A 72,089-nucleotide genomic window follows, 5' to 3' on the forward strand; every position below is an offset into this window, starting at 1 on the left:
AATAATGTGAGAAAATATCAGTAAAGCAAAGAGAAGTGAAGGTTTACTAAGCCTAGGATGCGCCTTTCAAGAGATTATTGAATCTACAGTGTTATTCTTCACGCATTAGCCATTATATTTGTTATAACCCGCTGAAACTTGAATGAGGCTTCTCTCAAGGGTCTTATAGAACTGTCATAGTATATTATCATGAACTAATGTGGAGTAAACAGCTGCACCAATGTGTATAAGCCAGCCTTCTAAGAATATAACTGGGAAAGGCATGTATGCTTGGGACCTGAAGCGGTAATGGTCAGCATACTCGTAGGTGGAGAGATAAACTCAGCTAGAGAGTGTATCTAGAGCAGTGTTTCTCAACTACAGTCCTCAAGACCCACCAACAGATCATGTTTTTAGGTTTTCCTCAATGTTAGACAGGGAATAATTCCATCACCTGTGCAACATTAAGGAAATTCTGAAAACCTGATTGAGGAAAACCTGAAAACATGATCTGTTGGTGGGTCTTGAGGACTGGAGTTGAGAAACACTGATCTAGAGTATCTGACGAGTATTGACTGAGCCCTAACTCCACTGCATCCTTACTGGAAAATATCACTCATAATAGAAAGAGTCACCACCCCTCCCTCCATACCACAATACATCAGTACTAGGGATGATCGAATATCACAAATATTCGGCAATATTCTGCTTTGCGAATATTCGACGAATAGGTCACGGCTATGCAAATATTCGATGCACAATGTAAGTCTATGGGAAACCCGAATAGTTGCTATTTGAAAACTATTCGGGTTTCCCATAGACTTACATTTCACAAATAGTCGAATAGCGGCGACCTATTCGTCGAATATGGGCGTATCCGAAAATTTTAGGTATTCGATCATCCCTAATCAGTACATTTGTCTATTTATTGTGTCTCTCAAAATAGATGGACACCAGTGGAAAATTGATCAGACATAGTCCCACATTTCATCTTTTGGCCTCCTTTTCATTCTTGCAGTAAATGGACATAGAATGGGGCCCATCTGAACACAGTTCTTGGTTAAGCTGATAAAACTACCCAATATAATGCTCAGAATAGTTAATTTCAATATTGTGACATAGCCTTAAATGTAGAAATATTTTTATTTATCTTTAAAGGAGCTCTATCACCATGTCATAGTCTCAAAGAAAAAGGATACAGATTAGCTTAAAGAAAGACATGGTCCCCAGAGAAAACCTAGTTCCAAAAAGGACCATATTCCTACATTGGTAAGGAAAAAAAAAATAGTATATTTAGGGTAAAAGCAGGAATAACATAAAAGTTGAATACTTAAAAAAAATGCCAAATTTCTGTAATGGGTATTTAATAATCATTATATATATATATATATATATATATATATATATATATATATATATATATATATATATATATATATATATTTTAAATGGTTTGAACTCTGCTATTATATTTTAATAAATATATAAATCCATTGCTTCTGCTCAGACAGCTGTAGACTGCAATGATAAAAGTCTTGTTGATTTCAAGGAGATATCACAATATACAAATGCATCTTAATAAATTAGTCTATCATGCTAAAGTTAATTTATTTCAGTAAATCAATGCAAAAAGTGTAACACATATTATATAGAATCATTACACACAGAGTGATCTATTGTAAGTGTTTATTTCTGTTAATCTTGATGATTATGGCTTACAGCCAATAAAAATCCAAAAGTCATTATCTCAGAAAATTAGAATATTATATAAGATGAACTGAAAAATGATTTTAACCTCTTAATGACCGCGGGCAGTAATCTTACGTCCTAGCGGTCAATGTTAATCCCCACCGGCTGCTGCGTTCTGTTGGTGAGGATCCGCACACATGTCAGCTGATTTGTACAGCTGACATGTGTGCCTCACAGGTATGAGTGGAATCGTTATCCACCTGTACCTGTTAACCCCTTAAATGGCACTGTCAAAATGTGACAATGCCATTTTAACAGTGATCGCGGTAATCTTATACTCACAGGCCGCCACCGGAAGTCACGTGACATGACCACATTGATCCGATGGTTGTCATGGTAGCACAGGGTCATGTTATGACTCCTGTGGCTCACATGACTTAGGTCCTGTAACCAGCAGCTGAGTACTACAGGTTACAGGAGATGATCATTTTTCCCGATCTGAACAGTTCTGCTCTGATCGGGAGAAATAAAAGAGTTATTAGACTGATAATCCTTATAGCCCCATAAAATGAAAAAAAAGTTAAAAAAGTTTTGAAAAATTAAAAATAAATAAAAAACCCCTAAATGTTCAATTCACCTCCCTTTTGCCCCATTGAAAATTAAAGGGTTTAAAAAGTAAAAAATATACACATTTGGTATCACCGCATTCAGAAATGCCCGATCTATCAAAATATAAAATCAATTAATTTGATCGGTAAATGGCATAGTGGCAAAAAAAATGCCAAAATTACCTTTTTTGGTCGCCGCAAGCTTTGCACAAAATCCAATAACAGGCAATCAAGATGTAGGGGCAGCATGGTGGCTCAGTGGTTAGCACTGCAGTCTTGTAGCACTGGGGTCCTGGGCTTGAATCCCACCAAGGCCAACATCTGCAAGGAGTTTAAATGTTCTCTCCGTGTTTGGCTGGGCTTCCTCCCAAAGACATACAGATAGGGAATTTAGATTGTGAGCCCCAATGGGGACAGTGTTGCTAATGTATGTAAAGCACTGTGGAATATGTTAGAGCTATATAAAAAAAAGTTTTTTTTTTTAGGATCGGCGCAAAAATAGTACCGTTACAAATGTCAGCCCGAGACGCAAAAAATAATCTGTCACTGAGCCATAGAACCTGAAAAATGATAACGGGTCACGGAAAATGGCGCAAAACATACACCACTTTTTTTGGACAAATTTTGATTTTTTTTTTAACCCCTTATATAAAAGTAAACCTATTCATGTTTGATGTCTACGAACTCGCATTGACCTAAAGCATCACAAAAAACATCAGTGTTACTATATAGTGAACACAGTGATTAAAATCTCAGAAAAATAATAGTGCTTTTTTTTTAAATTTTTCCACATTTGGATTTTTTTTGCCATTTTCCTGTACACTTTATGGTAAAACTCATGGTTTCATTTAAAAGTACTGCTCGTTCCGCAAAAAAATTAGCCTTCACATGACTGTATTGACGGAAAAATAGGAAAAATAAAAAAGTTACGGCTCTCGGAGAAAGGGGAGTAAAAAAAACTAAATATTGAAAATCAACTGGTGGAGAAGGGGTTAATTGAGTAAAAAGTGCTGCAAAAATGCTAAAAGAATTGACATGTTGCAGATTTGAGAAAAGACTTTGAAGGTTCAAATCAAGAATTTTAAAATATCCACTTTACTGAGCTTTTATTAACCTTAAAAAAACTGAAAAAAGTGAGGCAAAAACCCAACATTTGAATAAGCCCTACGGGTTCAATCAGACATAGATAAAAAACAGACAGTATATTGACCAGTGTAATTCAATAGGGCTGGTTAGATAGCTGTTTTCTTCAAAAGGACGAAGTGTCCATGTGGTGAGAATCGCAGCAAGCACAATTCCATTTTCCATACACTGGATGACACTCGACAATTCAAGTCTATGGATGTGCAAAAAGAAACAGATTACATACGGAACATCAGTGTTGCATCCAATTTATACATTTATACATTGCCACTATTTACATATGAAACAACTATATTTGATTATGTACTTTTAAAGCACCACTCCAGAGTGTTTTTTTTTCTTTAGCACTGGATTGGTGCTTTAATTTTAAGTCTCCTGCCCCTATTGATACAATTACCCTCCGGCGTTTTCATACTTTTTCAGCGCCACTTTAATCCCTCTGCACCATCTTGTGATTTTAACTAAAGACTGGCCAGAAGTCAGAAGTTACGTCACAAGCGCTCAATAAACTTTTATGAGAGCGTAAACAAGGTCAGAAGGAGACTCACATAGAGATACATTGAGTTGTGACCTCAGACATGCTCCATGAAAAATTGGAGCTGCTGGCAAGTCAAAAATTCTCACACACCGACTGGAACAGCGGGGATATAAGATAAAGCCACAGAAGGTGAGTATAATAATAAGGGCAGGGGATTTAGATTTAAAGAACCACTACAGTGTGTTTTTTCTTTCTTCAGTGGTGCTTTAAATGTAAGTTTTTTACCCCATGTGTTATACTTACCCTTCAGCGTTTTCATACTTTTTCGATGCCGCTCTGGTCTTATGGTGCAATCTTTGACTGTTACTTCTGACTGGCTGGAAGTCAGAAGTTACATCACAAGCGATCAATGTAAATCTATGAGAGCCAAAATGAGGCTCCCATAGACTTGAATTGAATTGGGACTTCCTGCACTCTCCATGAAACACTAGAGCTGCCGGCAGGTCACAAATTATAGTAAACCAACCAAAGCAACACAAAAATAAAGAGGATGACAACGGCAGCTGAGTGTAAGACAGGGGACAGACAACTTTGATTTAAAGCACCACTGCGGTATGTGTGTTTTTTCTTTCTTCAGTGGTGCTTTAAATGGAAGTTTTCTACCCCATGTGTTATACTTACCCTTCGGCATTTTCATTTTTTGGATGCCGCTCCGGTGTTACGGTGCCATCTTTGACTGTAATTTCTGACTGGCTGGAATTCAGTAGTTACATCACAAGAGCTCAATGTTAATCTATGAGAGCCAAAATGAGGCTCTAATAGACTTGTATTGAATTGTGACTTCCTGCACTCTCCATGAAACCCTGGACCTACCAACAGGTCACAAATCACAGTAAACCGACCAGAGCAATGCAAAAAAAAAAAAAGATGACGACAACAGCAGGTGAGTGTAAGACACGGGACAGAGGACTTCGATTTAAAGCAATATAAAAAAATACTCTCGAATGGTGCTTTAAAAATTGTTAATGTATAAATACTGATGTCACATGGATTTAAAATATACAAAATGAATGGCACACAGAATACAGACGAAAACCATGAGTTTTCTTAATGAAAATAAAACAATTTTTACTATGCTCGTCTGACCCCGGCATTCACCTAAAATACATATCATAGCTGTGAACAGAACTCATAGCTCATACCTACAATACAAAGACTGCATTCATCCACTAACATGTATTTCATGTCCTTTATGTGCTATATTTTATAGCATCAGGAGTAATTAACTAATTTGGCAATGATCAAGAACTAAAATGTAAAAGAAAACAGTTGTATTTACTGCGAAAGTGAAAATCCCTTCTGAATTAGAAATATATTCCCTTCTTTAAAGATCAGATTGCCAATACCCCCTCTGTATGGGAATACACATTGTAGCAAAGCCACGGAGATTGGATTTAGTTAAGCGATATTCTCTCTAGAAAAATAACCTCAATTTGGTTTACTGTATCCTGACCTTGCTTCTCCCATGTCTAATCTATTTAATAAAAAATAATAACAAAAAAACAGTTCCCTGGCTGTAAACACAAGATTTATAATAAAACAGAATAGGAATAAGTTTTGACACGTTCAATCGCAGACACATTTCTCTTGCCCTGTGTCCAAACTTTAATCAGCATCCTTTGTTGTGCTATGAATGATGAGTAAAGTCCACTATTTTGTAGGCATGTGCACATCTAGATCCTTCATAATATTAGTTAAAATCAATGTGCTGCTTTTTTAATTATTGCTCATGGTACAAAGCAGGGAAGGTTCATTTAGGAATGGATCAATATTGAAAAGGGATTGGTAGTTGGCAGAGCAGTACATCAGGCTGCTTGATGTAAAAATCATTGGGCCTGTGCTGTGGTGGTTTAAGGCTATCAGACTGGTTAGCCTCCAGCTGGCTGGAGGGCAGTGTAATAGGTGAACCTTACATGAACCAGTGTTCCTTGCCGTGATGTTCCTAGAGAAACTGCTACCTAGCATAAAGCATCATACACATCTTCAAAAAAGAAACGATTAAGAAAACTTTATCTTTGTTTGCTCTTTATTGATCTCTGATAAGTAAGTTATGACAGTTGCAGATACGTAGGTTTTTTTTATTTTGTTTTTTTGGGTTTTTTTTTTCAGCAAAAGACTTTAAACCCAATGACTGAGACACAACACAATCCTTTCTAAGATTTCCTGACTGCTGATTTCTGGTTACATGTGTAATACATAGAACTCTATTTCACTCTGAAGCTAAAATACTGAGTATAAAATAATAATAAAATAAACAAAAAACCCTGTATAAATTGCTTCTATATTTCCCTCTTTTTTACAGTTTAAATGTTTCTTCTAATATTAATATTAATAATAATACACCACAAATATTGTGGAAACTAATAGGATCGGCTACAATTTCTGATAAAATCAGTTTTGAAGAAAACATTATGCGAAAACCTGCACAGATAATGGGTTAAAAAAGCAAGTAAAAATTTAAGAAACTTAATTGCCTCTTGAGAGAGAAGAGTACTTGAACTTTAGTGCCACGTATTGGAAGTGGAGTTCAAGCCCTCTTCCTCTCTTAAGAGGCAATTTGCATATTTAAGTTCCCGGAGGAGCATTTCATGGCTTATAAGCCTCCTTAGGCTTATAAGCCTCCAAAATTAAATGAAAAAGAACACTGATCTATATTTTTTTAGCAAATTCTTTGGCTTACAGGCACCAGGGTCACCATAAGGGCATTACTGCCCTTACTGGTGTATGGAGTCCACTGAGCAGAAGCAAGGAGGGGGACCAGATGCTAACAGAAATGTACAATCCCCCCTCCTGCTCTGCCCTAATGTATGTGATTGGTGCACAGCAGGAGTGGAAGCTACCCAGCAGATGAACGGAGGCTGTTGGAGCCGAGCATGTGAAGGACCGTCTGCCTGAGTAAATTCAGGACCTTTCAGGTCATGTGGCTGATCATGTGCCTGATCAGATGACAGGTGAATTGATAGGTTCTGCAGCTGTTCAACTGCTGTAGTCTCTGTGATGGCCCCAGTGGCTCCTCTGCTGCTCTGCACCGATCAAGAACTGCAAGTAATTTATAATGTGTGTGTAAGTAAATGTGCCTGTTGTAAGGCTGTGTGTCTATATGTGCAGCATTCAGCATTTAACAAAGTTGTTTTTTGTTAATAGGTGCATGTAGTGTGCATGTATTGAAGCTGTGTGTGTTATGATATGGAACCATGGAAGATCACAATAGATCATTGGCAAAAAGATGACAAGAGCATTGGCAACTCTTCTGGCTGCCATCCCCTTACTAACCATCAACACTAGAAGTAGCTGACGGGTGAACTAACATCCTATGCACCGCAAACCCAGCCAGAGAACTAGCTATCGTAAAGGAAGGAAGGATGAATAACTCACTAGCTCAGAAATAAACTGCAAAAGGTATAGCAAGCCCCCCACATTCAAAGACTACGGTAATATAGGAAAAAACAAATATAGGAAAACCCTACAAAAACCCAAAGTCCTGATAGTACAAAAAGGTCTTCAGATCACACGATCTGCACTCCGTCCTATATCAGGCGCTCTTGTCAAACCAATGAACAGAAAACAGGAACAATTACAAATTCAAAAAGCAACAAGCACATGGACTTATAGGTAGAGATGAGCGAACCGGTCCCGGTTCGGCTCGAGGTCGGTTCGCCGAACGGAGGTCCCGTTCGAGTTCGGCTCGTCGAACGTTCGACGAACCGAACTCGAACTGCATAGGAAACAATGGCAGGCAATCACAAACACAGAAAAACACATAGAAAACACCCTCAAAGGTGTCCAAAAGGTGACAAACAACTCACAACACATGGGAAAGTGACAAGGACATATACTCATGCGAAAACAAAAGAGCTGGACAAGGAAAAAGAGGAGGACACACAGATATATGAGTATATGCAAGGAAACATCGATTCCATTATTGTGCAACTTGAGCCCTGCTCATTTTAGGCTTCCAATCTGGATAAATTGCCTGAGCTCGCCACGTACGCCTTGGGGATCTTGTCGTGTCCTGCAGCCAGCGTTCTTCGGAACCTGTCTTCAGTGCTGCTGGGGGTCTGCTGGCAGATAAGCACACGTGTCTGTCCACTGACAATGTGGACATGGCTCTCAGAGGACTTTTCTTCCCCTGGGTCAGCCAGGGGAGGCGAAAGGCACGCGTATTTTTGAGAGTGCTTCATGCAAAGCATCTTTTTCATTTTGAAAAGGGGCATCAACTGATGTCAGTCAAGAGGGGTGTGTGTGGCCCAATTAGTGGCAACGAGGGAGACTGTGGTTGGAGTCCCCTCGCTGTGTTTCTAAAAGAACCAAAATGAACAAATCATGGCTCTCAGAGGACTTTTCTTCCCCTGGGTCAGCCAGGAGACGGGAAAGGCACGCGTATTTTTGAGAGTGCTTCATGCAAAGCATCTTTTTCTTTTTCAAAAGGGGGGTCAACCGATGCCAGTCAAGTGGGGTGTGTGTGGCCCAGTTATTGGAAATGAGGGAGACTGTGGTTGGAGTCCCCTCGCTGTGTTTCTAAAAGAACCAAGATGAACAAGTCATGGCTCTCAGAGGACTTTTCTTCCCCTGGGTCAGCCAGGGGAGGTGAAAGGCATGCGTATTTTTGAGAGTGCTTCATGCAAAGCATCTTTTTCTTTTTCAAAAGGGGGGTCAACCGATGCCAGTCAAGTGGGGTGTGTGTGGCCCAGTTAGCGGAAACGAGGGAGACTGTGGTTGGAGTCCCCTCGCTGTGTTTCTAAAAGAACCAAGATGAACAAGTCATGGCTCTCAGAGGACTTTTCTTCCCCTGGGTCAGCCAGGGGACGGAAAAGGCACGCGTATTTTTGAGAGTGCTTCATGCAAAGCATCTTTTTCATTTTGAAAAGGGGCATCAACTGATTTCAGTCAAGTGGGGTGTGTGTGGCCCAATTAGTGGCAACGAGGGAGACTGTGGTTGGAGTCCCCTCGCTGTGTTTCTAAAAGAACCAAGATGAACAAGTCATGGCTCTCAGAGGACTTTTCTTCCCCTGGGTCAGCCAGGGGACGGGAAAGGCACGTGTATTTTTGAGAGTGCTTCATGCAAAGCATCTTTTTCTTTTTCAAAAGGGGGGTCAACCAATGCCAGTCAAGTGGGGTGTGTGTGGCCCAGTTAGTGGAAACGAGGGAGACTGTGGTTGGAGTCCCCTCGCTGTGTTTCTAAAAGAACCAAGATGAACAAGTCATGGCTCTCAGAGGACTTTTCTTCCCCTGGGTCAGCCAGGGGACGGGAAAGGCACGGGTATTTTTGAGAGTGCTTCATGCAAAGCATCTTTTTAATTTTGAAAAGGGGCATCAACTGATGCCAGTCAAGTGGGGTGTGTGTGGCCCAGTTAGTGGAAATGAGGGAGACTGTGGTTGGAGTCCCCTCGCTGTGTTTTACATGCTTTTAGAAGGGCATGACATGGCTTGGAGGTTGACTTTCAGCATCTGCAAACTGTTGGCTACCAAAATGCTGCCTTTCCAACACCTGTGGTTATAGACAATGAGGAACATACTGATGAAGATGAGACGCAGATACACGATTGGGATGACAACTTAAATATTCGGTCAGGGCAAGAAGAGGCTCGGTCTGAGGGGGAGGGGAGTGCAAACACAACAATTGATGAAGAAGTTCTAGATCCCACCTACTGTCAACCCACAGTCAGACACTCGAGGAGGTCAACAGAGGCGGTGGAGGAGGATGCAACCGACGACGAAGTTACCTTGCGCCTTCCTGGACAGAGTCGGAGCACTGGTAGCACGTCTACAACTGCATCCTCAGCCACCACTCTGCCTCTGAGCATTATTCGGGGTGGATCAACAGGTCGCATGGCCTCTAAGTCTTGCCTAGCCTGGTCCTTTTTTGACATAGAAAAAGATCGCCCAAATTATGTGATCTGTAAAATTTGTCATGGTTCTCTTAGTAGAGGTCAAAACCTCAGCAGTTTGACAACTTCTTCCATGAATCGTCACATGAATAAATATCATATGGCCCGGTGGGAAGCTCACCGTGCTGCAATGCGGCCTAGCGGAGCGAACCATCCACCGCCTGCCCCTTCCAGTGCATCCGCGCGCTCGTCATCTTCTAGGACTGTGGGGACAGCTGTCACACCTGTTTTTCCACCCACAACTTCCACCACTGTAACCGCAACAGGCAGTTTGCTTGGTAGGTCATCAGTTGGTTTGGAAGGGGAAACAAGTGAGTGTGTACAGCTCTCTCAGACATCGATAGCACCAACGTTGGATGAAGGCAACATCATGTCTCCGCCTGCACTTTCCTCACAAACCTGCATTTTTCCAGGGACACCCTACTCAACACCGTCTACACACAGCAGCCAGATCTCTGTCCCTCAGATGTGGTCAAATAAAAGGTCACTTCCTGCGACCCATGACAAAGCTAAGAGGTTGACTCTATCCCTCTGTAAGCTGTTGGCTACCGAAATGCTGCCTTTCCACCTAGTGGACACACAGGATTTTAGAGACCTTATGTCTGTCGCTGTGCCCCAGTACCAGATGCCCAATCACCACTGCTTCTCCAAGAAAAGCATGCCCGCGCTACACCAGCATGTCGCACACAACATCACCACTTCCTTGAGAAACTCTGTGTGCGACAGGGTGCATTTCAACATAGATACTTGGACCAGTAAGTATAGACAGGGTCATTACATGTCACTGACTGGGCACTGGCAAACTATGGTGAGAGATGGAGAAGGGTCTGCTGTACAAGTCTTGCCGTCCCCACGAGTTGTTTCAATCCTTCTTCTGTATGTAGAAGTTAATACACTGCTTCTGCCTCTTCAACCTTGTGTGGGTCCTCCACCTTGGCGCAAACCCTGTGTGGTCAGGCCACCCTTCCTTGTAACTGCGCACAAGGACTACCACACACCTCCTTACTATGCTGGCAGCAGAGCTCAATGCCATCAGGCGGTCAAAGTTTTACTTTGAAATGTATGGGAAATGTGAGTCACACCGCTGAGAAGTTGTGGACGGTTAGCTCTGGATACCGAGTTTCATCAATGGTTGTCTCCACTCAACCAGCAGCCAGGGAAGGCCGGGTGCGACAATGATGCAAACATGGGTGCGGCCCTTCGCTGTGACAATGTGACACACATGGCTTGTGTGGTTCATGTGTTGAACCTGGTTGTCCAGCAATTTTTAAAGCACTATCCTGGCCCACATGGCCTTCTGCAGAGAGCACGGTGTAACGCCTTCCTTGATCCACACACTCAGATGGGCTGTTAATGATAGGCTAGAGGGAAGCCACTCACCAAGCAGGACCCCTAGAACCCTGAAACCCTTTAACCCCTATACAGGGATTAGGAATTACACAGGGCCCAAGGTGATTAATACCTGTGGAAGGCTGCAGTTCCAGAGAATAGTAGTCAGGCAGGGTCAAAACATTAATTGAGGAACAGGAACAGAATGGGACGGCCAGGACTTAATCAGAAAACAAGCAGAGGTGAAATGTGGATCGGCCAACAAGGTACATAAACAGCAAGCAGGAAAAGTAGTCAGGTAACAAGCACACAAAATCATAAAACTGAACTGGGGGTAAAAGTAACCAGAGGTCATAGCTATGTCTGGCAGTGGTCTGCAGACAGGATGGGCATAAAAAAGGGTGTGGTGTCTTCCCATTGGTTGTAGCTGAATGATGGTATTTCATCTGTGAGATACCCACCAGCTACATTCAGCCAGAGATTCTGCATCTGTCAAGGTAATGCAGCCCAGTGGGTGAGCATAACCTGTGTCCACCTGCGCCGCTGGCATCGACTCCTCTCCCATCATCAGCACTATTCATGAAAGGAACACGTTGTCACCTGGCGACCGGAGTACAAATTGACGGAGCGGACTCCGTTGGTGACTTAAAGCCGTGTGCGGCAATGATGCAAACCTGGCTGCGGGCCATCGTCAGGGCAATGTGACACACGTGCCTTGTATGGCTCACGTGTTGAACCTAATTCTCCAGCAATTTTTAAAACACCATCACGGCCTACATGGCCTTGTGCAGCGTGCACGCTCGCTATGTGCTCACTTCCATCGTGCGCACACAGCAGCTCAACAACTTTCATCGCTACAGAAGTCTTTAGGTCTGGTGGTTAAACGCCTGAAATGCGATGTGCCGACACGCAGGAATTTGAATCTGCACATGTTGCAGCGTTTGTGGCAGCACCGCCGAACCCTGCTGCAATACGTTATGACATATAGCCTGGGATAACTTGATCCAGAGGTGGTGCAGATCACGCTGCTGGAGTGGTGTCAGATCAAGGACCTATGCACCCTGCTACACAGTTTAAAAATGTCGACGAAGATGTTTAGCACTGGCAATGTCATTCTCAGCGTGACAATTCTGGTCATCTACATGATGGAGCGCACTGTAATTATTATTCGGAGTCAGGTGTTGGGACAAGAGGAAAGGGAGGAAGTACAGGAGGAGTCATATGCGGAAGGGATAACAAGATCTACGAGGTCCAGATGGTCAGCGGCACCTATGCGGCAGTCATGGTGAGGGAGAGGGATTAACAAGGGCGCATAGTATCAGCAAAAAGTGTTGAGGAAGGTGCAGGAGCCCATGAAGAAATGGAGGACGAACTGGCGATGGGCATGGAAGACTCAGCAGATGAGTGAGAGCTTGCTCACATTTCGGTTGTGCGAGGTTGTGGGGAGAGGGTCCTGGATGCACAAGACACATGAGCGGCTTCTTGCTGCACTACCTACAACATGACCCTCGGATTGTACGAATTCAAAGTAATCCAGAATACTGGGTTGCCACACTGTTACATCCCCGGTACAAGACAAAATTTGGCAAAATAATTCCTGCCATAGAAATGGACGCACGTATACAGGAGTATCTGCAGAATGTGGTACGCAATCTTAGATCTACTTTTCCACTAAACACCAGTGCTGCACAGAGTGAATCTCAACGCTTTGTCATGGATAGGAGGAAATGGTCTTTTACTTGTCCACATCGGAGGGACCGAGGGATGGCTGCTGTGCTGAGATGGCGTTGAGTACAGTGTCCCTGCAGAGTTGCACTTTTGGTCATATACCAAAATGAGTTGAAAAAGGACAGATGCTGGTGGAAAGGGGAACAGGTGTGTTGGAAAGGGGAAAAAAGTTTTGGTCCGTGGATTTCGTGGTTAAGCAACAGTAACATTTGCTGAAGAAACACCATCTGTTACAGTGGGACTGGCAGATTTGGATAAAGTGGTATATACTATGTTACCGCTATATAACGAAAATTAATAAGAAAAGAAAGAGAAAGGTATATATCACCATCAGCAGTCAGTGTACACCGTGCTCCCAGTTGGAAAAGGAGAGGTTGGCAACTGGAAGGTTTGGTGGAGGATACAGAGCTGTGTGGCTATGAAACTAATAGTAGCCTGAACCGAGTTAGACGCCATTCGGATCTGGAGACCGGGAGCCCTGTTAGCGTCACAGGGTCCACATGCCCACCCAGCCCAGGAACTCCCTGTTAACAACACAGGGGCCATTGAGTACGCTGACCGTGTGCGTAGGGGCACACCTGTGGACAGCAGGCGCATCAGCAGCAGCAGGCCTGTTAATGCCACTGGGCTGCACAAGCAGGACTGGTAGGACATGTGCTGGTCTTAACCGTTCTGCGTTACCAACTGTGGTGGTCGCCTGCATCGACACCCTATCCCTGCCTACCTCTGGCCTAAAGCCGCAATGGGTTCAACACATGGAGGTGTGCTCTTTCAGAGCATAATAGAAGACTGCGCACCTCCTTGTTGGCTCCAGCCCCTTTTATAACCTGGGTCCGCCCCAAACCAGGGTGAACCACAATGCACCTCCTGGAGACAAAAGTAGAGTGACACGTCATGAGTGGCATAACTAGCGTCCTATTTGGAACCGCAACTTCAATGATGACCTCATGGCTGCCATGACCCAAACACCTCACCAGTCATCGTCTGACCATCAATAATGCGGTGAAAAGTCATAGGGGTGGGCCTCTGCAAACCATTTGGGAGGACACCTGATGCCCTGTGGTCTATATGTGCCCCCCCACATCAGGGGCAGGGCCAAAGAGTTCATTACCGGACCTAGTCTCTGATGCAGTAAGTGCCTGAGCATGCTCAGTAGCATGAAATACAGTCTCTGAAAAAAGACTATCAGCTTTAGCATGGTGTCTAGGCACAAAACAGGACTTAGACCCGGCACGGAATGCAAGCACCTGTGCAAAGAGGCTTTTCACACTTAGTGTGGGAGCATGCGCTGTATCCCGAAATGAAGACTTAGCGTCAGGAATAACACAGTTAGGCTGAGCATACTCACTAGGTGAAACACTGTAATTAGGCTGCAGCTGGGGTAAATCGGCACACGCATGCGCACTAGCTGCCTCTCCACACTTAGACGTGGAGGGGAAATTGCTCTTGGAGATGCTGTCTATGAACAGAAGGAAAAGCTAAAGGAAGCCTGACTTTCTATCCCTCCGAATTATCAAATGCAGCAATGAATTCCATGAGTTTGCTATAACATTAGCGTAGCAAAATGTGCATGAGGGTGTCATGTAGAGGTGCTATAAATAGCTTGTCACCAGTGGGGCACTAATGGAATACAACAGCCAGTTCTATGATGCCACTAAATGGCAGTATTTTTTGCTATCATTATAGCTTATTAAAAAAAGAGCAGGAGGGTGTCATGCAGAGGTGCTAGAAATAGCTTGGCACCAGTGGGGCACTAATGGAATACAACAGCCAGTTCTATGATGCCACTAAATGGCAGTATTTTTTGCTATCATTATAGCTTATTAAAAACAGAGCAGGAGGGTGTCATGCAGAGGTGCTGCACATAGATTTGCACTAGTGTGACTAGACAAAAGTCCAATAGCCACGTTTAGGATGCCACTAGGTACACTGACTGTTTGCTAGCATAATGGCTTAGTTAAAAAGAGTTGGAGTGTGCAATGCAGGCAGAGGTGCTGCAAATATCTTTACAATAGTGTGAATAGACAAAAGTACAATAGCCACTTCTTGTATGCCACTAGGTACACTGACTGTTTGCTAGTATAATGGCTTAGTTAAAAAAAGTTGGAGTGTGCAATGCAGGCAGACGTGCTGCAAATATCTTTACAATAGTGTGAATAGACAAAAGTACAATAGCCACTTCTTGTATGCCACTAGGTACACTGACTGTTTGCTAGTATAATGGCATAGTTAAAAAGAGTTTGAGTGTGCAATGCAGGCAGACGTGCTGCAAATATCTTTACAATAGTGTGAATAGACAAAAGTCCAATAGCCACGTTTAGGATGCCACTAGGTACACTGACTGTTTGCTAGTATAATGGCATAGTTACAAAGAGTTGGAGTGTGCAATGCAGGCAGACGTGTTGCAAATATCTTTGCAATAGTATGACTAGACAAAAGTACAATAGCCACGTTTAGGATGCCACTAGGTACACTGACTGTTTGCTAGTATAATGGCTTAGTTAAAAAGAGTTTGAGTGTGCAATGCAGGCAGACATGCTGCAAATATCTTTACAATAGTGTGAATAGACAAAAGTACAATAGCCACGTTTAGGATGCCACTAGGTACACTGAGTGTGTGCTAGTATAATGGCTTAGTTAAAAAAAGTTGGAGTGTGCAATGCAGGCAGACGTGCTGCAAATATCTTTACAATAGTGTGAATAGACAAAAGTACAATAGCCACGTTTAGGATGCCACTAGGTACACTGACTGTTTGCTAGTATAATGGCATAGTTACAAAGAGTTGGAGTGTGCAATGCAGGCAGACGTGATGCAAATATCTTTGCAATATTGTGACTAGACAAAAGTCCAATAGCCACGTTTAGGATGCCACTAGGTACACTGACTGTTTGCTAGTATAATGGCTTAGTTAAAAAGAGTTGGAGTGTGCAATGCAGGCAGACGTGCTGCAAATATCTTTGCACTACTGTGACTACACAAAAGTCCAATAGCCACGTTTAGGATGCCACTAGGTACACTGACTGTTTGCTAGCATAATGGCTTAGTTAAAAAGAGTTTGAGTGTGCAATGCAGGCAGACGTGATGCAAATATCTTTGCAATAGTGTGACTAGACAAAAGTACAATAGCCACGTTTAGGATGCCACTAGGTACACTGACTGTTTGCTAGTATAATGGCTTAGTTAAAAAGAGTTGGAGTGTGCAATGCAGGCAGACGTGCTGCAAATATCTTTACAATAGTGTGAATAGACAAAAGTACAATAGCCACGTTTAGGATGCCACTAGGTACACTGATTGTTTGCTAGTATAATGGCTTAGTTAAAAAAAGTTGGAGTGTGCAATGCAGGCAGACGTGCTGTAAATATCTTTACAATAGTGTGAATAGACAAAAGTACAATAGCCACGTTTAGGATGCCACTAGGTACACTGACTGTTTGCTAGTATAATGGCTTAGTTAAAAAGAGTTGGAGTGTGCAATGCAGGCAGACGTGCTGCAAATATCTTTGCACTACTGTGACTACACAAAAGTCCAATAGCCACGTTTAGGATGCCACTAGGTACACTGACTGTTTGCTAGCATAATGGCTTAGTTAAAAAGAGTTTGAGTGTGCAATGCAGGCAGACGTGATGCAAATATCTTTGCAATAGTGTGACTAGACAAAAGTACAATAGCCACGTTTAGGATGCCACTAGGTACACTGACTGTTTGCTAGTATAATGGCTTAGTTAAAAAGAGTTGGAGTGTGCAATGCAGGCAGACGTGATGCAAATATCTTTGCAATAGTGTGACTACACAAAAGTCCAATAGCCACGTTTAGGATGCCACTAGGTACACTGACTGTTTGCTAGCATAATGGCTTAGTTAAAAAGAGTTGGAGTGTGCAGAGGACAGGAGGGTACAGTGCCAGGATCGTGGGGCTCTGGGTAGAGGAATGGAAGCCTGCCTTTCTATTCCCTCCTAATGGGGAAATGCAGCGACGAAATCCCTGACCTTGGCTACACAGACGCTGTCTCTGTTTTCAGGACCTGTCACCTATGGCTCTCTAACCCTGCCGGTTTGAGCCCTTAAAAGGACTGATAGAAAGTGCTCTCCCTAAGCTGTCTAACGCTGTGTATGGAGCGCATACAGCAGTATCGGCGATAGGACTCAGGAGGACGGAGCTGCGACAGTGATGTCTGACACCAAAGACGCAGAAGAGATAATGGCGTCCTGGAGGAAAATGTCCGGTTTTATAATGCAGGGACATGTGACATGGACATCCTATCACACATGCCGTTGCTTCTCTGGCTAAAAGTCCACTTAGCTGTGTGTGTGTCTGGGATTGGCTGACATGCTGGCCCGCCCCACTACACGCGCACGCTTTGGGAAGGAAGACAAGGAAAAAAAAAAAAAAATGGCGATCGCCATTATAGAAACAGCAGTGATCTGAAGGCGCTGTTCACGCACACTATACACTGAAATGTCATAATAGTGTGATTCACAGAGTGACTTACACTATTACAGCGGAAACCAAGCTAGGAATTAGCTGTTTTTTTGCTGCTAGAACCGTTCTCGAACGTTTCTAGAACTGTCGAGCTTTTGCAAAAAGCTCGAGTTCTAGTTCGATCTAGAACAGGCCCCAAAATCACTCGAGCCTAGAACTGGAGAACCTCGAACCACGAACCGCGCTCAACTCTACTTATAGGAGCAAAACTCCAAACATAGCTGCAAGGAGCCACCCAGCTAAGCAACAGAGAGGGAAGATTCCTGCATGCAGATAAACTGACAATAACCACAATAATTGACAATCCAGATAAGAACAAAAGCACAAAACAACTTAAGAAAGAACCAAGCACTTATCTGGGATAGATGTCTTCTGGAGCAAGATGAAAAGGCTGGTAATTCAAAAAACAAATGATAACCGTCTCAGGCAGCCATGAAGCAAAGGCATAAATAGGCAGAGAGTTATCGATGGAAAAGCCTATTGCCTAAGCACTTCTGGTCTCTGTCCAAAACATGCCTGGCCACAAGAGGGAGCCTCACAGCAGCAAAAGCATAACTGACAGTCACAACATGTGTGTTTTTCTATAGGTGCATGCAGTAGGGCTCTGTTTGTATATGTGCATGTAGCAGAACTGTGTCTATAGGTGCATGTAGAGTGCATATAGTAAAGGTGTGTGCCTATAGGTGCATGTCATAGAGCTGTGTGTGTGTCTATAGGTGCATGTAGTATGCCTGTAGCAGAACTGTGTGTGTCTATATTGGCATGCAGCAGAGCAGTACATGTTTATGGGCATGTAGCAGAGCAGTGTATGTCTATGGGCTTGTAGCAGAGCCATGTGTGTATAATATATATACACTTCATAAAGTCACAAACAATAGATATATTACCTCACTATTCTACCCTACTCCAATAAAATTAGTAATAATCACCCCTCCCCTTTAAACCCCTCACCTTTACACTGCCAGGAAAGTTTTAATAGGAAAAATGTTTTTTTCTAGTTTCTGCTGTGTAAACCTGGGGTGTTTCTTATGGTAAAGAGTGTCTTATAGTACACAAAATATGGTACTTATCTTTCTTAAACCCCATGGCCCCAGTCATAGCTGCAGCTACGTAAAGGTTTGGCCACAGAAGAGAGGGATGGCCGTGTGTGACATCATCAATGACATCAGATGCTGCTAGCCCTCCTTTTATTCCTCAGTTCATTATTGTGAAGTGCACAGTACAGATAGTAGGTGCAGGGAGGGTCAGGAGGAAGACCATCGGTGTCCATCGCAGGTGTACAAGAGACCATCATTATTGTGAAGCGCACAGTACAAACAGGATCTTACCAGAAGAAGAATGACATCATTGCGAGGAGAGAGGATCCTCCAATCACTGCCAAATGCCAGGACTCCATTTCAACCTTCCGTCTTCAGCGTCGGAGCCCCCCATGGCTGTGGAGTATAATCTGTGTGTGTCTGTATTCCGACTCATGCACGGCACCATGCTGTATAAACAGGTGCACACAACGTCTGTATTACATCTGTATATACTATATGTATATAGTGTAGCTGTGTGTGTACAGTATGGTTCTGTGTATACACTATATACAGCACCCAGCCTCCATATTATCTATATGCAGCCAGCAGTCTCTATATTATACATATGCACAGCCAACTGCCTGCATCCTCTACTATTTTTAATATACTGTATATATATATATATATATATATATATATATATATATATACTGTATATATATATATATATATATAAATCTCCTGTATCCTCTGTATTGTATATATCTAAATACTATAGATGAGCGAGTACCGAAATATTCATAATCGTTAAACTTGTAATGAGTACTTTGTAATACTCGCTCATTCGTTCCGATTAACGAGTACAATGCAAGTCAATGTGATGTGCAAGTAATTTTCTGCTGGACCCAACAAAAAGGTCTGGGGCATGAGGAAAAGGCTGAAATGGATGGGAAAGTGATGAAACTGAATGGGGAGAGCCTAGAGAATATGCCTGCATGCATTTTTCTCATATATGGTTTCTGGGAAAAAGGATGTCACAGTATTACACCCCTTTTACAGATGCACAAGAACACCTACCAAACCTAACCTAAATTGCATTTTACAGGACAAAAAGGTTAAGAAACAGTTTTTCCTGCATAATCACTGGAATACAGACTAAAAAAAAAATATCCCTTTTAGCGTTTGTTTACACGTAGTGTTTTGACTTTTGTTTTACTTTTACAATTGGGAGGGCCATAGCTCATGTAGGTCCCTCTGTCATACATAATTTCTAGCTAGCTATTTCCCAGCACTTTACAATGTCAGCTAGAACGTGCCCGTTGGTATTTTGATCTTTGACCTGAGGGGCCTCAATTGGTCCTGTAACATACATTTTGGATGGACTGCTGTTACTTATACATTTGGGCAGTACTTCCCTCATTGAGACTCAGATAGTGGAATACATATTTCATAGCAGTTTACAATGCGCCCATTGTGGCGGGGGGCTTTATCCTCCTCTTCCACGTCATTCTGCGACCATCAATTCAAGTTTTCAGAGGGCCTGCAGGTGTCAGGGAACCTGAGTTTGGTAAGGGCCCTGAGGTGGCCAAGTAACACGTTTGGGAGTGACTGCTCTTACATTTGGGCAGTCCCTCCCTCATTGACTCAGATGGTGTGGATTCCATAGCAGTTTACAATGTGCCCATTGTAGCTTAGGGCTTTACCCTTCTCCTACTCTATGTCATTCTGCGGCCCTCCATTCAAGTTTTCAGAGGGTCTGCAGGTGTCAGGAACCTGAGTTTGGTAAGGGCTCTGAGGTGGCCCGGTAACATACGTTTGGCAGGGACTGCTCTTACTTATACATTTGGGCGGTCCTTCCCTCATTAACCCAAGAACGCAGGCCTGCTAGATTACTTGTTTTCGATGGTTGATTTCTATGGTTGCACGTTCTAGGGTTAAGACTCAGATAGTGTGGAATATATACATTCTATAGCAGTTTAAAATGAGTCCTTTTAAGAGGGTCACAGCAGGGCTTGTGCTGTCCACATCAGCCACATTAATACATTGCTAGTGGGCTTGCCAGATAAGTACAAAGCAATACTACTAGCCTTTTGGGCTGCTTGGTATAAAGTACTCACAGGTACTTTTTCCACAATATTTTGGGGGTCAAAGTTTGCTTGGCTTCAGCCATCAACATCTACAAATATGTCACCAAAACCCAAATTGACAAAAAAGCCAGTTGTTAAGGGACAGGAATGTGGACGTGGTATTGCCAGTGGTGGGCGACAAGGCATTGAGTCTGTGTCAGGTCAGAAGAAGCTTGATGTGTCCACTATGTTGCTTGTCAAATTTCCCAAGCTGGAATGTAAACATGTGTGGAAGCCAGAAGAGTGAGAGCAGATTCTGTCTTGGATGGCAGACAAGGGTTCTTCGCATTTTTCAAGCAGCAACAAATCTTCCACGACCACACAGTCTACTGTGTATACACAGAAGGCTGGTCCAACCAATACTCAACTTGGTCCTCCTTCCTCCACCCATCATCAGTCACAGGAAACCTAACAACCCCAAGCTTGGCCACTCTGAGGATCTGTTTTGTACATAATCTTTGGTTGGCTCTGGCCTCAGCATTGAAGAGGGACGTGAGGAGGTGGCATGCGTTGATGCGCAAGTATCTGAGGACCTACAGCTAGAAGAAAGCCAGTTTGAGGAACCTGATTTACTGCCCCCAGAGGTGGAGGCTGATGATGATGAGACAAAGTTGCCATTAGGTCAGCCTACAATCTCAACTGGGAAGGAGGATGAGAGGGAAGATGAGGTGGTCGATGATGAGCATAGCCGACTTTAGGCATGTGCGAGTTGTGCGGCCGCACAGGGCGCCGGCAGGCCAACAACAGAGGGGGCGCCTAGGGAGCAGCTGTTTACTTTCACTTTGCTGCTCGCACCCCTGCCCCCTCCTCTGTGCCCTGCGTCTGGTCTCCTCCCGCTCGGCACAGACTCAGGCAGGGGGCGCCCTCCTCTCCCTAAACAGCCTCCAGCACGGAGCGCCCCTGCCCCCTCCTCTGTGCCCTGCGTCTGGTCTCCTCCCGCTCGGCACAGCCTCAGGCAGGGGGCGCCCTCCTCTCCCTGCACAGCCTCCAGCACGGAGCGCCCCTGCCCCCTCCTCTGTGCCCTGCGTCTGGTCTCCTCCCGCTTGGCACAGCCTCAGGCAGGGGGTGCCCTCACCTGCTCTCCGCTCTGTGTAATCTGGTCTTTACCATAGAGAGGGGGGAGGGGCAGCAGCAGCTCTGCCGGAGATGCAGTTCCAAAAGCCCCACTGAACTCCTGCAGCCCAGGAAGTGACTGTGAGTATAACATGCTTTGTATCATCTGTAATGTATTATGTGCTGTGTGTGTTATGTATAACATGTGTGTGTCCTGTATACTGTGCAATGTCTGTCTGTGTATCTGTCTGTCTGTCTATTATCCGTCTGTCTGCCTATCTTGCTACTATATATCTGTCTATATATCTCAATTATCTATCCTATATCTATCTATCTATTATCTGTCTGCCTATCTCTCTATTATATATCTGTCTTTATCTATGTATCTCTATTATCTATCTATCTTTCTATTATCTATCTATCCCTCTATCTATGTATTATGTCTGCCTATTAGTGATGAGCGAGTGCCAAAAAGCTCGGGTGCTCGAGGCTCGGGCCGAGCATCCCAAGATACTCGTGTACTCGGCCCGAGCACCGAGCCCAATGTTATCCTATGGGAGACCCGAGTATTTTTATGAAATGACCCCCCGGCAGCATGTAGAAACCCTAAAAATGTCACAAAAGTTTTAGAAGAGTGCTCAAATGACATGGACTCACCAGAAAACCTTCCAAAATGACACCAAAATGAATTTTCATGGCGGAAATGTTAAGGGCACATACCCAATAGTGAGATAGAGCTGGTGTATGTTACTTTTTGAGATTACATGAAAGATTTTACGTGAAAACATTGTGTGGCACTCTGATGTCCAAAACGCACGTTTTGTGCTTTTTACTAGCGGCCGGTCATTTTTTTTTTCATTCTATCGCCCTCAGTCCGTCGGTCGGTCTCTCTGTCTGTCTGTCGGTCTCTCTCTGTCTTGTCTGTCCCCCTCTCACAGTCTGTCGGTCAGTCTCCCACCTCTGTCATACTTACCGTTCCCCGAAAACTGCCGCGGCGCTGCACAGCTGTTCACTAAACTCCGGCGGCTTTTCCTCTTTTGAAAAAGCCAGCCGCTCATTAAACAATCTCGTATTCCCTGCTTTCCTGCTTTTTGGCGCCTATGATTAGTTGCAGTGAGACACGCCCCCACGCTGAGTGACAGATAAAGCCATACGGCTGAAGGCTGGTATTCTCAGGATGGGGAGCTCCACGTTATGGGTAGCCCCTCAGCCTAACAATATCAGTCAGCAGCCGCCCAGAATCGCCGCATACATTAGATGCAACAGTTCTGGGACTGTACCCGGCTCTTCTCGATTTTCCCTGGTGCGTTGGCAAATCGGGGTAATAAGGAGTTATTGGCATCCCATAGCTACCACTAAATCCTAGATTAATCATGTCAGGCGTCTCCCCGAGATACCTTCCATGATTAATCTGTAAATGACAGTAAATAAACACACACACACACACCTGAAAAAATCCTTTATTAGAAATAAAAAACACAAACCAATTCCCTCGTAACCAATTTAATAAGCCCCAAAAAGCCCTCCATGTCCGGCGTAATCCACGGACCTCCAGCGTCACTTCCAGCTCTGCTGCATGGAGGTGACCGGAGCTGCAGCAGACACCGCCGCTCCTGTGAGCTCCACGCAGCAAATGAGGTGAGTAGCGCGATCAGCTGAGCTGTAACTGAGGTTATCCGCGGCCACCACTGGATCCAGCGGTGGCCGTGAGTTACCTGACAGACAGCAGCTGATCGCGCTACTCACCTCATTTGCGGCGTGGAGCTCACAGGAGCGGTGGTGTCTGCTGCAGCTCTGGTCACCTCCATGCAGCAGAGCTGGAAGCGACGCTGGAGGTCCGTGGATTACGCCGGACATGGAGGGCTTTTTGGGGCTTATTAAATTGGTTACGAGGGAATTGGTTTGTGTTTTTTATTTCTAATAAAGGATTTTTTCGTGTGTGTGTGTTTATTTGCTGTCATTTACAGATTAATCATGGAGGGTATCTCGTGGAGACACCTGACATGATTAATCTAGGACTTAGTGGCAGCTATGGGCTGCCATTAACTCCTTATTACCCTGATTTGCCAACGCACCAGGGCAAATCGGGAAGAGCCGGGTACAGTCCCAGAACTGTCGCATCTAATGTATGTGGCAATTCTGGGCGGCTGCTGACTGATATTGTTCGGCTGGGAAGATCCCCATAACGTGGAGCTCCCCATCCTGAGAATACCAGCCTTCAGCCGTATGGCTTTATCTGGCTGGTATTAAAATTGGGGGGACCGCACGCCGGTTTCTTTAATTATTTAATTATTTATTTCACTGCACAGTATACACACGCCCACCGGCTACTGTGATTTCGTGCAGTGAGACACTTGTCACTCAGCGTGGGGGCATGTCTCACTGCAACCAATCATAGGCGCCTGTGGGCGGGGAAAGCAGGGAAAACGAGATGGCTGTGTGCAGAGCACAGCGCGCCCGCCGGTATAAAGGCTGAGTCACGCTGTGCGGGCCGGCCAATCACTGCAATTCCACAACTAACAGGGCTGTGGCATTGCAGTGGTCTGCCAGCCAATCCCTGCATGAGGGCTGGCTCTCAAAAGAGCGCCAACATGCAGGGATGAAGACCACGAGTACAGCACGAGTATCACGAAATTACTCGGTACCCGCCGAGTAGCCCGAGTACAGTGATACTCGTGCGAGTACCGAGTAGTGATAAGCGTACTCGCTCATCACTACTGCCTATCTCTCTATTATATATCTGTCTATATCTATGTATCTCTATTATCTATCTATCTATTATCTATCTATCTATCTATCTATTATCTATCTATCTATCTTTCTATTATCTATCAATCTGTCTGATATCTATTTGCCTATCATCTATCCAGCGTCGGTCTGGTACACAGACACCAGTCAATGCCCCAGAAAGCTCTCTTAGGGCGGCTTTGCACACTACGACATCGCAGGTGCGATGTCGGTGGGGTCAAATCGAAAGTGACGCACATCCTGCGTCACTTGCGATGTCGTAGGGTGTAAATCCTAGATGATACGATGAACGAGCGCAAAAGCGTCGTTATCGTATCATCGCTGCAGCCTCCGACATTTCCATAATGCCGGTGCAGCGACAGGTGCGATGTTGTTCCTCGCTCCTGCGGCAGCACACATCGCTGTATGTAAAGCCGCAGGAGCGAGGAACTTCACCTTACCTGCCGCCGGCTGCAATGAGAAGGACGGAGGTGGGCGGGATGTTTACATCCTGCTCATCTCCGCCCCTCCGCTTCAATTGGCCGCCTGCCGTGTGACGTCACTGTGACGCCGCACGACCCGCCCCCTAAGGAAGGAGGCGGGTCGCCGGCCAGAGGGACGTCGCACGGCAGGTATGTGCGTGTAAAGCTGCCGTAGCGATAATAATCGCTACGGCAGCTTTCACTAGATATCGAACGTGCGACGGGGGCGGGACTATCGCTGCAGCATCAGTAACACATTGTTACCAATGTTGCAACGTGCAAAGCCCGCCTTAGGCTGCTTTCACACATCCTTTTTTTGCAGTGCGGCTCAATCTGGCTCTAAAACCTATGCAACAGATGCGGCGAAAAAAAACGAATCTGTTGCATAAGTTTTTCCATGCGGCCCGTCGGTTTTTTGTTGGATGCGGCTTGATACTGAGCATGTGCAGTGTAAAAAAACGCATCCAGCGGCCGGATGCAGTTTTTGTTGCAGGACGCCGCATCCGGCGTCCATAGGCTTGCATTGTAAATCGTGCCGCATTGCGCCGGATCTGGCGCAATGCAGTTTTTGCGCCGCACAAAAAAAGTGCCAGGCAACGTTCCATCTGGCCGCCGCATGGGCTAAATATGCTGCATCTGGCAAAAAACGGACACAACGCAAGGCCATGCGGCACAATACGGCGCTAATGCAAGTCTATGCAGAAAAAACGCAACCGGCGGCAAAAAAAAACCGGTTGCGTTTTTTCTGCAAAGCGCCATATTGGGCCGCTCAGCTAAAACTGGATGTGTGAAAGCAGCCTAACTGAACAGGGTACCCACCGGCAGGGGCACTACTGGCATCAAAGATCCAGAGCTCCGACCCAGAACTTCTTGGCCTGAGCCCCGAATCTTCTGCAACCACCGCATTGAACTATGTCGGCGTCACCCCGATACAGTTCAATCCTGTGACAGAGCACAGAGCTCCCTGCTCTATCACTGCCTGTCTCCTAAGCCACAGACCGCTGCAGGCCTGTGTCTTAGGAGACCGTATATCCTCAAGGGCAGTGCAGTGACATCATTGCATCGCGCTGCCTCCGCAGGCCACCATAGAAGAGAAGATGGAGGCTGCGGTGCTGGGAATCAGGATTAGGTGAGTATAATTTTTTTTTATGTCTATATGGGATCTGTGAGGGCTCCTGTTGTATATAAGAGGCTGTGTGGGGGCTCCTGCTGTGTATAGGAGGCTGTGTGGGATCTCCTGCTGTGTATAGGAGGCTGTGTAGGGGCTCCTGCTGTGTGCAGGAGGCTGTGTGGGGGCACCTGCTGTGTGCAGGAGGCTGTGTGGGAGCACCTGCTGTGTATAGGAGGCTGTGTGGGGGCTCCTGCTGTGTATGGAGGCTGTGTGGGGGCTCCTGCTGTATGCAGGAGGCTGTGTGGGGGCTCCTGCTGTGCATAGGAGGCTGTGTGGGGGCTCCTGCAGCGATTTGCATATAGTTGTGTGGCCTCTAGAGTTAACTCCTCGGACCCCAGACACCCCAGTCCGACCCTGCATCCATCTATCTTTTCCATAGTATCTATGTGTGTGTCATGTATATGGTGTAATTTACGCAGTGGCAAAATGACGGGGCCTGTGGGTGATGGTGGCCATTGCTATTTTCTCGGATGCATGGTTGAACACCATGGAGGACTGGATAGCCACTGGCTCTCTGTTTCGCCCTTACTCTGCAGCTGTGGGCCCTGGATAGATGTAATGACATCAGGGGGAGCCTGTGACATGATGCCAGTGGGCCCTGCAGCTGCGGCCAGAATGGGTGCAGAGCATGTGTAGGGGGTAATAAATACATATATATATTTACAAGCAGTAGTACCTGGCGGTGCCCGGGATAGTAACTGTCTCTCTCCCTCTCCCTCTCTCCACTCTCTGTGTCCCTCTCTGTCTGTGTCCCTCTCTCTCTCTCTCTCTGTGTTTTTGTCTCTGCCTGTCTGTGCTTGTGTTTGTATGTATCTCTGTGTGTCTCTGTCTCTGTGTATCTCTGTCTCTGTGACTATATCTGTGTCTCTGTGTCTGTCTCTGTGTGTTTCTGTCTTTGTGGGTCTCTGTGTGTCTGTCTGTGTATCTCTGTCTATGTGTCTGTCTCTGTGTGTCTCTGCCTCTGTGTCTCTGTCTGTGTGTCTCTGTGTGTGAATGTGTCTCTGTATGTGTCTGTGTTTCTGTGTGTCCGTGTCTTTGTCTCTGTATGTGTGCCTCTGTGTGTCCCTGTGCGTGTGTGTCTGTGTTTCTCTGTCTATGTGTGTGTCTCCGTCTCTTTCTCTGTGCCTCTGTGTCTCTGAATCAGTCTTTGTGTGTCTATGTCTCTGTGTGTCTCTTTATCAGTCTGTATCAGTCTGTCTCTGTGTGTGTCTTTGTGTGTCTCTGTATCAGTCTCTGTATGTGTGTCTCTGTATCAGTCTGTCTCTGTGTGTCTCTGTCTCTGTGTGTCTCTATGTGTCTCTCTCTCTTTGTCTCTGTGTGTCTCTTCTCTGTCTCTATATCAGTCTCTGTGATTCTATGTTTGTGTCTATGCCTCTGTGTGTCTGTTTCTGTGTGTCTCTTTCAGTCTGTTTCCCTGTCCCTGTGTGTGTCCCTGTCCCTGTGTGTGTCCCTGTCCCTGTGTGTGTCCCTGTCCCTGTCCCTGTGTGTGTCTCTGCATCAGTCTCTGTGTGTGTGTGTGTGTGTGTCTGTGTGTGTGTGTGTCTGTGTGTGTCTCTCTCTGTGTCTCTGTTTCTGTGTCTCTCTGTGTTTGTGTGTCTCTGTCTCTGTATCAGACTCTGTGTCTCTGTGTGTCTCTGTGTTTGTCTCTATTGACATCATATTATCTGACACATTACCTGTCTTAAGAAAAGAATGTCCTTTGTTGCCTATAGCAACCAATTACAGCTCTTATTAATGACCTGTAGTTCCCAGGGCCATTGATTTTAGTGTAAGCAGGTTTTTGCGGCGAATAACTGTAAAGTGTGGGGTTAAAATTTCTCATGAAAACATAGTCTGTGACGTTCCCTTCCCTGAGTCACATGAGGCGTCTGTGCAAAATTTCATGATTGTAAATGAGACGGTGCGAATTCCTTTTTTAGGTTGGACACACACACACACAACTTTATATATTAGATTATACAGCCTACATGTGCCCTGTACATGTCACGTATAGTGTGTAATGTGCTGTAATTCTGAATATTGACTTGCCATATCCTATAGGTGTGTAATATGCGCTCTGTTAGGATTTCACTTGCTGATTCGAATAGTTGTCATCTGATCCCTCACATGTGATTTGCAATGTGTGGTCATCTGCAGAATGACGTCTCCTCCTGTTTCTCTCAAATTGAAAATAACAATGAGAGAAGCAGGAGGAGACGTCAGTCAGCAGATGACCCCGAGTCTGCAAATCACTTGTGAGTGATTTCATTGGCAAATGAAATCCTAACAGTGTGTATTACACATTTTGGGGGTTCGACCAGTCAATGTGCAGCAGAGCAGGGAGAAGCCATTGGGCACCGGCCTCCCGGGCTCCTCATCCTGACTGCATCGTCCTCGGCAGAGATAAAATGTGTTTTATCTGAAATGTGGAAGCATCAGAGTAAAATATACAGGACTGCAATAATGGAGCCGGTGTCTGATCCCTTCTACTCGGGGGTCATGCAGGAATCAGCTGTCAGATTCCTCACCTGGTAGCAAATAACAGTGGAGTCTCGTATGTTACATGGCCTCACTGCCGTCTGCACATCACATGGAATGGTTTAGGGGATGTTCACACGGGGCATCTTTTTTTACCACAAATATGCAGCGTTTTTGTCCCAAGAATGCACCAAAAATGCACCGCGGCAAAAACGCATAAAAAAACACAATGTGTTTATGACACATTTTTACCGCGTTTTGCCCAATGCGGTTTTTAAGTCTAATTATTGACTGGAAGGGTTCAAAAACGAAAACGCAAAAAAAACTGACAGCTGCATCTTCAAAAACGCAGCCAACAAAAGATGCCCAGTGTGGACAGCAAACGAGCAATCCCATAGACTTTGCTGGGAGGAGTAAATGCTGCATATAGGGGCATCTTTGTGACCTCAAAAATGCTACAAAAGTTGTCCTGTGTGAACTTAGCCTTAATGTTGTTATGAACGCCATTCTATCAATGTAATGCATCGTCAGCAGCTGAGGTGTATTATGAGGTTCTGCAGCAGCTGAGTTGTGTATGATGAGGTCCTGCAGCAGCTAAGGTGTGCATTATGGGGTTCTGCATTAGCTGAGGTGCGTATTATGGGGTTCTGCAGCAGCTAAGGTGTGTATTATGGGGTTCTGCAGCAGCTGAGGTGTGTATTATGGGGTTCTGCAGCAGCTGAGATGTGTATTATGGGGTTCCGCAGGAGCTAAGGTGTGTATTATGGGGTTTTGCAGCAGCTGAGATGTGTATTATGGGGTTCTGCAGCCGCTGAGGTGTGTATTATGGGGTTCTGCAGCCGTTGAGGTGTGTATTATGGGGTTCTGCAGCCGCTGAGGTATGTATTATGGGGTTCTGCAGCAGCTGAGGTGTGTATTATGGGGTTCTGCAGCAGCTGAGGTGTGTATTATGGGGTTCTGCAGCAGCTGAGGTGTGTATTATGGGGTTCTGCAGCAGCTGAGGTGTGTATTATGAGGTTCTGCAGCAGCTGAGATGTGTATTATGGGGTTCTGCAGTAGCTGAGGTGTGTATTATGGGGTTCTAAAGCAACTGAGGTGAATTATGAGATTTTGCAGCAGCTGAGATGTGTATAATGAGGTTCTGCAGCATCTGAGGTGTGTATATTGAGGTTCTGCCGCAGCTGAGGTGTGCATTATGAAGTTCTAGAGAATATTACATTATTCGGTGTGGATTTATATTACAAATTTTCCAAGAAAATTATTTGCAGCATTGCCAAATGGGGTGTGCCCAGTCTGGTTAATAAAGGGATTACAATATATACGCCGTAGTTCTTCCATACACCGTGCCCCTCCCTCATAGTGTGTATGTGGTGCTGCACTTCAGTCTGTTCAGGTAATTTTAGCTGAGAGGCAGCGACACATACACAGTACCCCCCGTCCTTATGGTGTGTATGTGGTGCTGCACCTCAGTCTGTTCAGGTCAGTGGAGCTGAAAGGCAGCGACACATACACAGTGCCCCCCATCCTCATGGTGTGTATTTGGCATTGCACCTCAGTCTGTTCAGGTCATTTTAGCTGAAAGGCAGCAACACATAGACAGTGCCCCCCCTGTCCTCAAGGTGTGTATGTGGTGCTGCAGCTCAGTCTGTTCAGGTCATTTTTATGGGGAGATAAGGTATGCACACCAGTGACTATGTAAGGGGAATACATGTAATAGCAGAAACTGCTGTGTGAATACTGACATGAAAAATTCAATAGTTATGTGTAAGAATGAAATGTGAAAAATGGAACCTGCATTACTGCCATGAATATATGAATAAAGAGAAATTTAGCTACTGAATTGATCAATGCAATAGAGCCCCAACACTACGCCAAAGTATTTCTCTACGTTGGGGTCCCTAGCTTGTGTGTGTCCTCTCATGCAGTTAAAAAACTTACCGTGTATGGGAAGCTGAGACCCAGGCTATTTATGCGTATGATATGGATTGGCAATAGGTGTGGTGGGGAGGTTCACAAACGAAAAACTACTAACAAATAAGAAATAACGTCTGGAACTCCATTCTATGTCTGAACTTATTTGTTAGTAGTTTTTCATTTGTGAACCCTCCCCATACACACCTATTGCCAATCCACATCGTATATATAGCCTGGGTCTCAGCTTCCCATACACGGTAAGTTTTTATACTGCATGAGAGGACACACACAAGCTAGGGACCCCAACGTAGAGAAATACTTTGGCGTAGTGTTGGGGCTCTATTGCATTGATCAATTCAGTAGCTAAATTTCTCTTTATTCATATATTCATGGCAGTAATGCAGGTTCCATTTTTCACATTTCATTCTTACACATAGCTATTGAATTTTTCATGTCAGTATTCACACAGCAGTTTCTGCTATTACATGTATTCCCCTTACATAGTCACTGGTGTGCATACCTTATCTCCCCATAGTGATGTTTTTTTAGGTTTTTGCACCCAGTTCAGACATAGAATGGAGTTCCAAACGTTATTTCTTATTTGTTCAAGTCATTTTAGCTGAGAGGCAGCGACACATACACAGCGCCCCCCCCCGTCCTTATGGTGTGTATGTGGTACTGCACCTCAGTCTGTTCAGGTCATTGGAGCTGAGAGGAAGCGACACATATAACCTGAGGACTCTTTATTATATAGAAAGCAGAGATTTTTTTCTAATTTCGTACATTCCCCTTTAACATTTGTATTTTGGACTTTTTGGTCCAGAGTACACGCAGCATCGGCCGCCAGCTCCATGGTGCCTTGTCTGCTATCATCTGGTACATTTATCCTCAGGATTTGTATAGTAGATGTTGATCCCACCAATGGGACCACAGCCTGTGCTGCTTTAAGTGTATAGGAATTTATACCATCTCTCCACAAAGAGCAGCAGCACCTCATTCTGCAGATACATGTGCGCCCTATTGGGTGGATCCATATGTACCATCCATAATGTAATATCCAGCCATACAGCATGTACGAGATGAGAAGACCCCAATAACAATAATTTCAGATGTGGTGGAATTAATGTGGATTGAGAAGCAGATTCTCCAGCACAAATCTAGAGGACTTTATTGTGCATTTGAAGAAATCAATTTTCTTAGGATATAAAAAAAAATGGCCTCTGGTCCTCGTTTGTTTCCTGGAAACTGGGTACAAAATCAGTAGGGGGGGGGCACCAAAGGGCAGTTTTGCATAGGGCGCCATTCAGGCTAAGGCCGGCCCTGATGATGAGTCGCTGATCCAACCTGGATTGATGACATGCATAGCCAGCATAGCAACACAAAGGAGGATGGATATGTAACATCAATACAGGCACCAAGGGGTAGTGATTTGCCCAGGGTAAGAACTGGGTCAACTGTTCCAAAGTGCACCCCCACTGTGGCCCAAGTCAGGGCAAGGGGGCGTTCAGCCACTGTCTGGAAGTTCTTTCTGAAAGTCGTTCAGAGAAAAACATTGTAATCTGTAGCATCTGCCATACCAAGTTGAGCAGAGGCCAGGGCAATGGCAACCTGAACACCACCAGTATGCGGAAACATATGGCAGCCAGTAGGTGGGGAGAACACCAGAGAACTAAATTTGTGTCTGCGGGTCAAACCACTGCAATGTCGCCTATGCTACATCCATCACAATCTCCTGTCCAGTAAGCAGGCGTTCATACATGCTGTCCACAAGCTGTGATTGCATAGACATAGCAGACATCAACCAGATCCACTTGTTGGTGTCCGAGAGCTTGGAAAGGAAGCATAAATACTAGTGATGAGCGAGCATGCTTGTCACTACTCGGTACTCGCACGAGTATCACTGTACTCGGGCTGCTCGGCGGGGACCGAGTAATCTCGCGATACTCGTGCTTTACTCGTGGTCTTCATTTCTGCATGTTGGCGCTCTTTTGAGAGCCAGCCCTCATGCAGGGATTGGCTGGCAGACCACTGCAATGCCACAGCCCTGTTAGTTGTGGAATTGCAGTGATTGGCCGGCCTGCACAGCGTCACCGAGCCTTTATATAGGCCGGCGCGCTGTGCTCTGCTCACAGCTATTCTGACAGTGAGTGTAGGGAGAGTGTCGCTGATTCAGGGAAAGCTTTGCGGCCCTTTATAGTTAGTTCCGGAGCAGGGCTGCAAACAGTGTGACCAGAAGTCCTTCTCAGGACTATTCTAGTTGTATACAGGCAGGCAGGGTATAGCCAGGTCGGAGTACAGTAGCAGAGTCCTTCTCAGGACTATTGTTGCTATATACAGGCAGGGTATAGCCAGGTCGGAATACAGGCTAGTGACCAGAAGAGTCCTTGTCAGGACAATTGTAGCAGTATACAGGCAGGCAGGCAGGGTATATATAGCCATTCCTAGTGGTGACCGTATACCAGCCTTCATCATATCTGGGGCTGGTGTACACAGTGTAAAACAGTCCAGATAGTGTCAGACTTCTCAGTAATTGTCGCTCCTAAAAACCAGTTAGGTTCTTATTGCGTCCGTGCTTGCATTTAAAAACAGCACGTGTGTGGCAGTCGGTGGCAGCGTACAGGTGCGCGTTTTGCACAAACTATTATATAACGCACAAGTCTAGTGTATAATACACGTCAGTCAGCAGTGTGTGATAGTGTCAGACTTCTCAGTAATTGTCGCTCCTAAAAACCAGTTAGGTTCTTATTGCGTCCGTGCTTGCATTTAAAAACAGCACGTGTGTGGCAGTCGGTGGCAGGGTACAGGTGCGCGTTTTGCACAAACTATTATATAACGCACAAGTCTAGTGTATAATACACGTCAGTCAGCAGTGTCTGATAGTGTCAGACTTCTCAGTAATTGTCGCTCCTAAAAACCAGTTAGGTTCTTATTGCGTCCGTGCTTGCATTTAAAAACAGCACGTGTGTGGCAGTCGGTGGCAGGGTACAGGTGCGCGTTTTGCACAAACTATTATATAACGCACAAGTCTAGTGTATAATACACGTCAGTCAGCAGTGTCTGATAGTGTCAGACTTCTCAGTAATTGTCGCTCCTAAAAACCAGTTAGGTTCTTATTGCGTCCGTGCTTGCATTTAAAAACAGCACGTGTGTGGCAGTCGGTGGCAGGGTACAGGTGCGCGTTTTGCACAAACTATTATATAACGCACAAGTCTAGTGTATAATACACGTCAGTCAGCAGTGTCTGATAGTGTCAGACTTCTCAGTAATTGTCGCTCCTAAAAACCAGTTAGGTTCTTATTGCGTCCGTGCTTGCATTTAAAAACAGCACGTGTGTGGCAGTCGGTGGCAGGGTACAGGTGCGCGTTTTGCACAAACTATTATATAACGCACAAGTCTAGTGTATAATACACGTCAGTCAGCAGTGTCTGATAGTGTCAGACTTCTCAGTAATTGTCGCTCCTAAAAACCAGTTATGTTCTTATTGCGTCCGTGCTTGCATTTAAAAACAGCACGTGTGTGGCAGTCGGTGGCAGGGTACAGGTGCGCGTTTTGCACAAACTATTATATAACGCACAAGTCTAGTGTATAATACACGTCAGTCAGCAGTGTCTGATAGTGTCAGACTTCTCAGTAATTGTCGCTCCTAAAAACCAGTTAGGTTCTTATTGCGTCCGTGCTTGCATTTAAAAACAGCACGTGTGTGGCAGTCGGTGGCAGGGTACAGGTGCGCGTTTTGCACAAACTATTATATAACGCACAAGTCTAGTGTATAATACACGTCAGTCAGCAGTGTCTGATAGTGTCAGACTTCTCAGTAATTGTCGCTCCTAAAAACCAGTTAGGTTCTTATTGCGTCCGTGCTTGCATTTAAAAACAGCACGTGTGTGGCAGTCGGTGGCAGGGTACAGGTGCGCGTTTTGCACAAACTATTATATAACGCACAAGTCTAGTGTATAATACACGTCAGTCAGCAGTGTCTGATAGTGTCAGACTTCTCAGTAATTGTCGCTCCTAAAAACCAGTTATGTTCTTATTGCGTCCGTGCTTGCATTTAAAAACAGCACGTGTGTGGCAGTCGGTGGCAGGGTACAGGTGCGCGTTTTGCACAAACTATTATATAACGCACAAGTCTAGTGTATAATACACGTCAGTCAGCAGTGTCTGATAGTGTCAGACTTCTCAGTAATTGTCGCTCCTAAAAACCAGTTATGTTCTTATTGCGTCCGTGCTTGCATTTAAAAACAGCACGTGTGTGGCAGTCGGTGGCAGGGTACAGGTGCGCGTTTTGCACAAACTATTATATAACGCACAAGTCTAGTGTATAATACACGTCAGTCAGCAGTGTCTGATAGTGTCAGACTTCTCAGTAATTGTCGCTCCTAAAAACCAGTTAGGTTCTTTTTGCGTCCGTGCTTGCATTTAAAAACAGCACGTGTGTGGCAGTCGGTGGCAGGGTACAGGTGCGCGTTTTGCACAAACTATTATATAACGCACAAGTCTAGTGTATAATACACGTCAGTCAGCAGTGTCTGATAGTGTCAGACTTCTCAGTAATTGTCGCTCCTAAAAACCAGTTATGTTCTTATTGCGTCCGTGCTTGCATTTAAAAACAGCACGTGTGTGGCAGTCGGTGGCAGGGTACAGGTGCGCGTTTTGCACAAACTATTATATAACGCACAAGTCTAGTGTATAATACACGTCAGTCAGCAGTGTCTGATAGTGTCAGACTTCTCAGTAATTGTCGCTCCTAAAAACCAGTTAGGTTCTTATTGCGTCCGTGCTTGCATTTAAAAACAGCACGTGTGTGGCAGTCGGTGGCAGGGTACAGGTGCGCGTTTTGCACAAACTATTATATAACGCACAAGTCTAGTGTATAATACACGTCAGTCAGCAGTGTCTGATAGTGTCAGACTTCTCAGTAATTGTCGCTCCTAAAAACCAGTTATGTTCTTATTGCGTCCGTGCTTGCATTTAAAAACAGCACGTGTGTGGCAGTCGGTGGCAGGGTACAGGTGCGCGTTTTGCACAAACTATTATATAACGCACAAGTCTAGTGTATAATACACGTCAGTCAGCAGTGTCTGATAGTGTCAGACTTCTCAGTAATTGTCGCTCCTAAAAACCAGTTAGGTTCTTATTGCGTCCGTGCTTGCATTTAAAAACAGCACGTGTGTGGCAGTCGGTGGCAGGGTACAGGTGCGCGTTTTGCACAAACTATTATATAACGCACAAGTCTAGTGTATAATACACGTCAGTCAGCAGTGTCTGATAGTGTCAGACTTCTCAGTAATTGTCGCTCCTAAAAACCAGTTAGGTTCTTATTGCGTCCGTGCTTGCATTTAAAAACAGCACGTGTGTGGCAGTCGGTGGCAGCGTCAGGCTCCACGTTGTCCCTGGATAGAGACGTGCATGAGGGCCTCAAAACATTGTTCCCATTGCAAAGGAGTGGGTCTCCTGTCGTTGTAATGTCCATTCTGCAAAGAATGGGCGAAAAAATTTACCACTGGGGGTATACCTGAAACAAAGGCCTAAGTATTGCAATTTGTAACGGTCATCATCATGGTGGCGCATGAGGAGAAGGAGGAGCAGTCCAGCGATTAGCCAAACTCCAGAAGTGTGTACCCATGGGTGAGTGGAGGTACATGGCAAACTTTAAATTCCGCTCTCATTTGCTGGTGGTGTGGTGAAGTCTGGCCCAATCCAACCCTTGTTCATCTTGATCAGAGTCAGCTTGTCAGCATTTTCAGTTGACAGGCGGGTGCGTTTATCTGTAATGATTCCACCTGCGGCACTAAAAACACGCTCTGACAAAACGCTAGCAGCAGGGCAGGCCAGGCCTTCCAAGGCGTAGAGAGCCAATTCATGCCACGTGTCCAGCTTGGATACCCAATAATTGTAAGGCACAGAGGAATGTCGGAGTACAGTTGTTCGATCTGCAAGGTACTCCTTCAGCATCTGGGCAAACTTAGGATTTCTTGTGGCACTACCCCGCACCTCAGGGGCTGTGGTACGTGAGGGGCTGAGAAAACTGTCACACATCTTAAAGACTGTTCCCCTACCTCTGGCGGATTGGACTTGTGCCTCTCTCGGCTGTACGCCTCGGTTGTCCACTGATTCATGACCTATGCCGCTAGCGTTTTGTGAGGGGAATGCTTTGCCTACTTCCGTGACTATGGCCTTCTGGAACTGCTGCATTTTGCCTGACCTCTCCGCCTCGGGAATAAGAGACATAAAGTTCTCCTTTTAGCGTGGGTCTAACAGTGTTACCAACCAGTAATGATTGTCGGCCAAGATGTTCTTAACGCGAGGGTCACGAGACAGGCAGCTTACCATAAAGTCAGCCATGTGTGCCAGACTCTTAACAGCCATCACTTCAGTATCCTGACCGACACGATGACTGAACATGCTGTCCTCCTCCTCCTCATCATCTACCCTGTCCTCTGGCCAGCCACGCTGAACCGAGGATATGACTGCATGTCATATCCTCAATTTGGCCAGAGAGTTGCTCCATGTCTTCATCCTCCTCCTCGTCATAGTCCTCCACTGCACGTTGTGATGAGACGAGGCTGGGCTGTGTGTTATCATCACCCACACCCACTACTGTTTCTTGCTGAAACTCATCGCGCTCCGCCTGCAATGCATCATGTTTGTTTTCTGAGCAGAGACCATTTTAGAAGGCAGAGAAGCGGTATGGTGACGCTAATAATGTCGTCATCGCCGCTCACCATCTTGTTGTAGTCCTCAAAGTTTTGGCGGATGGTGCATAGGTCGGACATCCATCTCCACTCCTCAGGTGTTATGTGTGGAGTTTGACCCATTTCCCGACGGCTTAGGTGATGCAGGTACTCAACAACTGCCCTCTTCTGCTCACATATCCTGACCAACATGTGCAGAGTTGAATTCCAACGCGTGGGGACATCACACACCAGTCTGTGTGCCGGAAGATGCAAACGGCGTCTTAAGGCGGCAAGGCCGGCTGAAGCAGTAGGTGACTTTCGAAAATGTGCAGACAGGCGGCGAACTTTTACCAGCAGATCAGACAGCTCTGACTATGACTTTAGAAACCGCTGAACCTCGAGGTTGAGCACATGGGCCAAGCATGGAACATGTGTCAGCTGTCCTCGCCTCAAAGCCGCCACCAGGTTCCGGCCATTGTCACACACCACCTTTCCTGGCTTTAGGTTCAGAGTTGTGAGCCAGTGATCTGCCTGCTGTTTCAGAGCTGTCCACACCTCTTCTGCATTGTGGGGTTTGTCACCTATGCAGATTAGCTTCAGCACTGCCTGTTGCCGCTTCGCCGAGGCAGTGCTGCAGTGCTTCTGTGTCGCCCTGGACAAGCCAGGGGCCACAGAGCACAACACTTAAACACCCCACACTCCCTGCAGGCATATCATAGTCAAAACACAAAATCCTTGTTGCCTTCCCCAGGGGCTGTTGTCCACACCAGGGTGTGGAGCCAGGCGGTTGGTCTCCACCCACCGAGGAGGAGGGAAAACACAGGCAGTGAGAGTTAAGCTAAGGAAGTGGAAGGAGGAAAGTAGTAGAGAGGAGAAAAGTGACAGCAAAGAGCCTGAAGTTGGTCCGGGTGTGTGGCCTGGACAGGACAGCAAGGTTGGCAGGATGTGGTGACCGTCTGCAGTGGAGGCCGATTGGAGTCTGCCGTAAGGACCGTGGACGGGTGGTGACCCGGCCGTACCGGACCGGTATACAAAGCGAAGCCAGCACCATTGGCAGAGGACTTTCGGATCCCGGCAAGGCTTGGTGTCGCCGTGAATTTGCCAAATCCGTTATTGAAGGGGACCTCAGGGTTTCCAAACAGCCAAGTCCAGATAGAAGGCAACCGTACAACCGTGAAGGGGAGACACAGCCACCGGCAAGGGCAACCGTCTCCCAGGGCCAGCGCCTGTGGGCAAAAGGGGCTCCTCCGGCCCATATCCAGGTCAGGGAGCGGGTTACCGTTGGGAAACCATCACTACCAACACTTAACTTCGGTGCAGGGAGAGACAGTCATCACTAACCTGCAGGGAGGAACAACCGCAGCCGTCCGAGTGACCCGTCCATCCAGCCACTTGTTTTACCCTGAACTGTGTCATCATCATTGGGCTGAGTGAGTACCTCCGTGCCGTGCGGCACAGCGCTGCCCCTGCGACCATGCACTTCATCAGGCCCCGCAACCCGCCTGTCATCCATCTCTACCCCATCACCAGGCCCCGGGACAACCAACCCCCCTACCCACGTAGGGGAGAAATAACAACAAAGCTGCTCCCTGTCACAGGCTCCCGGGATCCCCGTCCAGAGCAGCGGTGGTGTCCACACAATCACCACAACCGTGGGTGGCGTCACGGACAATATCCCCAAAACCCAAACCACCCCTTTTCACTCACGGGCGAGTAGCGCCGCTCGAGTCCCCGGGATCCGGCCATCGCTCGAGCCAACGAGCAGCAGCAGCCGTAGAGCTGCGTCAGCCGGACCCGAGCAGTGGGAGAGCGCACCGTCCCCTCCTCCGCCAGCGACACTTACAGCTTGGGACTGGTGTGGAGGGTAAAGTGGATCAGGATGCGCAGGAGGAGGAGGAGGCTGAGGAGCATGACATTCCGGAGCTGTAGAGTGTGTGTGAAACCCTGACTGAGGTAGGGCCTGCAAAACTTGGTGTGTGAAGGACGTATTCCGTCCCTCGCTCAGACTGGGTCCCAGCTTGCACAATATTAACCCAGTGTGACGTCAACGAGATGTAGCGGCCTTGCCCACATGCACTTGTCCACGTGTCTGTGGTTAGGTGGACTTTGGCTGAAACAGCGTTGTTCCGGGCACGTGTGATGTTTTGTGACACGTGGTTAGTTATGCAATGCGGGGACGGCACACAGGGAGAAATAGTGGCGGCTGTGGACCGAGTAACGTGGGACAGCTGCCACCATCAGTTCGCGGAATGCTTCTGTCTCAACCAGCCTAAAAGGCAACATTTCCAGCGCAAGCAGTCGCGAAATGTTAGCATTTAGAACTGTGGCATGTGGGGTGTTGGCAGTGTATTTGCGCCTGCGCTCAAAGGTTTGCTGAATGGATAACTGAACGTTGCGCTGGGACAAGGACGTGCTTGATGATGGTGTTCTTTCTGCGTAGGCAACTGCAGGTGCAGGAGTGGAGGAGGCTTGTTCGCAGGCAGCATGGACAGGGGATTGGCTCGCATGCACAACCAGCGAAGACGTAGCAGTGACATCAGCAAGCACTGCTCCTCGACTCTGTTGTACTTCCCACAAAGTCGGGTGCTTGGCTGACATGTGCCTGATCATGCTGGTGGTGGTCAGGCTGCTAGTTTTGGTACCCCTGCTGATGCTGGCATGGCAGGTGTTGCAAATGGCCTTTTTAGAATCATCTGGAGCCAACTTAAAAAACTGCCAGTGTCAGAGTTCCTGGTTTTCCAGTTTTCTTTTGAAAGAGCTTGCCCTTTGTTAACATGGAGTTTTCTGTTATGTTGCCCTACTTCCTGTCCATCTGTTTAAAAGCCGCCCCTAAAGCTTAGTCCAGTGCCTGAGTATACTGCTTCCTGTGTGCTTCTGCCCTGCTGCTTTTGGTTCCTGATTGTTATTCGGATCCTCTTGGAAAACAACCGACACCGACTCTGGACTTCATCTGGTATCATCTAGCTGTACCTGGACTCCGTTTGCCGTCTTTGGTCGGAACTTCTGCCCGGTTCCTTCCGTTTAATACCACTCTGGACTCACATCACGTACAGACATTTTTCGACTTACCTATTGCCCTTTTGTGTCCCGGCTGCTGCGCATTTAGGGCTTCTGGGGTGATTGCCAGACAGTCCCTGTATAGGGGTTTGCTGTTGGTGGTCTCCCTGGGGGAGTCCGGTGCGCGGTACCGGGAATTCCCTTTCGCTCAGTCCCTGGAAGGTATTTCCTGTATTTATGTTCTACTGTGTTTTTGTTCCGTTTATGTACATATTTGCTGGTTGCATATTATAAATGTCTTGCACCAAGAACTCGTCTCTGGTTGTCATTGCCCTAACGCAATCGAAATCCTCAATACATACAATAGTATTACAGCCAGACTCGGGAAGACCTAACATTTGTACAGGCACCTTGTGTCGTGTTGTTCCGGGGAACAGTTGACTGACGTCTGCCTGGGGCCACCACTCTGCTTCTTACTGCCTGTTGTGATGCTACGCCTCCCTCCCCCTGTGCACTGCTGTCCTCGCTCTGCATATCCTCCTGCCAGGTTGGGTCAGTTACTGGATCATCCACCACGTCGTCTTCCTCTTCCGCACCCTGCTCCTCCTCCTGACTTCCTGACAATTGTGTCTCATCATCGGCCACCCCTTGTTGAGACACGTTGCCAACTTCGTGAGAACGTGGCTGCTCAAATATTTGTGCATCTGTACATACAATCTCGTCATGGCCCACTTCAACAGGAGCTGGCGAGAGGCCAGAATTTGTGAATGGAAACGTGAACGAACAGCTATTCCGAGTGTCCAAGTGTGGGATCAGTAATGTCCGTGGACGTGTACTCGGCCTGGTGGTAGGAAGGAGGATCAGGTTCTGAAATGTGCGGTGCAGTATCACGGCTACTGACACTTGACCGTGTGGAAGACAGAGTGTTTGTGGTGGTGCCAATCTGACTGGAAGCATTATCCGCTATCCAACTAACAACCTGTTGACACTGGTCTTGGTTCAAGAGGGGTGTACTGCTGCGGTCCCCAAGAATTTGGGACAGGACGTGCGAGCGACTAGATGTGGCCCTTTGTTGTGGCGAAATTAGAGCTTGCACACAACCTCGGTGTCTGCCTGCACCACCATCACGTCCACTTCCTTGTTCGTTGACAACGCCCTTGCGCATTTTGCAATGCTGTGCTGATGTGTATTCACTAGACTTGTGTGTTATATCCAAGTTTGTGCAAAACTCACACAAATGCAGCGGAAAGCTGCCACCAACAGGCACACACGTGCGGTTTTTAAATGCAAGCACGGAGGCACTAAGAACCTAACAGGTCTCTATCCAGGGACAACGTAGAGCCTCCCAATGTTTGGCTTCCCTGCCTAAGGGCTATACTATAATACACCCACTTCCTTCCAATGGGCACTTCAGGTTTACAGGCCTTCATGCACGTCTCTATCCAGGGACAACGTGGAGCCTCCCAATGTTTGGCTTCCCTGCCTAAGGGCTATACTATAATACACCCACTTCCTTCCAATGGGCACTTCAGGTTTACAGGCCTTCATGCACGTCTCTATCCAGGGACAACGTGGAGCCTCCCAATGTTTGGCTTCCCTGCCTAAGGGCTATACTATAATACACCCACTTCCTTCCAATGGGCACTTCAGGTTTACAGGCCTTCATGCACGTCTCTATCCAGGGACAACGTGGAGCCTCCCAATGTTTGGCTTCCCTGCCTAAGGGCTATACTATAATACACCCACTTCCTTCCAATGGGCACTTCAGGTTTACAGGCCTTCATGCACGTCTCTATCCAGGGACAACGTGGAGCCTCCCAATGTTTGGCTTCCCTGCCTAAGGGCTATACTATAATACACCCACTTCCTTCCAATGGGCACTTCAGGTTTACAGGCCTTCATGCACGTCTCTATCCAGGGACAACGTGGAGCCTCCCAATGTTTGGCTTCCCTGCCTAAGGGCTATACTATAATACACCCACTTCCTTCCAATGGGCACTTCAGGTTTACAGGCCTTCATGCACGTCTCTATCCAGGGACAACGTGGAGCCTCCCAATGTTTGGCTTCCCTGCCTAAGGGCTATACTATAATACACCCACTTCCTTCCAATGGGCACTTCAGGTTTACAGGCCTTCATGCACGTCTCTATCCAGGGACAACGTGGAGCCTCCCAATGTTTGGCTTCCCTGCCTAAGGGCTATACTATAATACACCCACTTCCTTCCAATGGGCACTTCAGGTTTACAGGCCTTCATGCACGTCTCTATCCAGGGACAACGTGGAGCCTCCCAATGTTTGGCTTCCCTGCCTAAGGGCTATACTATAATACACCCACTTCCTTCCAATGGGCACTTCAGGTTTACAGGCCTTCATGCACGTCTCTATCCAGGGACAACGTGGAGCCTCCCAATGTTTGGCTTCCCTGCCTAAGGGCTATACTATAATACACCCACTTCCTTCCAATGGGCACTTCAGGTTTACAGGCCTTCATGCACGTCTCTATCCAGGGACAACGTGGAGCCTCCCAATGTTTGGCTTCCCTGCCTAAGGGCTATACTATAATACACCCACTTCCTTCCAATGGGCACTTCAGGTTTACAGGCCTTCATGCACGTCTCTATCCAGGGACAACGTGGAGCCTCCCAATGTTTGGCTTCCCTGCCTAAGGGCTATACTATAATACACCCACTTCCTTCCAATGGGCACTTCAGGTTTACAGGCCCTCATGCACGTCTGTATGCAGGGGCATTGGTGAACCTCACAATTTAGGACTGCCCTGGCTAAGGAAAATACTACAAAGACTCACTTCCTCAAAATGGGCACATTAGACTCAAGAGGCCTTCATGTACGTCTCTTCTCAGGGACATCGGAGTGCCACACAATGTTTTCACGTAAAATCTTTCATGTATTGATCTCAAAAAGTAACATACACCAGCTCTATCTCACTATTGGGTATGTGCCCTTAACATTTCCGCCATGAAAAATCATTTTGGGGTCATTTTGGAAGGTTTTCTGGTGAGTCCGTAAAAATGGCGTAAAACGCGGACAAAATTGTTCACAGCTGTGACTTTTGAGTGATAAATGCTTCAAGGGGTCTTCCCCATGCTGTTGCCATGTCATTTGAGCACTCTTCTGAGACTTTTGTGACATTTTTAGGGTTTCTCCATGCTGCCGGGAGGTCATTTCACAAAAATACTCGGGTCTCCCATAGGATAACATTGGGCTCGTTGCTCGGGCCGAGTACACGAGTATCTTGGGAGGCTCGGCCCGAGCTTCGAGCACCCGAGCTTTTTAGTACTCGCTCATCACTAATAAATACCCAGCCACGCACCCACAGGCACAAAACCTAAACTTGCCAAATTGCTAGCCGTGGAGATGTTAATGTTTAGGCTTGTGGGAACAAAGTGTTTCTCTTGGATGTGGCTGCCCCACGATACAGTAGTCCCAGCCACTATTTTGCCTGGTGTGCAATCCCTGCATTAGACAAAGGAGTACTTTGCACGCTGCAACATCGCTAGCCGATGATAGCGATGCCGAGCGCGATAGTACCCGTCCCAGTCGCACATGCGATATCTTGTGATAGCTGCCGTAGCGAACATTATCGCTATGGCAGCTTCACATGCACTTACCTGCCCTGCAATGTTGCTCTGGCCGGCAACCCGCCTCCTTCCTAAGGGGGCGGATCATGCGGCGTCACAGCGACGTCACACGGCAGCCGGCCAATAGAAGCGGAGGGGCGGAGATGAGCGGGACGTAAACATCCCGCCCACCTACTTCCTTTCGCATAGCCGGTAGAGGCAGGTAAGGAGAAGTTCCTCGCTCCTGCGGCTTCATACGCAGCAATGTGTGCTGCTGCAGGAACGAGGAACAACATCGTACCTGTCGCTGCAGCGAAATTATGAAAATGACCGACACTACACAGATCACCAATTTACGACGCTTTTGTGATCGTTTATCAGTGCATCTAGGCTTTACACGTTGCGACGTCGTTACTGGCACCGGACGTGCGTCACTTTCGATTTGACCCCGACGACATCGCAGCAGCGATGTCGCAACTTGCAAAGTACCCCCAACACGTGTTAAATAGTGATGAGCGAGTACGCTTGTCACTACTCGGTACTCGCACGAGTATCACTGTACTCGGGCTACTCGGCGGGTACCGAGTAATCTCGCGATACTCGTGCTGTACTCGTGGTCTTCATCCCTGCATGTTGGCACTCTTTTGAGAGCCAGCCCTCATGCAGGGATTGGCTGGCAGACCACTGCAATGCCACAGCCCTGTTAGTTGTGGAATTGCAGTGATTGGCCGGCCCGCACAGCATGACCGAGCCTTTATACCGGCGGGCGCGCTGTGCTCTACACACATCCATCCAGACAGTCAGTGCAGGGAGAGTGTTGCTGCTTAAGGGAAGCTTTGCGGCCCTTTATAGTTAGTTTCGAAGCAGGGCTGCAAACAGTGTGACCAGAAGTCCTTCTCAGGACTATTGTAGCTGTATACAGGCAGGCAGGGTATAACCAGGTCGGAGTACAGGAGAAGAGTCCTTCTCAGGACTATTGTTGCTGTATACAGGCAGGGCAGGTAGGGTATAGCCAGGTCGGAATACAGGCTAGTGACCAGAAGAGTCCTTCTCAGGACTATTGTAGCTGTATACAGGCAGGCAGGCAGGGTATATGGCCATTCCTAGTGGTGACCGTATACCAGCCTTCATCATATCTGGGCCTGGTGTACACAGTCTAAAACAGTCCTGATAGTGTCAGACTTCTCAGTAATTGTCGCTCCTAAAAACTTGTTAGGTTCTTAGTGCGTCTGTGCTTGCATTTAAAAACCGCACGTGTGTGCCTGTTGGTGGCAGCGTACAGGTGCACTTGTGTGCGTTTTGCACAAACTTAGATATAATGCACAAGTCTAGTGAATAATACACGTCAGCAGTGTCTGATAGTGTCAAACTTCTCAGTAATTGTCGCTCCTAAAAACCTGTTAGGTTCTTAGTGCGTCCGTGCTTGCATTTAAAAACCGCATGTGTGTGCCTGTCGGTGGCAGCGTACAGGTGCACTTGTGTGTGTTTTGCACAAACTAGGATATAACGCACAAGTCTAGTGAATACACGTCAGCACAGCATTGCAAAATGCGCAAGGGAGTTGGCAACGAAGAAGGAAGTGGACGTGATGGTGGTGCAGACAGAGGCCGAGGTCGTGTGCAAGCTCTAATTTCGCCACAACAAAGGGCCACATCTACTCGCTCGCACGTTTTGTCCCAAATTCTTGGGGCCTGCAGCAGTACACCGCTCTTGAACCAAGACCAGTGTCAACAGGTTGTTAGTTGGATAGCGGATAATGCTTCCAGTCAGATTGGCACCACCACAAACACTCTGTCTTCCACATGGTCAAGTGTCAGTAGCCGTGATACTGCACTGCACATTTCAAAACCTGATCCTCCTTCCTACCACCAGGCCGAGTACACGTCCACGGACATTACTGATCCCACACTTGGACACTCGGAAGAGCTGTTCACGTTTCCATTCGCACATTCTGGCCTCTCGCCAGCTCCTGTTGAAGTGGGTCATGATGAGATCGTATGTACAGATGCCCAAATATTTGAGCAGCCACGTTCTCACGAAGTTGGCAACGTGTCTCAACAAGGGGTGGACGATGGTGAGACACAATTGTCAGGAAGTCAGGAGGAGGAGCAGGGTGCGGAAGAGGAAGACGACGTGGTGGATGATCCAGTAACTGACCCAACCTGGCAGGAGGATATGCAGAGTGAGGACAGCAGTGCACAGGGGGAGGGAGGCGCAGCATCCCAACAGGCAGTAAGAAGCAGCGTGGTGGCCCCAGGCAGAAGTCAGGCAACCGTTCCCCGGAACAACAACAAGACACAAGGTGCCTGTACAGTCTGGCAGTTTTTTAAGTTGGCTCCAGATGATTCTAAAAAGGCCATTTGCAACACCTGCCATGCCAGCATCAGCAGGGGTACCAAAACTAGCAGCCTGACCACCACCAGCATGATCAGGCACATGTCAGCCTTGCTTGCGCTGGAAATGTTGCCTTTTAGGCTGGTGGAGACAGAAGCATTCCGCGACCTGATGGCGGCAGCTGTCCCATGTTACTCGGTCCCCAGCCGCCACTATTTCTCCCGGTGTGCCGTCCCCGCATTGCATAACCCCGTGTCACAAAACATCACACGTGCCCTGAAAAACGCTGTTTCAGCCAAAGTCCACCTAACCACAGACACGTGGACAATTGCTTGTGGGCAACGCCGCTACATCTCGTTGACGGTACACTGGGTTAATATTGTGGAAGCTGGGACCCAGTCTGAGCGAGGGACGGAACACGTCCTTCCCACACCAAGGATTGCAGGCCCTACCTCAGTCAGTGTTTCACCCACACTCTACAGCTCCGGAATGTCATGCTCCTCAGCCTCCTCCTCCTCCTGCGCATCCTCATCCACTTTACCTTCCACACCAGTCCCAAGATGGAAGCACTGCAGCACTGCCTCGGCGAAGCGGCAACAGGCTGTGCTGAAGCTAATCTGCATAGGTGACAAACCCCACAATGCAGAAGAGATGTGGACAGCTCTGAAACAGCAGGCAGATCACTTGCTCACACCTCTGAGCCTAAGGCCAGGAAAAGCCAGGAAAGGCCGTGTGTGAAAAGGCCGGAACCTGGTGGCGGCTTTGAGGAGAGGCCAGCTGACACATGTTCCATGCATGGCCCATGTGCTCAACCTCGTGGTTCAGCGGTATCTAAAGTCATACTCAGAGCTGTCTGATCTGCTGATAAAAGTTTGCCGCCTGTCTGCACATTTTCGAAAGTCACCTACTGCTTCAGCCAGCGTTGCCGGCTTTCAGCGCCGTTTGCATCTTCCGGCTCACAGACTGGTGTGTGATGTCCCCACACGTTGGAATTCAACTCTGCACATGTTGGTCAGTTGGTCATGTTGGTGAGCAGAAGAGGGCAGTTGTTGAGTACCTGCATCACCTAAGCCATCGGGAAATGGGTCAAACTCCACACATAACACCTGAGGAGTGGAGATGGATGTCTGACCTATGTACCCTCCTCCAAAACTTTGAGGACTCCACCAAGATGGTGAGCGGCGATGACGCCATTATTAGCATCACCATACCGCTTCTCTGCCTTCCAAAATCGTCTCTGCTCAAAAACAAACATGATGCATTGCAGGCGGAGCACGATGAGTTGGAGCAAGAAACAGTAGTGGGTGTGGGTGATAACACACAGCCCAGCCTCGTCTCATCACAACGTGCAGTGGAGGACTATGACGAGGTGGAGGATGAAGACATGGAGCAACTCTCCGGCCAAATTAAGGATATGACATGCACACCAGTCATATCCTCGGTTCAGCGTGGCTGGCCAGAGGACAGGGTAGATGATGATGAGGAGGAGAAGGAGGGCAGCATGTTCAGTCATCGTGTTGGTCAGGATACTGAAGTGATGGCTGTTAAGAGTCTAGCGCACATGGCTGACTTTATGGTAAGCTGCCTGTCTCGTGACCCTCGCGTTAAGAACATCTTGGCCGACAATCATTACTGGTTGGTAACACTGTTAGACCCACGCTACAAGGAGAACTTTATGTCTCTTATTCCCAAGGCGGAGAGGTCAGCCAAAATGCAGCAGTTCCAGAATGCCATAGTCACGGAAGTAGGCAACGCATTCCCCTCACAAAACGCTAGCGGCATAGGTCAGGAATCAATGGACAACCAAGGCGTACAGCCGAGAGGGGCACAAGTCCAATCCGCCAGAGGTAGGGGAACAGTCTTTAAGATGTGGGACAGTTTTCTCAGCCCCTCACGTACCACAGCCCCTGAGGTGCGGGGTAGTGCCACAAGAAATGCTAAGTTTGCCCAGATGCTCAAGGAGTACCTTGCAGATCGAACAACTGTACTCCGACATTCCTCTGTGCCTTACAATTATTGGGTATCCAAGCTGGACACGTGGCATGAATTGGCTCTCTACGCCTTGGAAGTCCTGGCCTGCCCTGCCGCTAGCATTTTGTCAGAGCATGTTTTTAGTGCCGCAGGTGGAATCATTACAGATAAACGCACCCGCCTGTCAACTGAAAATGCTGACAGGCTGACTCTGATCAAGATGAACAAGGGTTGGATTGGGCCAGACTTCACCACACCACCAGCAAATGAGAGTGGAATTTAAATTTTGTAACGGGAATTTGCCATGTACCTCCACTCACCCATGGGTACACACTTCTGGACTTTGGCTAATCGCTGGACTGCTCCTCCTTCTCCTCATGCGCCACCATGATGACCGTTACAATAGTTATGCCGTTGTTTCAGGTATACCCCCAGTGGTAAATTTTTTCGCCCATTCTTTCAGAATGGGCATTACAACGACAGTAGACCCGCTCCTTTGCAATGGGAACAATGTTTTGAGGCCCTCATGCACGTCTCTATCCATGGACAATGTGGAGCCTCCCAATTTTTGGCTGCCCTGCTAAAGGGCTATACTACAATAGACCCACTTCCTTACAATGGGCACTTCAGGTTTACAGGCCCTCATGCACGTCTCTATCCAGGGACAATGTGGAGCCTCCCAATTTTTGGCTGCCCTGCCAAAGCGCTATACTACAATAGACCCACTTCCTTACAATGGGCACTTCAGGTTTACAGGCCCTCATGCACGTCTCTATCCAGGGACAATCTGGAGCCTCCCAATTTTTGGCTGCCCTGCCAAAGGGCTATACTACAATAGACCCACTTCCTTACAATGGGCACTTCAGGTTTACAGTCCCTCATGCACGTCTCTATCCAGGGACAATGTGGAGCCTCCCAATTTTTGGCTGCCCTGCCAAAGGGCTATACTACAATAGACCCACTTCCTTACAATGGGCACTTCAGGTTTACAGGCCATCATGCACGTCTGTATGCAGGGGCATTGGTGAACCTCACAATTTAGGACTTGCCCTGGCAAAGAAAAATACTACAAAGACTCACTTCCTCAAAATGGGCACATTAGACTCAAGAGGCATTCATGTACATCTCTTCTCAGGGACATCGGCGTGCCACACAATGTTTTCACGTAAAATCTTTCATGTAATCTCAAAAAGTAACATACACCAGCTGTATCTCACTATTGGGTATGTGCCCTTAACATTTCCGCCATGAAAATTCATTTTGGTGTCATTTTGGAAGGTTTTCTGGTGAGTCCGTAAAAATGGCGAAAAACTCGAACAAAATTGTTCACAGCTGTGACTTTTGAGTGATAAATGCTTCAAGGGGTCTTCCCCATGCTGTTGCCATGTCATTTGAGCACTCTTCTGAGACTTTTGTGACATTTTTAGAGTTTCTACATGCTGCCGGAGGGTCATTTCATAAAAATACTCGGGTCTCCCATAGAATAACATTGGGCTCGGTGCTCGGGCCGAGTACATGAGTATCTTGGGATGCTCGGCCCGAGCCTCGAGCATCCAAGCTTTTTGGTACTCACTTATCACTAGTGCTAAACAATCTCAACTGTGCTCTGACCAACGCTGTAAATAGGAAGGTCCACCTAACGACAAACGTGTGGACTAGTTTTTGTAGACAGGGATTATACATATCTGTCCCGGAAAACTGGATGAACCTGGTGGAGGCTGGGAAAAAGTGGCAAACTGGAACATCACACTTCCTACCCACGCCAAGAATAGCACGCCCAACTTCTATCTGAGTTCGCCTCATCATATGCCCCTTCCTGTCTCCCCTCCTCCTCCTGCTCCTCATCCTCTGCTGATTTGCCTTCCCCATCACTGCCAAGTTAGAAACTGTGGAGCAGCGAATCGGCAAAGCGGCAACACGCTATGCTGAAGCTGATCTGTTTAGGTCAGAAACCACACACTGCAGCAGAGATGTGGCAAGGTATAAAAGAACAGACCCATCAGTGACTCTCCCCGCTGCACCTCCAATCCAGTCTGGCTATCTGTGATAATAGGTGTAACCTGGTCACAGCTTTAAAGGTCAGCAAGCTGGTACACGTGCCATGCATGGCTCACGTGCTGAAGCTAGTTGTTCAGAAATTTCTGAAAACATACCCTGACTTGCTGTACCCACTTGATAAGGTAAAAAAAACAAAAAAATAAAAACAGAAAATAGTTAGTATGAGTTGGTGTACATGCAACTTGTAAGCTGATGTTCACTCTAAAATGTGTGCCATATTAGCACTCATTTCCACCATTCCTCTACCGTTTTTGCTGGTCATACAGAGCTGCAAAAGCGCTTGAATTTGCCATGTCATTAACTCACGTGCGACCTGCCCACGTGGTGGAACTTTTCCTATCATATGTTGGCTAGGATTAGTGAGCAGCAGAGGGCAGTAGCTGAACACCAGCTTCAACATGCCCATCAGACTGAGAGCCAGCTACCACACATAAGAACTGTCGAGTGGGTGTGGATTGCTGATATGTGTGAGGTTCTTGAGAACTTTGAGTATTGCATCAAGCTTGTGAGCAGTAAGCAGGCTATTTTCAGCTTAACCATCCCATTTATGTGTCTGTTAAACAATCACTGCATAATCTTAAAAATGAAGCTTTGAGTGCCCAGCATGTGGCTATGGAGCCAGATTTTCCATTGGGTAATGATGATGCTACCCAACCCAGCCAATATTCTGAGGCAACATTGGGTGATCATGAGGAGGATGAGGAGGATGAGGAGGGAAAGGACTTGTTTTTCTGTGCTACTGAGGGAACTACTAATGCTACATAGGAACAATGGAGGACAAAGGAGTTTTAAAGGTGAAAAAAGTTAAAAGATAATTTTTATTGAGACAATATATTAAAAAAAGAAATTTTTACATTTCCATATGACACAACAAAAATGTAGTTATAAATAGAAAATGGAACCAGTACAAAGAGGTAGTACAGTGGGTGAACAGGAAAAAGTGACCTAAAATGCGCCCAATGTCAGGTGACCTAAGAATAATCGCCGAATAAATGGCTACCAATAAAGGTCAGAAGTAATACCTTGGGCGCCTGGTGCACAAAGCCTGCGGTTGGGAGCGATGGGTAGGCAAGTGGTAGTGACCGGAGATACGCCCTGTGCCTGGAAGCCTGGAAGTATTCGCCGGGTGAGTGGCTAACATGAGGTCAGCGGTAATACCTGGGGCGCCGGTGCACACAGCCTACAGATGGAAGTGCTCCGCGTGGAGGACCCGACGTACGTTTCGCAAAGGATTATGGTCGCTTATTCATGGGTTGCTACTTAATGTGCCGCAGGTTTCTTTGTTTGATACTAATGCTACATAGGAGAGTGTCAACCCCAGCTTCATGTCTGTCCAGCAAGGATGGGCTGGAGAGGAAGAGGTGGAGGAGGAGAAGCGAGTCAGCATGAGGAGAGGATGGTTGTTGCTCCTCCTGGTGGGGACACAGAACCTTTGCCTGTTTACAGCTTGCCCACATGGCACAGTTCATGTGTAAGTGTCCATGGCAAGACCCTCATGTGATACACATTTTATACAACAACCTATACTGGTTGGCCACCTTTCTGGACCCAGGGTACAAGGCAATAATTTCCTTCTCTCTTTTTAGACTCATCAAAGGGTTGCACAATGGAGTCCTTCAAGAGGGTCATTTACATTAGTTGCTGAAAACATCACCCTCAGACAACGCTGGTGGCAGAGTTACCGACTCATTTCAACAACAAGGATTAATGGGGAGAGATATGAACACCAGGTCCAACAGAGGTGGTGGAACATATGCGCAAACTGGGCCATTTTCAATAAACCAGCACATGAGCAAGAGCTATCTGTGCCTGTAAAAATGACAAGGAGGGAGAAGTTGTACAACATGGTCAAGGGGTAAATAATTGAACCTACCTGTATCCTTTTTGATGCCTTAGTTCTCTTTAATTATTGGAGGTCCAAGCTGAACACTTGGCCCGACCTCTTCTTATACACATTAGAATTGCTGGGCTGCCTGGCTGTTTCCTTAAAAGTGATAATTGTCACACTGTTAATACAATTTCGGTGTCTCACACTGCAGTGTATTGTTAAATACACTCTTGGTTATCTCTGGTTACCATCCATTTTCCCCTAGCCAGGTAGCCAGACAGATGGAAATCATTTGGATATTAAAAAGGCTGTTTTGCATTGCATAGCTCAAAACATTTTTAAATGATTCCAACTCCCATGTTACATATCTATTTTTCAGACAATTAGAGGAGGTTTTTAATTATGTGATTTGTGCAAATTTATAAGCCTTGACCCAAATTTTTGGGGGAAATTGAAGAAGTCAGCAAATTCAAATTTCAAAAGAACTGCTCATCTCTACTTACCAACTGTTGTCCCTTTGTAAGATAAGTTGAAATCACCTGGATATTAAAAATGCTTTTGAATTAGGGCTCATTCACATGACCATTCCATCTGTCCTGTTCAGTTCCTGAATTTTTGTGGACCCATGGACAGGACCATCTTTTCAATATCTTTTGTGTAGAATCGCATGACACACGGAAACACTTCCGTGTGCATCTGATCCTACAAAAAACACATCGGATGCCATATGTTCATTCCATTATTATCCGTTCTTATGGAACATGTCATATTCTGTTCCGTAATAATGGACCGTGACTCAATACAAGTCAATGGGTCCGCAAAATCCCCAGAAGTCGCACGGAAGCACTTCCGTGTGACCTCCGTCTGGTGCCCGTGCAGTCTGTGTCCCGCTCCTGCTCCAGTCCTGTGGTTGCTCGCACTGCAGAGTATCAGGATATGCCCGCACTGCAGTGTGTCAGCACATGCCCGCACTGCAGTGTGTCAGCATATGCCTGCAGTGCAGTGTGTCAGCATATGCCCGCACTGCTATTTGAGTAGCCGCGGGGATGATGAGCACTGCTGTCAGGAGGTTAGTAAAGTTCATTACCTGCGGTGATGAACTCCTGAACTCCTGACGTCAGCGCTTGTCACTGACAGCCACAATCTCACATCATCTCTTATGGGCGACCCGAGACTGTGAGTAGCGGTGACGTTACTGGCCGCTCGCGAGAGGTGATCTGAGAACACGGCGGGCATAGAACTCAGTAACAAGCGCTGTCGTCAGGAGTACAGCGGCTTCTATCACCACAGGCAATGTACCTTGCTAACCTCCTGAAGTCAGCGCTGCTCATGCCCTGCAGTGACCTGGGCTGACCTATTGATGTTAGCTCAGGTCACTGCACTGCTCTCCCAGCCAATGAGGAACATTCTGTTCTTCATTGACTGGGACAGTGAGTATGGATCGTCGTGGGACCCCCTTATTGGATTACGCCAATAAATTGGTGAAAGAGGGAATGTGTTGGGGAGTTATTTTTTCAAATAAACATTTATTTGTCATCTATTTCTTTTTAAATTATTGACTGGGTTACTGATGTCGGGTATCTGATAGATGCCGCGACATCAGTAACCCCAGGGCTTGATGCCAGGTGACATTACACATCTGGTATGAACCCAATATACTACCCCGTTTGCCACCGCACCTGGGTATCGGGATGAGCTGGAGAAAGGCTCCAGGATTGGCACATCTAATGGATGCTCCACTTCTGGGGCGGGTGCTGCCTGCTTTTCTTAGGCTGGGGAGGGTCCAAGAACCATGGACTTCCCTAGTCTGAGAATACCAGACCATAGCTGTCCACTTTACCTTGGCCGGTGATCCAATTTTCGGGGGAACTCATGTTTTTTGTTTTAAATTATTTATTTAATTTAAAATAACAGTGTGGGATGCCCTCTGTTTTGGATTACCAGCCAAGGTGAAGCTGCCACCTGTGGTCTGCAGGCTGCAGCCGTCTGCTTTACCCGAGCTGGCTACAAAAAATAGGGGGGACCCCACATCATTTTTTTTAATTATTTATTTATTTTTTTGGCTAAATACAAGGCTAAGCACACTTTAGTGCCACATGAAAGGCATTGAAGGGTGCAAGATTACAAAATGCTGGGGAGTGGGGAACTATATGTCTTTCTCATCTATTATCTATCTATCCCTCTAGCTATCCCTCCATTCATTCATTCATTCATTCATTCATTCATTCATTCCTCTATTTATCCCACTATCTATCTCTCTGCCTCTCTGTCTATCTATCTATCTATCTATCTATCTATCCCTCTATCTATCTATATCTAGCTAGCCATCTATTTATCTATCTAGCTGCTTCCGTGTTTTGCGGTCCTAAAAAAAATGGAAGGCACATGGATGACACACAAATGACACACGGCCCGTATACGAAATTGAACGGATGTTACACGGATGCCACATGGATGCATCCGTGAACAACCCGGACTGTGTTTTGCAGACCAGAAAAACATAACGATCATGTGAATGTAGCTTTACAGAGCTCAAAACAGGTTCAATAAAATCGAAGGGAAACTCAGAGAGTTAAGGGTGCTTTACATGCTGCGATCTTGCTAGCGAGATCACTAGCGTGCGTACCCACTCCCATCGGTTGTGTGTCACGGGCAAATCGCTGCTGGTGGCGCAAAACATCGCTTGGACCTGTCAAACTAATTATCTGCTTAGTGACGTCGCTGTGACTGGCGAACCGCCTCCTTTCTAAGGAGCCGGTTCGTTCGGCGTCACAGCGACGTCACTAAGCGGCCGTCCAATAGCAGCTGAGGGGCGGAGATGAGCGGGACGTAACATGCCGCCCTCCTCCTTCCTTCCTCATGGCCGGCGGCCGCAGGTAAGGTGAGGTTCCTCATTCCTGCGATGTCACACATAGCGATGTGTGCTACCGCAGGAACGACGAAAAACATTGTACCTGTAGCAGCAACGATATTTGGGAACTGGACAGCATGTCAACGAGCAATGATAAGGTGAGGAGTATTTTTGCTCGTTAGCGGTCGCTCATACGTGTCACACACAATGACGTCGCTAATGAGGCCAGATGTGCGTTACGAATTCCGTGACCCCAACAACATCACGTTAGCGATGTCATTGCATGTAAAGCGGCCTTAAAGGGCACTTTACACGCTACAATTTATCTAACGATCTCATGATCTACGTGGCATGCCAAGATCGTAGTTTCGATTTGCCGACATCGCACACAGGTTGTTTATTAGTGGTCACACGTAACAATCGCACATGCGACGCAAAATCGTTCAGCGACATATTGTTTGACCAAGGCGGTTGTGTGGATGTTGTTCGTCGTTTGCAGGGTGTCAAATGTACCAATATGTCTGCTGCGATCCAAACGACGAACAATATTTTGAAAATGAACGATGTGGTAGCGATCAGCGATTTTCAACTATTTGCGATCGTTCGGAGTCGCACGTAGGTGTCACACGCAACGACGTTGCTAACGATGCCGGATGTGCGTCACGGAGACCGTAGCGTGTAACGCCGGCTTTACACACATTTTTCATTTTAGTTATGAGAAAAAAATACTGCAAATTGAATTATTTGGAAAAATTAGGGGAAGCTGGTGAATTTAAATTTCAAAAGATCCGCTCATGCCTTTCTGCAAGGAGTTTGTATGTTCTCCCCGTGTTTGCATGGGTTTCCTCCGGGTACTCCGGTTTCCTCCCACACTCCAAAGACATACAGATAGGGAATTTAGATTGTGAGCCCCAATGGGGACATCATTCCTGATGTATGTAAAGCGCTGCGGAATATGTTAGCGCTATATAAAAATAAAGATTTATTTTTTTATTTCTACTACTAAAGGAAATTGGTATTTACAATCTATTGTTTGCATACTAATCATAAGTGGTAAGTAATTAGATAGTTGAAACATAACCTTTAAATTTTGTTTATTGTTTAGTATCATATACAAAAGCCACGAAGCACACTACAAATAACAAACTCATTACAAAATGATCATGTGTATATTTGGATTTTTAATTTTTAATTGTTTACTGTGGTTTTCACTGGTAAATCATTATATTCTTTGGAAACGTTAGAACATAATCAGAAAGGATAATTAATACATGTCTTTAATCAGTGTTAATAAGTTATATTGTTTATTTGTCAGTTCATGTTGCATATTCACACAAAAAATAAATACATTTTAAGTCATAAGATTAATTAGCTTTAAATAATCTTAAAAACATGTTTAAAACAAGGTTCTGATGTGAAATCTACCGTACATTAATTTACAAATATACTATATCTGTAAGTACTAAATATGTCTCAAGTCACAGACATATCTAGTTTTTTTTATTAATCCCTAGTGTTAGTTTTAGATTGTCTAATCATGACACCTTATGTCATGCCTATGACCAGTCTATAAGAAATATAAAAGCTTATGACTTGACCTATTTTCATAAGAAGATATGTATCCAAAGAAAATCTTAGAGGTTAAATAAGGAATAATGACAGAACAAAACATAACTAAGATCATCCCATCATGTCCCTAAGATCTTATCAAAGTTCTCAATCCCATACAAGAAAGATATTAATCATAAAGAATAGTCTACTAATACTTTAATTCCTTTCTTTCTGAGCTTATTGAAACACAGTGCATCCTTGTATATTGGCTGGTGAATAGATTATAATTCTTTTGTATGGCTTAGTACTGTATATGTGATCTTTGCAAACATACTATATCCTTAGATTATTATAGAAATTGAAAAAAAAACTTAAAAAGTTTATCCTCCCAATGCATATAGAATGAAAAATGAAACCACTTTATTATGTTCACATCTGCATCAAAAACAAACAGACCGTTTCCCTTATTTTGCCTCCATTTTACATCTGTTTAGCATCCAATAGTTGTTTTTTAAAACTGAAGGACATAGACTGAACTTTATTTTCATTGACACATAACAATGGATGGAAAACTGATGTCAAATGTTTGTGTTACATTTTTCATCCATTTTTTTTTCGGATCCCTATAGACTTTAATAGCCAAGTCTGATCCCCAAAAATTGCTGATAAGACATGCACTGAGTTTAATGAATGGTCATATGAATCTGTTAAAAAATCGAATGTGTGAATTGTTTCACTAAACTATATGTGTCAGTGTGCTGTCTGTTGTGAAAATGGGTAGCACTTAAATTATAAAAGGTTTCATGCATACATCAATTTTTATTTTCATATCCATGAGAAATGGATCATTTTTTCCCCATATGTGATGTGTTTTGATTCTGTTTTACCTCTATTTTACATTTATTTTGCCTGCATGTTTTGCCCCATTTTTTTAAAATGTAGAAGATAAACTGAACAATTTTTTCACATTAAGGCCCATTTCAGGCGTCAGTGATTCTGGTACATTTGTGCTTTTTTTATACATACCAGAATCACTGACATACGCAGACCCATTATAATCAATGGGTCTGCGCACACATCAGTGATTTTTCTCACTGACCGTGTCTACGTGCGGTGTACATACGTGTCCGTGATTGCCGCACGGAGACATGTCCATTTTTTCTGGCATCACTGATGTCCCACGGTCCACGCAATGGTGTGATCCGTGTGTCATCTGTGAAACACGTACCAGAAAAAAACGTGCTTATAAAATAAAAAACATTTTTACTCACCCAGTTCCAGCGGCGCTCTGTGCAGCCTATACTGCCTGCTGCTTAAGAGCCGGGACATTACTGTCGTGCATATTCATGCACAATACAGCCGACCCGGAAGTAGCTGCTGCGGGGGTCAGCGCCGGCCGGATGCTGTACCGCGGGAGCATTCAGCACCAAGGAGAGCGGGAGCAGGCACACTATTAGCACATGCGCAGCGCGATGAGATGTTTAACACTGTTAGCGCATGCGCAGCGCGTGCGCTAACAGTGTTAATCATCTCACGGACATATCAGGCTATATATAGCCCCTGACACACAGCTGATGCATGGCCCCCCGAGGAAGCCCAACGCAAAACGCGCGTTGGGGCCCCTGGACAGCACTTACCAGTCGGAATATTCATTATGGGTGAGCACAATTGATTTTTGTACTACCGTATACTACCGCATGTAGCCTGCCCCTAATGGTTGACTGTGCCATTTACTATAGAAGTGCCCATGCTTATGCCCGTGTTCGAGTGAGAGTCTTTATAAAATTATATACTCTGCATATGCTAGTTACTGTTATAAGGTCTCCCCCGACATCCGTGGTATAGCACAATACTATTTAAATATACTTCTTTTCAGTCTGCTAACCACCTCTTTTGGGTGTGTGCGCTATATGTATTGGATCTGTGCTCCCAGACTTTTCCTTATTCCACGGTATTTGGTGTCTTCTTTCCTGCACTTTATCTTCCCCTTTAACATTGTTGTGTACATTTTATGAATATTTAATAATAAAAATTATATATTTTTTATTAAAAAAATTGAAATATGAGTCCGTTATTTCTGCGTGTCTATATGTTTGGAGTTTCCATATATAAGTGCCAATGATGTATCGGATAATTTTGCTCTCATGGATGGGTGGTAATGTAGCCATTGTCACCAAGCAAGCCAGTCATGCCCACTAACCTGGAAGTAGACTACACATTACACTATATGCTCCATCCTGTGAAGACATCACACCCAAGCTGCCTGCTTTCTTTGTGCCACACAGCCTGTGGAAAAAAGTAGTTAGTTATAAACATGAGATCATCAAATAGTGGCCATGAACCTGAACATGGACAAGGATGTGGTGCAGCTAGAGGTTATGGTGTATTGGCTGCAAGGAGAGGACATGCTGAGCCTGTACCTGTTATGCCACCAACCAAAACACCTTTCCGAGGAGCACGCCGGCGACAAGGTGGTCTATCTCATTCCATATGCCCAAGTACTGCTGGACAGATGGTGAGCACAGAACATTCTTCTGTATTTTCTTCCACCCAGTCCACTGCAGAAAGCGCAGATTTTGGACCTGCTAGCCATAGGCATCCGTCTTCCTCACCACTTTGCAAATCAGCCAAGCTGTCTGAGGCTGAGCCATAAGGCATTCAGCAGACTCTCATGCTTTTTAATGACTCTGCTACCTGGGGTTCTGTTTTCCATCCACCTGGCCCTGTCCCAGAAGTGGAAGAAACTGAGTGCCCTGATGCCCAATCATTTTTTCTGTTGGAGTATTAGTCCATGGGAGGGCTAACGGATACGGTCAGCAGAGCACCTCACCACAGCTCCGATGATAATGAAACACAGGTGACAACTGCTGCGGATATCCACGATGTGCATACCGGCAAGGAGTGCAGGAGGGATAAGTGTCTGGATGATGACCAGGGCTTAGACCCCACATGGACTAAAGGACATCATAGTGACATGCCCAGTTCGGATGATGAGGTGACAGTCACACTGCCCCAGCAACACAGCCACAGAAGGAAGAGGATGTAAAAGGACAGTGGATGAGCCCAAACCAGTATGTCGGCTGCTACTGCCCACCACAACAATGAACTCTGCACGCCTAAACTTTCTCCAAAGACCTCCCTGGGGTACTATTTCTTTAAACAATGTACTAACAAGAGGATATGGGTGATTTGCAACCTGTACCATCAGAGCTTGATGCAAAATGTTATGAACCTGAGCACCACCTGCATGACGAGGCATCTGCAAGAAAAACACTCAATTCAGTGTAATGCATACTTGACAAGCCAAAAAAGATCAGAGCCTCGTCCTGCTCCCGCTTCGGCTGGGTTCTCAGCCTCTTCCTCACAAGCAACAACATTGCCACTGACCTCCCCACAAACAGAGGATGTAACTGCATGAGCATAAATACCATTGTCCACTACCATGTTCACAGTCTCACATGGAAGCGTTAAACTCTCTATCCAACAAACCCTCGACAGAAAGAGGAAGTAAACGAGCCATGGTCCTGACTGACAGACTTACAGAATTGCTCTCATTACAAATGCTGCTGTTCCAGCTTGTGGAAACAGACTGTTTCAAAAATCTGATGGTGGCGGCTGTACTAGAGTACATTGATCTGAGCTGCTAATATTTAATATAATATTATTATAATATATAATATAATATAACTGGTTAAATCTAGTGGCTGCTGGCCCACAGGAGGAAGAAGGCATAGCGCATGTTTTACCACCACCTAGGATTGCTTGACGTTTGTTGGTCCAAGTTGTCTCCTCCTCCTACTCCTCTTCCTCATGCAGTCACAGTGACACCTGCAGCGGCAACTTCAGTGCAGCCAAGGGGAAATGACAGCAGGTTTTTCTTAAACTCGTCTGCCTGGGGGAAAAATCCCACACTACGCAGGAGCTGTGCAAGGGAATCAAACAGCAGACACACGAGTGGCTGTTGCCAGTTAACCTGAAGCCTGAACAGGTGGTGTGTGATAACGAGTGAAATCTAATAGCAGCTCTAGGTCTAGCCAGTTTGACACACATCCCTTGACTGGCGCATGTCCTTAATTTGGTGGTGCAGACCTTCCTAAAAAATTACCCAAGTATGTCAACCTGCTGGTGAAAGTGCAGGCAGTGTGTGCTTCCTTTCATCATTCTCACCCCGCAGCTTCCCCCTGTCTGCGCTGCAGCATCACTTCAAACTTCCTGCTCACCATCTGATATGTGACGTACCAACAAGGTGGAACTCCACCTTTCATATGATGGAGAGACTTTGCGAGCAACAGCAGGCAATAGTTGAGTTTCAAATGCAGCATGCACCAGAACGGCAACAGAATCGTTCTGCAGAACAATCCCACTTCACTACCAATGAGTGGGCCTTCATGCGGGACTTGTCTACTGTGTTGCGCTGCTTTAAAATTGCCACCAACATGGTCAGCACAGATGACGCCACAATCAAACATCACTAAACATCAGGAAAATGGAGACGAACTGTGTTCCTAGCAGAGTGGTACTCTAAGCAGGTCACGGGCATCTCTTGAACATGGCTTGTGAGATACAAAGGACATAGACATTACACCTCCCACCAAGGACAGCTTGTTAACTCTGAGCAGCCTGGCACACATGAGCCAGTTCATGCTGCTGTGCTCAAGAACGACTGCCGAGTTGCCAGGATTGTAAACAATGATGATTACTGACTGGCCACCCTGCTGGATCCCTGCTACAAGGATAATATACAGTAGCATCATTAATTCCATCCATGGAACGGGAAAGCAAGATGCAAGAATACAAGGTCGCATTGATGCAGGCACTAAGTACAGCGTTTCCTACTGACACTGAGGAGTCAGCAGAAGGACGAGGAATAGCAGCAAGGCACCAAAGCAGCTTTGGAACCCGCACCATGTCTCCAGGCAGGGCTGGCCTGATCGAATTTTGGCAAAAGTTCATGAACACACCAAAATATCATGCACCAACATGTAGTACAGCGCCAATCAGCAGGTAGCAAAGTTTTCAGAACATGGTGCGGTGCAACACTACATCTCCACGCATCATGAGGTGCAATCTAATGGGCCTTCCCCTTTTAACTTCTGGGTCTCGAATTTGGACACCTGGCCCGAACTTGCCCTTTATACCTTGGAGGTGCCGGTCTGCCCTCCGGCAAGTGCTATATGCGAAAGTGTGTTCAGCATGGCAGGGGCGTCATAACAGACAAACGCACACGTCCACAGCCAAAGTGAAAACACTGACTTTCCTTAAAATGAACCAGGCGTGGATCGCACAGAACTTTTCACTACCTTTGGCTGACTAGAGAACTATAATGGCTTCATCAGACCATATGACGTTCTACCAATACTCTTCTGGATAATCCAAATGCTCTCTAGCAAGCTTCAGACGGACCCAGACTTGTAGTGGCTTAAGCAGGGGAACACGTCTGGCACTGCAGGATCTGAGTCCCTGGAGGTGTAGTGTGTTACTGATGGTAGCCTTTGTTACGGTGGTCCCAGCTCTATGCAGGTCATTCAATAGGTCCCCCGGTGTGGTTCTGGGATTGTTGCTAACTGTTCTTGTGATCCGTTTGACCCCATGGGGTGAGATCTTGCGTGGAACCCCAGATCGAGGGATAGTATCAGTGGTCTTGTATTTCTTCCATTTTCATATTATTGCTCCCACAGTTGATCTCATCACACCAGGCTGTTTGCCTATTGCAGATTTAAGGGTACTTTACACGCTGCTATGTCGTTACCGATATTGCTAGCGAGCGTACCCGCCCCCGTCGGTGGTGCATCATGGGCGCATCGCTGCCCGTGGCCCACAACATCGCTAGGAACAGTCACACATACTTACCAGCCTAGCGACGTCGCTGTGACCGGCAAACCGCCTCCTTTCTAAGGGGTCGGTTTGTGCGGCGTCATAGCGACATCACTAAGCAGCCGCCAAATAGAAGCAAAGGGGCGGAGATGAGCGGGCCGAACATTCCGCCCACCTCCTTCCTTCCACATTGCGGGCGGTCGCAGGTAAGGAGATGTTCATCGTTCCTACGGTGTCCCACATAGCGATGTGTGCTGCCGCAGGAACGACGAACAACCTTGTTACTGCACATACAATGATTTTTGGTAAATGAACGACCTCTCTAAAATTAACGAGTTTTACCTCTTTTGTGAACGTTGAAGGTCACTCGTACATGTCACACGCTGCGATGTCGCTAACGATGCCGGATGTGCGTTACAAACACCGTGACCCTGACGATAAATCAATAGCGATGTCGCAGCGCGTAAATGGCCCTTTAGTCTTCCCAGCCTGGTGCAGGACAAACAATTTTGTTTCTGGTGTCCATCGACAGCTTTTTTTTTCACCATAGTGGAGTTTGGAGTGTGACTGTTTGAGATTGTGGAAAGGTGTCTTTTATACTGATAACAAGTTTAAACAGGTGCCATTACTACAGGTAATGAGTGGAGGACAGAGGAGCCTCTTAAAGAAGAAGTTACAGGTCTGTGAGAGCCAGAAATCTTGCTTGTTTTTAGATGACAAAATACTTATTTTCCACCATAATTTGCAAAAAAAAATCTTGCAAATTCAGAGAAGATGATCCTCTAAATTTGTTTTCTCATTTTGTCTCTCATAGTTGGGGTCTACATATGATGTCAATTACAGGCCCCTCTCTTATTTTTAAGTAGGAGAATGTTACGGTTCAGGGTTCTGTTGTGCCTCGAACTGGGCCAGTCTCATCATTGACTCCCCCATTGGGGTCGGTCAACTCTACAGCACCACCTGGCCGTCGCTTGAGGCATCAGGTGACTATAGTTTTGTACCATCCTGAGCCTAAGTGCTCATTCAGCCATACTGAGCATGTGCGTGATATCATCAATGACAAGGTGGCTACTGGTTGGTCATTAGTGACATCAGCAATGAAGTGGCAGCCGCTGATTGGTCATCATGACATTAGCAATGATGTGGCAGCCTCTGTATGGTTTCAGTCGATGCCATTACCACATGATATGTGGCCTGGGCCAGGGAGGCGGCTATAAAAGGTCTGTAGCTCTTCCTATCGGCGCACGAGTGTCATACTGCATGCTAACAGCTAAGGCTGCTATCCTGGCTGTTGGAGTGATTGGGTTCCAGCGCCATTTTCATGCAGTGCTTGTGGCAAGTGTGTTTATGGATAAGGACAGTGACTACATCAGGGCTAGGCGTCAGTGCAAGCTATTCATATCTGTGCACACCTGTACTTTGGTACGGTGAGGGTCAACCATTGTCCTTTTGTGGCGCCCCTGACCTGGTCAGGCACCACTGAGTACTGCACCCATGCTGGGTCAGTACAACACAGGTAATCCCAAAGGCTGACTACGGTGTGGACACACAGACACTAAGTTACCAGGAACACACACACAGCTTAGAGGGGGACCCCTGAGCAGACTCAGGGAGGGGGCGGAGCCCTCGCATCCTAGCTAGTGGTGGGTGGTGAGACAGGGGACAGGAGTTGTGCAGTGGCAGCCAAAGGAGAAGGAGTGGAGGAGCCGTGTCTGGAGGGTAGAATGGAGGATCCTGTCAGACCCTGCACCTGTAGTGGCTGCTGGCGGGGGAGAGAGGCTACCCAGGAGTGCCGCCTGAAAATCAAATAGGGCAGTAGCAAGAGGTGGCTAAGTAAGGGGACTTCCGGTAGACCAAGGCCGCACGGGGAAACAGGTCCCCAGAGCAGGAGCCCATCTACTAGGCCTGATAAACCTGCTGGTGAGGGTACTGTATGTACCTTACCAACCTACACAGAGTCTGCAGCTTTAGCAGCAACGAAGGGGCCCATAAGGAGGATTGAATCTGGAGCCATCTTATCCTTGGTCCACGCTGCCAGCAAACGGGCCAGAAAGGGGAGAACGGCAGTTGCGACTTCCCTGGGTGATCCCCGCAAGACTCCAAGTCGGGGTCACCTCAAAACAAGAAGGGCTAGGAAGGCAAGTCAGCAGTCACCCCTACATCAGCTGAAGGGATACCTGGTTCCTCCTGGTTCATCAAAGCATCTCCCGGGTTGACTCACAGCTACCATCTAAAAGTGAGTAAAAACCCTGAAAGGCATTGCTGTTTGTGTGTGAGTTCTTCTGCGACCTGTGGTACTACACACTGATACTGGGCCCTGGGGCGAGCCTCACTCTCGGGAGACCACAACAACTAACTGCATCTACCATCAGCCCCAGGCGCTCCCTAAACTGCAGTGGCAGTCACCCCTGACCGCAATTACCGAGAGTGGCGTCACGATTCCCATTGAAGTTAAGCTGACCTACCCGTGGCCAGAAGATTCCCTGCACTGTGACGTCCCCGAATAGGATCAGCGCTCCTTTGGCGTCACACTATCATTTCTCGGGTACCCGGTAACACTAACCAGGTGACCCACGTGGTCTGACGTTCCCCTTTCGAATGTGACGAGTAATCTGCAGTGCCAGTGGCAGACTTGTGTATATGTGCCATCCCTGGGTACCCAGTGACGCTAACTGGGTAGCCTACTCGGTCAGACGTGCCCTCTATGCACGTGACTGATTCCTTTGTACCTGTACTCGGTTTGACGTGCCCCTCTATGCACATGACTGGTTCAACGGTAACGTCCTAGGTTCCCCAGTGACTTTAACTGGGTTACCTCTTGGTCTGACAGTTTCCTACACACGTGACCGATACCTGTTGCGATTCCTTTTGGTTTTGACATGTCCCTACACACGTGACCATTACGTGAGTAACTGTGAGGTTATCAGGGACACGCTACACGTTGGCGTGTGCCCTTAAACATCCCCTTCATTTCCTTTGGGTTCTCCTGATTTGTTGTATTTCGTTCTCCTGTCTCATAGTGGCTTTACTACCTGCCCGGCAAACTTCAGGTGACGATTGAAATCATATTATTTTATATCCAATCGTCCCCTCCATAACAGAGAACTTGCACAATTGGTGGATGACTGAATACTTTTTTCCCCACTGTATATAGTGTACATATATATATATATATATATATATATATATATATATATATATATATATATATATATATATATATATATATATATATGTATATATAAACAGTATGCACATTTATATATATATATATATATATATATATATATATACAGTTAGGTCCAGAAATATTTGGACAGTGACACAATTTTCGCGAGTTGGGCTCTGCATGCCACCACATTGGATTTGAAATGAAACCTCTACAACAGAATTCAAGTGCAGATTGTAACGTTTAATTTGAAGGTTTGAACAAAAGTATCTGATAGAAATTGTAGGAATTGTACACATTTCTTTACAAACACTCCACATTTTAGGAGGTCAAAAGTAATTGGACAAATAAACCAAACCCAAACAAAATATTTTTATTTTCAATATTTTGTTGCGAATCCTTTGGAGGCAATCACTGCCTTAAGTCTGGAACCCATGGACATCACCAAACGCTGGGTTTCCTCCTTCTTAATGCTTTGCCAGGTCTTTACAGCCGCAGCCTTCAGGTCTTGCTTGTTTGTGGGTCTTTCCGTCTTAAGTCTGGATTTGAGCAAGTGAAATGCATGCTCAATTGGGTTAAGATCTGGTGATTGACTTGGCCATTGCAGAAGGTTCCACTTTTTTGCACTCATGAACTCCTGGGTAGCTTTGGCTGTATGCTTGGGGTCATTGTCCATCTGTACTATGAAGCGCCGTCCGATCAACTTTGCGGCATTTGGCTGAATCTGGGCTGAAAGTATATCCCGGTACACTTCAGAATTCATCCGGCTACTCTTGTCTGCTGTTATGTCATCAATAAACACAAGTGACCCAGTGCCATTGAAAGTCATGCATGCCCATGCCATCACGTTGCCTCCACCATGTTTTACAGAGGATGTGGTGTGCCTTGGATCATGTGCCGTTCCCTTTCTTCTCCAAACTTTTTTCTTCCCATCATTCTGGTACAGGTTGATCTTTGTCTCATCTGTCCATAGAATACTTTTCCAGAACTGAGCTGGCTTCATGAGGTGTTTTTCAGCAAATTTAACTCTGGCCTGTCTATTTTTGGAATTGATGAATGGTTTGCATCTAGATGTGAACCCTTTGTATTTACTTTCATGGAGTCTTCTCTTTACTGTTGACTTAGAGACAGATACACCTACTTCACTGAGAGTGTTCTGGACTTCAGTTGATGTTGTGAACGGGTTCTTCTTCACCAAAGAAAGTATGCGGCGATCATCCACCACTGTTGTCATCCGTGGACGCCCAGGCCTTTTTGAGTTCCCAAGCTCACCAGTCAATTCCTTTTTTCTCAGAATGTACCCGACTGTTGATTTTGCTACTCCAAGCATGTCTGCTATCTCTCTGATGGACTTTTTCTTTTTTTTCAGCCTCAGGATGTTCTGCTTTACCTCAATTGAGAGTTCCTTAGACCGCATGTTGTCTGGTCACAGCAACAGCTTCCAAATGCAAAACCACACACCTGTAATCAACCCCAGACCTTTTAACTACTTCATTGATTACAGGTTAACGAGGGAGACGCCTTCAGAGTTAATTGCAGCCCTTAAGGCCCCGTCACACACAGAGATAAATCTTTGGCAGATCTGTGGTTGCAGTGAAATCATGGACATATTGTTCCATTTGTATACAGCCACAAACCTGGCACTGATTGTCCACAATTTCACTGCAACCACAGATCTACCGCAGATTTATCTCTGTGTGTGACAGGGCCTTTAGAGTCCCTTGTCCAATTACTTTTGGTCCCTTTAAAAAGAGGAGGCTATGCATTACAGAGCTATGATTCCTAAACCCTTTCTTCGATTTGGATGTGAAAACTCTCATATTGCAGCTGGGAGTGTGCACTTTCAGCCCATATTATATATATAATTGTATTTCTGATCATGTTTTTGTAAACAGCTAAAATAACAAAACTTGTGTCACTGTCCAAATATTTCTGGACCTAACTGTATACCCTATATGATTTGTTAGACAGACACTGGTATTATAAGATGAACCCCATTTATTAAAAACAAATTTCCCTTTTCCTTCGCCAAATTTGGGGGTGCGTCTTATAATCAGGTGTGTCTTATAAAGCGAAAAATACGGTATTTGAGATTGCCGTGTACATAACAACCTGATCTATAGAACTTTACACTAGGTAACACCTTTAATAAGTAAAGTTGAGCGATGTTCGATTCGAACGGTTCGCTAATTTCAAATTCGAGTGATTTTGGGTGGTGTTCGAGTCGTTCGTCGAATTCGAACTATTTGCTTCAAGTTCGACAGTTCGAGTTACGTTCGATCACCAAAGTGTGGCTTTTCACAGTAAGGCTATGTGCGCCTGTTGTGTATTTGCATGCGTCCTGCATCCCCAGCACAATCCCTATTTCTTTCCTACTAACCGATCACGAGCACGGCGCTGCACGGCTGTAACAAAGCTCCAGCGGCTTTTCCTTTTTTGAAAATGGCTGCTGCTTCATTATTCAATCTGGTATCCTCTGCTCTCCCCACCCACCAGTGCCCATGATTGGTTGCAGTTCATTTTTCAACTGGCTAACACGGTACCAAAACCTGGTTGCAGTCAGACACGCCCCCACGATGAGTGACAGCTGTCTCACTGCAACCAATCACAGCCGCCGGTGAGCGGGTCTATATCGTGCAGTAAAATAAATAAATAAATAAAAAAAAAAAAAAACTGTGGTTCCCCCCAATTTTGATAGAAGCCAGGATAAAGCCACACGGCTGGAGGCTGGTATTGTTAGGATGGGGAGCGCCACATTATGGGGAGCCCACCACCCTAACAATATCAGCAGGCAGCCGCACGGAATTGCCGCATCCATTAGAAGCGACAGTCCCGGGGCTCTACCCAGCTCATCCCGAATTGCCCTGGTGCGGTGGCAATCGGGGTAATAAGGGGTTAATCATGGCAGGCGTCTCCCCAAGATACCTTTCATGATTAACCTGTAAGTGAAAGTAAATAAACACGCACAACGAAAAATCCTTTATTTGGAATAAAATACAAAAAAACACCCTCTTTTACCATTTTATTAAAATCCCCAAATACCCCTCTAGGTCCGGCATAATCCACGAGGTCCCGTGACGCATCCAGCTCTGCTACATGAAGCTGACAGGAGCGCCATAGAACAGGAGCGCTCTGTGTCAGATCCATGCAGCAGCTGAAGTGAACCGCGCTGTCAGCGGGGACGTCACTGAGGTAATGCCTGCGTGTGCGGTGATGATTGGGGTTGTAGTGCCTGTGTGTATGCGAGGATGATGAGTATTGTAGTGCCTGCGTGTGTGCGGTGATGAGTGCGGTAGTGCAGGTGTTCACCCTCCCATCCGTCCATCCATCCCTCCATCCATTCAACTCTCCCTCCAGCCCTCCCTCCATCTCTCCATCCATCTCTCCATCCATTCATCCCTCCCTTCATCCCTCCCTCCATCTCTCCATGCATTCATCACTCCCTTCATCCCCCCCTCCATCCCTCCCTCCATCCCACCATCCATCCATCCCTCCATTCATTCATCCCTCCATCCCTTTCTCCATCTCTCCATCCCTCCCTCCATCTCTCCATCCATTCATCCCTCCCTTCATCCCTCCCTCCATCCCTCCATCCCTCCATCCATCCCTCTATCCCTCCATCCATCCCTCTATCCCTCCATCCATCCCTGTCTCCATCCATCCATCCGTACATCCTTGTAGCTGAATAATCTACTTCTGGATTCTCTACTAATCTAACCAAATCTTCCTATGCTTTTCATTACAGATAGTGGCTCAATGGATAGAGCTACTGCCTAAGAAGAATTAGTTCACGAGTTCGAGTCCCGGCCGTCCCGTTAAAGAATTTAACTTATTTTTAATTTTAAATTAGAAATCTTATTTATTTAAAATTATAATTTAATTTAATTATGCACTGAGGGGAGGAGCTGGACATCAGCTGTGAGCCACGGGACACACCTCTAAAATCAGAGCAGTCACACGGAATGAGGCTGCATTGCTCTCTCCTCTCTAGCCTCTTTCTTTTCTCTCTCTCTCTCTCCTCTCTCTCCTCTCTCTCTTCTCTCTCCCTCTCTCCCTTCTCTCTCATCTCTCTCTCTTCTCTCTCTCCTCTCTCTCTTATCTCTCTCTCTCTTCTCTCTCTTCTCTCTCTCTCTCCCTTTCATCTCTCTCCTCTCTCTCCTCTCTCTCCCCTCTCTCCTCTCATTCTCTCCTCTCTCTCTTCTCTCTCTTCTCTCTCTCTCTTTCCTCTCTCTCTGTTCTCTTTTCTCTCTCTCTTCTCTCTCTCTTTTCTTTCTCTCTATCTTTCTCTCTCTTTCTCTCTCTCTTTCTCTCTCTCTTTCTCTCTCTCCTTCTCTCTCTTTTTCTCTTTTTCTCTCTTTCTCTCTCTTTCTATCCCTCTTTCTCTCTCTCTTTCTCTTTCTCTCTCTTTCTCTCTCTCTTTTTCTCCCTTTTCTCTCTTTTCTCTCTCTTTTCTCTCTCTCTCCCTCTCTCTCTCCCTCTCTCTCTCCCTCTCCCTCTCCTTCTCTCTCTCCTTCTCTCTCTTCTCTCCCTCTCTCTCTTCTCTCTCTTCTTTCTCTTCTCTCTTTTCTCTCTCTCTTTTCTCTCTCTCAGACCTGGTGATGATCAGCTGATACGGTCACCTGACAGGATGAGCTGACACTATAAGTCGAGCGGTGAGGCCGGCTTTTTACTGCCCGGCCGGCTAAGCTATCAGCTGCTGCTGTCGGACAGGAGTCTGCACAGAAGTGCAATCAGCTGCTGTGTCATGTGATTCAGGCCCTTGATCCTGACACATCATCTGATCGCCCTTGCCTTCCAGCAAACTGATCAGATGATATTGGATCCGGATTGGACGGCGCGGGACCCTTGACCCAGGATTACTGCGGAGGGGGGTTCTTTATTTCAATAAAGATGGAGTCACTAATTGTATTGTGTTTTATTTCTAATAAAAATATTTTTCTGGTTTTTTTTATCTGTACTAGAAATTCATGGTGGCCATGTCTAATATTGGCGTGACACCATGAATTTCGGGCTAGTTTATAATATATAGGTAGTCTTAACCCCATTATTACCCAGCGAGCCACTCGTCACCAGGGCAGCTGGAAGAGTTGGATACAGCGCCAAAAGATAGGGCTTCTATGAAAGCGCCATTTTTTTGGGGTGGCTGCGGACTGCAATTCGAAGCAGAGGTGGCCAGAAAGCTTGGGCACCCTGCGCTGTGAATTCCAATTCCCAGCAGCCTAGTTGTACCGGGCTGGATACAAAAATTGGGCGAAGCCCACGTCATTTTTTTTAATTATTTCATGAAATTCATTAAATAATTAAAAAAAAAGGGCTTTTCTATATTTTTGGTTCACAGCCAGGTACAAATAGGCAGATGGGGGTTGGGGGCAGCCCGTAGCTGCCTGCTGTACCTGGCTAGCATACAAAAACATGGCGAAGTCCATGTCATTTTTTGGGGGGGCAAAAAACTCCTGCACACATTCCTGGATGGAGTATGCTGAGCCTTGTAGTTCTGAAGCTGCTGTCTGCTGTTTGTCTGTATTGAGGAGAGCAGGCAGCATCTGCAGAACTACAAGGCTCAGCATCTTCCATCCAGGACTGTATGCTGGAGGGAGAGGCAGGGGGAGCAGAACTGCAAGGCTCAGCATACTTCATCCACTAGTGTATGCAGGAGAGCAGACAGCAGCTGCAAAACTACAAGGCTCAGCATGTTGCATCCAGGACTGTATGCTGGAGAGAGAGACAGGGGGAGCAGAACTACAAGGCTCAGCATGCGCCATTCGCTAGTGTATGGAGGAGAGCAGACAGCAGCTGCAGAACTACAAGGCTCAGCATGCTCTATTCACTAGTGTATGCAGGAGAGCAGACAGCAGCTGCAGAACTACAAGGCTCATCATACTCCATCCAGGACAGTATGCATGAGTTTTTTAACCACCAAAAAAATGACGTGGGCTTCGCCATATTTTTGTATGCTAGCCAGGTACAGCAGGAAGGTACGGCTGCCCCCAACCCCCAGCTGTCCATTTGTACCCGTCTGGGAACTAAAAATATAGGGAAGCCCTTTTTTTAATTATTTTATGAATTTCATGAAACAATTAAATAAAACGACATGGGCTTTGCCCCATTTGTGTGTCCAGCCAGGTATAACTAGGCAGCTGGGGATTGGAATCCACAGCACAGGTGGGCCTGAGGTTTCTGGGCCCCTCTGCTGCGAATTGCAGTCCGCACCCGCCCCAGAAAATGGCGCTTTCATAGAAGCGCCATCATCTGGCGCTGTATCCAACTTTTCCAGCTGCCCTGGTGACGGTGGCTCGCTGGGTAATAATGGGTTAATACTAGCTTTGTTTTACTAGCTAGTATTAAGCCAGAGATGCAAGTTTGACCCGGCCATTAATAATCTCCAATAAGGGGTAAAAAAAAAGACACCACACCGAGAAAAAATACTTTAATAGAAACAAATACACAGACACACTTAGAGACTCCATGTTTATTACTCCCTCTCACCCCTCCATGATCCTGTTCTTCTGTCTTCTTTCTCCTTCAACACATGCAGCTCAAACGAGCACCGCGTACTGGAGAGATGCACTTACAGGACCTAGTATAACGTCTAGCCATGTGACCAGTCTGTAGCCAATGAGATAATACACATGTGACTGATCACATGCTATGACGACGTCACGGAATGTCCTATCATCAGTGCTGGTTACCGGGAGGGTGCAGCGATGATCGGAATGAAAAGCATTGGGAGACAGAGTACAGGACGCGTCGCGGGGAACTGTAAGTGTAATGGCAATGTTTATTAACTGTATGTGTACATGTACAATGTGTTTGTACGTGTTTGTGTTTGCCTCCCATTGTTTTCTATGGGGTTCGAAGGTGTTCGTCGAACGATCGCCGAACTAAGCTGCCGTTCGACGAACCGAACTCGAACACTAGGGAGGTTG

The sequence above is a fragment of the Anomaloglossus baeobatrachus genome, chromosome 6, assembly GCF_048569485.1.
Source record: "Anomaloglossus baeobatrachus isolate aAnoBae1 chromosome 6, aAnoBae1.hap1, whole genome shotgun sequence".
Classification (NCBI taxonomy): Eukaryota; Metazoa; Chordata; class Amphibia; order Anura; family Aromobatidae; genus Anomaloglossus; species Anomaloglossus baeobatrachus.